Source organism: Xenopus laevis, chromosome 2L (genome assembly GCF_017654675.1).
Source record: "Xenopus laevis strain J_2021 chromosome 2L, Xenopus_laevis_v10.1, whole genome shotgun sequence".
Lineage (NCBI taxonomy): Eukaryota > Metazoa > Chordata > Amphibia > Anura > Pipidae > Xenopus > Xenopus laevis.
This window is the reverse complement of record NC_054373.1, coordinates 42741934-42808274: the sequence shown is the minus strand read 5'-3', so window position 1 is coordinate 42808274 and position 66341 is coordinate 42741934. Positions and strand designations below refer to the sequence as shown.

At 40.1% G+C, this 66341-nt stretch overlaps 1 protein-coding gene across 1 annotated transcript; it reads right to left on the bottom strand.

Moving 5' to 3' along the window:
* Positions 1 to 13780: 13780 nt before the first annotated feature.
* On the bottom strand, positions 13781 to 16673 carry cldn3.L (claudin 3 L homeolog). The gene is given in 1 exon segment (NM_001093931.1): positions 13781 to 16673. A coding segment is annotated over 1 exon segment (642 nt). The 5' UTR covers positions 16299 to 16673; the 3' UTR covers positions 13781 to 15656.
* Between the last annotated feature and the right edge of the window lie 49668 nt (positions 16674 to 66341).

Below are 66341 nucleotides of genomic sequence, written 5' to 3'. Positions count from 1 at the left end.
TGGACTTTGCCCTTAGCCCTTCTTTTTTAACAGGCCAAGTATTTTTCACCATTTTTCTTTACTTAACCCCGCATATTTTATGAGTAAAAATATAGCTGCTATATTAATAGACCACCACAAGAAGGTGCTCTTATGTCACCTACGTGTTTGAATTCAAGCCTTTGGCAGCTAGAGTGCTTTTCATTACCCTTTAATTTCAGTGTTGTAGCCCAGACAATTCCTACCTGTTTTCCAGAAAGCTCTGAATTATAGGAAGGCCATCTCACACAGAGCCCATTTTTTTTTTTTAAACTCTTTATTTAAGCATTTGTAAAAAAAGGGGGGGAGTAAGGATACAGAAAGAAAGAAATGGGGGGGGGAGGGTGCAAATACGAGTTAGTACAATAAATGGTCTTCATTTTGAAATTACAAAGTCACATTAGTATTAGATTAAGTTCAGATGTGAGAGAGCATATATTGAAATAGAGCATACATTATGAAAGGAGAGATTCAATGGTTTCTTTTCCCTAGATAAGGACAGGCTGATCTATCTGTACACTTCCAACTCTTAAGTATGAGTGACTATAAAGCAATTAAATTAAATTACTTGATGGGTCTTTCCTAAAGTTTAACCAACTTCAGATAGCTGATCACACAGAGCCCATTTTAATAAAATAATTCACATTTTTAAAACTGATTTAATTTTCCTCTGTCTTAATTAAACAGTATCTAGTACTTGATCCCACAATATATTTTTAATCCTTATTCGAGACAGAACAAGCCTATTGGGTTTATTTATTTATTTTTTAAACATACAGAAAAAAGAAGACAAAATTAAAATAATGACATATTTCAGTATGGAAGCATTTGACATTGTACAGTATTGTATTAAACATTGATCGCTTTCTAACCCCACATTACATTTTCATTTGCAATCTGCAGTTGTGGAGAATTTATTATATCATTGAGAAGAAGAAAAAAAATGTAACAAGACAGAACAAATAAAGTAACTTAACAATCATAACTGATAGCATTGTGAAGTTTGTATCCGTTGGGGGTAACGTCCATACAAATAAAGGTACATACATAGTTATACCAATAAATTGGGTGTTCAAGGATTATACTTCTGCTATTAGTGAGACTTAAATGTCAGACTGTTACGCCTCTATAATGAATCCATAGATCCCAAATCTTATGAAAATTGTCTAATTCACCACTAGATACCATAGTAAGTTTCTCCATTACCATGTAATTATCCAGTCTAGTTTTAACTATTTGAAGGTCAAGAGAAGGTGTTTTCGAAGCCTTAGCAATGGTTTGTGTGGTAGCAGAGAAAATTCTGCTAAAAAGCTTTCTACCACATTTGTTATATCCTGCCACTCTTCCATGTAGTGCTTCTGCAGGAGTTTTACTTAAATGTAACTTTTGGGTTTATTTAATGTTGAAATTATTTTTTAGTAGAGTAAAGGTATGGAGATCCAAATTACAGAAAGAACCCTTATCCAGAAAATCCCAGATCCCAAGCATTCTGGATAACAGGTCTCATGCCTGTATAAGAAAGGAAACCTGATAGCATAAATTGGTGCCTTATAAAAATAATTTATATATGTATGATATTTCCCCTATTGTAAAATGGAAGGATATTAGAAGTTACTGAGGAGTTCCAGAGATGAGTTACATGACCATATAAAGGCAAGAGAGACTGAAGGCCAAGTGCTTTTATAGCGGAGAAGCATATTCATGGGAGTGTATTATAGTGAAATAATTTTGAATGCACATATTTACTTTTTATGTTCATTTACTACATATGATACTGACAAAAGGAGAATAATGGGCTTGTTCTCTTTCTTTCTTATTTATAGATTTTTTACACATTGCTTTGTGATTTAGAGAATTAAAGGGGAACTAAAGCCTTGTGCAATGAAAAGTGAATTCCTGTTACATAATAGTGTCAGAGACCTATGCCATATTAAAAGAAGTCACCCTGATGAGCCTCCAATTGCCATTTAGGATTTATCTGGCACAACCCTCCTCCAAGACTCTTTGTGGCATAGGATACTCAATTAAAAAGTCACTTTAGGTGGATTAAATAGGTGCTATTATAATATTGGGAATCTCTGGGCACACAGATGTGTTAATACTCCATAGTGATCATATAGTGTTATTATCCCCTTAAAAGAAGCTAGCAAGTGGTATGTTGTACTTGTAAATTATTTTGACTGATTGATTAATCTGATTATTAAATGGTGCAGTGGCATAACTAGCTGGGAGCAGACCCAACGGGTGATTGGTCATAAAGACCAACATGCTGACTTCTCAAAAAAAAATCACTTTCAACCCAGGGGCGTAACTACAGAGGAAGCAGACCCTGTTAGCCAGAGTCCATTATACATGGGACTATCTGTACACTGGTAATCTAATTATCTACCTAGCAAGAACTAAACATGGAGTAGCTTCAGGTTCCCCGTTTTCCCTGTTTAACTCAAGAGATAGCAAAAACTGATTTTTCATGATTAAAACAATAGGCAGAAAGTATGTTCATCGCAAGCCCTGTTCATTGCACTCATGTTGAACAAGGGGGGTATGGTTTAAAAGGAATGAGATTCTAGAACTCCATCCATCATCTGTGAAAAGCTCATTCAATGGAAATCTCCACTGTGGGGCACTGCAGAGCAGCAGCTGTGTACTGTGCTTGGAAAAGAAAATCCTGTGCCCTAAAGATTTATTTCTTTCCTCAGAAAGAATAACAGTTTTGGGATAATTGTTCTTTATAACACAAGATGGTGTCAGTAACCTTATATATGCATTTTTTACAATCTTCAGTTATTTGTAGCATGTGAAACCCATCTGTTTGGATGATCCATGTTCATTTATGAAAGGTGAATTAGGGAGAAGGATCAAGTCATTTTTAAAAAATGAAATGAATAAAACAACATGAGCATATTGCGTGTTATAGATTTACATGTCATTTTGTCCATGAAATTTACAAGTACAATAGGTGAAAATATGCAGAAACAAATAAATTATTTTAAATAATGTGCCTTTTCACTAGCATTGTAGGTTTAATATAATAACCAGAGTAAGCCAATGTTACTTCTGGCTATCATGAAAATCTTGGGCGGCGTGACAGTAACTCATTAAATGCCAAAAGGTCTCCTACACACACAAGCCTGGGGGCAGATTTATGTGCAGGAGATCCCATTAACAGCCATATGTTCTACAGGAAAATACACATAATGATTGGCCGCATGGAATGTAAATTGCTGCTTCCACTGAAAGTATACTCGTCAATATTGTGACTGTTCCTACAAATAGATGGCAGGGTAAAGGGTTGGGTAGAACAAGTAAACAGGGAATAATTATGAAATGCACCTTTCAGCCCTTATTCATCTAGTGAAAGCAGTGCAGATGACTGAAAGTAGGTGATGCGCTAATCAACATAGGGTGAGTCACATCCGAAACGCTCTGCTGCAAAGGATCAGTAGTTTCCCTGAAACAGAATGGTATCTGTGAAAGCAAAGTTGTTTAGGGCAGGCAGATAAAACGTTCTTATAGTAAACATAGTTCATGCTATTAAAATCATCTATATGCATTTTTCCTAAAAATAAACCAATTTTAAAATCCACAGAACTTTCATTATAAGTGTTGAATGGAAGTATGAGAAGGTAAACATACAGTTATTTTCTTCATTTCCCTCCCCTACATATTCTGAAAGTGTTGATTGCACTTGCATTAATGGCGAATGGACAAGTCAATAATCAGTTTCACTAAAATAGTAAGTGAATCGGCCTATAAATGACAAGGTATTCCTATCAGCAGTCACTCAGGGCCCATATATATACATTATATACGAGCCATGAATATTCTGTATATTATATAGTGAATAAAGTACCCCCCTTGTAAATTATAAGGATATCCTTATAATACACAAAAGCCATGAATATCTTGTAAATTATATCCTTACAAACTGTGAGTTCTGATGTCATCAGTTATAAACGGTGAGTTCTGATGTCATTTCTGTCCCATGACTCACTGAAATTTGTGTATTATAATAAATAAAGTACCCCTAGTTGTAAAATATGAGGATATTAGAAGTTACCTTGGAGTTTCATGACCTGTTTAAAAACATTCGGCCTTTGGCCTCTTGTTTTTATATTGTCATGAAACTCCTTTATATTGTCATGAAATACCTCAAATGAACTCAAATGAAATCACAACTCAGTGTAGTGGGGGTAAAAAACTAAAATATTCGAATTGATCAAGTTTTCGGCGGAAAAACTCGAAGCACACAAATTGATTGAGTTTCTGACTAAAACCCACTGAAAAGGCTACAAATATCTTCAAATAGTTCAAGGGATCTCTGCCATTGACTTCTACATGACCTCAATACGTTTTAGATGGTGTATTTTCGTATTCCAGCTATTTTGGAATATAAGAAAGAGGTTTTTTTTTTTAACCCAAAAATTAGATTTTCGACTGAAAAATTCCATTGAAAACTCAATTTTTTCCTGGAAAAAACAACTCAACCTTTGATAAATAACAGTCCTAACAGTCCCCTCGAAGTTTTATGAGCTGTATAAAACCACTCGCCCTTTGAATTTGTGCTTTTAAACAGTCATGGAATTTCTTAGTGACTTATAATATCCTTATATTTTACAATATGGGGGATTATCATTTACTATATATACACATACAGATGCCAATATCAACATTAATGTTTTTACATAATGCAGCTGACCTTTCATATAACAGGGAAATCAATGCAGACTCTTTAGGAGGCTAGTTGGTGGGGGTTAATTGGTTTGAGTGAACTGGTAACCCAGTCATAATAATTAGCCTAATCCCTTCCCATTGTCATGTTTCCATCCTGCATCCATTACACATTAGGCTGCTTTTATTCCTCAATATATAATACTTATAATGCTGAGCTCTAAAACAGATACTATCGGGAAGTTTATTTTAAGTGAAAATATAAATTTATGGCTAGCAATATAATTTATGTTTTGTTACTTAGAACATGTATGTATAGGAATATGGATTCTGCTTTAAAATGCTGTTGTATTTTGTTGAAATGAAGAATGTTTTTAAAAGAAACTGAGCAGAAGCTTCATGGTTAAAATATTGTGTATTTTAGCATTGTTTTGCTCAAAGGGCATTGTCTTGATGATCATTTGTTTGGTTGCCTCTGTGTTTGTTTAGAAGGTGCCAGTGCCTACCATGTTGGCTCGCCCTCCTTAGGAACATCTTGTGCCAGGAGCTGGAAGGAATTTGTCTTGGTAAGGACAGGCTGGCTGCATGCTGGACGGACGTCCTTATGTGTATGAGAACAACATGCTGATAACAGCAGCAATGTGTTATACATTCACTTGCAACTGATATTGTTTATCCTGGGGCCAAAATTCTGCATACGCACCCTTATTAAAATGTTGTAATCTAATTACAATGATCTAACATACAGCAATGGAGTGTTAAATGCCCCAGATATGAAACCTATTGTAACAATGACTAATTCCTTCTTTTTGGCACGTGAATGAGATGAATAAGGGAGTTCTCTCTGTTGATTGTAAGAAAAGGAAGAGGTTAATTCCGCAGTGTTTATTGCCCGCCCCTTCTGCACCTGTCACAGTATCGGTCATGTGACCTGATGGTTTCACCTGGCTACGGAGAACAGATATAATCCATGGGGAGGCTGTGCAGGAGTAAGGGGGGGGGGGGTAGATAAACATCAAAAGTACATTGCAATCATATGAGTTGGGAAAGAAACCAGTGTCTTGTTTATAACTAAATGCCTGGGGTTAGGATATGTACGCTTGTGTATTAGGGGCAAGAAACAAATGAATCAATTGCATATCTCGCTATTCGTGAGTCATTGTTTAATCATTTCCAAGTACTTTATCCTGCGGCAAAATGCAAAACCTAAAACAGAGAAATTAGTAGCTGTTTATAAATTAAAGAGCCAACAGGTAACAGCTCATAAAAAGGGAGAGCCTCAGGCATTTTAAAAAATAATTGCCAGGGTCAGCCAATAGATTAGCAGTAGGATGTGGATTTCTCAGTTTAACAGAAGAGTGTAGAAAGAATCACTGGCCTATGGGAGTGTAACATGCAACAAAAATACATTACATACGCTAAATTAGCCTGGCCTATGGGTATGAGTAGTACGACGATCACGATCTGCAGCTCTCTTTTAAAACACAAAGGGAGCCACGGATAGCCTGTACGGTTGGTAGGGCAGATTTATCAAAATGTGAGTTTAGAGGTTAATAAATAAAAACTCATTCTGTTCATTCCTATTAGATTTTTAGGATTGTGTTTATCAATGGGTGAAAGTTAGGACCCCAATTTTCCCTTTTCCAGGGGACCAGAAAAAAATGGTCTAAAATCTGGGAAAATGTAAGATCAGAGAAATGCATTATGTATTCTATATTGGTTGGACCACAAAAAACAGTATAAAATGATGGAAAACCTAAATTATGGGGATATAAAATTGAGGTTTCACTTTATATAAACAGTCAGGAAAAACACCCACGGGGCTGGAAACATGGAAGTTCCTGAAGCCACTTCTGTAATAGTATATGGGAATACCTTCGCACAGAGGAGCTGGTATCAATATTAAATGGCAACGTCTGTGTTCTCTCCCAGGGCTCAGTCTTTACATGTCTACTGGTGACCACAGTAATCATTAGATAAACAAGGCACTTGGCAGATAAACAAATGTAAGCCTTGTATGAATTTGGTCCATGTTGCCTTATTGTCACCTAAACTTATGAATTTCCCTAACCACCAACCACCTAACAAGGAGACCTTCAGGTTCTCGGTCCTGAGTGTAATTTCCAGTTGGAGGATATGGTAGCATTGTGACAAGCACCATGGCAGATTCCACACTTTTGTATATATTCAAATATTCAAACTTTAAATCCTGCTGGCAATAAATACAGCTCATTTTGCCCTTTGTTAATATATAACATTTAAAACTGTGAATTTTATAATTATTAGTATTATTATTATTATTATTTTTTTTTTACAAATGCAGACATAGAATAGAACAGGATTCTTTTATTTCTGAAGCAGTTACTTTTAAGCAAACACTAGGTTTACCGCCCTGAAGTCATTTAAGGATAAAGGGAAAGTTTTTTTTTAATATGTTAAACGTCACAACTGCGTGCATCATAGACAGGCACTGGCTCTCCCGGAATTGCTATCTCATTTCATGAAACTCTCCCTACACATTGTGCTGGAGATATTCTGACCTTTAAATGATTTTAAAAAACAGCTTCCTTAAGTGGCCACCCTCCCCCATCCACAGTTATAGCCCAAGCAAGCGCTACAGCTTTCTGTTTCACACTCTAACACCTGAGTTTTATTTCATATATGGGAGCATTTAAAATCACACGCAAATGTGTTCAATTATTGTGAAGGGGGCTGTACGCACACAGACGCATGTAAGCGACAAACGCAGGTGGATCGCTGCAGGTTGCATTTCACCTGCATTCGGCACATACATGCATCTCTGTGAGTACAGCCCCCTTCACAATAATTGAGTATCTCCTGCGCTCTTCTGCGGCTGATCAGAAGAAATCGAAACGCAGGGGAGCGCAGGAAAAACTGCCCGGGTGTAAGAGCCCTTAGAGCACTGGCACTCACAATGTTATGACAACCACTACTTATAGCAGTGATTACAAGGGGCGCCTACCTGCAGAAATCCTACTTTAAAGGAAAGCAGCATGCCAAGGGTTCATTGTTCCTGTTTACTGCACTTTGAACCATGCATTTCTTATAATAAATGACCCCTATAGTCAGCAGAATAAGAACAGGACCATCTTAAATGATGGAGGCCCCAGGGGCTACATTTTGTGTTATCAAAATAATGCAGCATAAAGCACATATCGGAAAAATCAAACTGTGCCCATAGTGCTTTTTTAGTATATTCAGTATAATGGGAATTACAATGTATTAATAATGTGTTTAAAAAGGCATCTCAGGCAACACAGTACATTTATAGGATTATAGAGTTATCTTTTAATACTGAAGGGCATCAATAACTATTGAGTGTGATTTAGCCATAGAGCAAAACCAGATAGGTTTCATATGTCATTTATGCCCTTATAGGGCTTCTTACTCTGGCCTATATACACTTTGGTATAGTAATATGGCTCTTTTCACTAAAATAGCCGGTTGGACAGTAATTGCTCATTCTGGAGCACTAAGGGACAGATTTTTTCCTTTTCCAGAATTGTACTTTTTAGCACTAAAATTGTGTTTTTAACTAATTACTCTAAACCACAAAAATTTCAGTATTTATTAAAGGGGTGGTACACTTTTAGTATGCTATAGAATGGCTAATTCTAAGCAACTTTTTTTTAATGGTAAACGTTTATTGAGTTTAACAGCAACACAAAACAGAGAAAACATAATCTGCTGTCTAATAAAGAGTAAATTGCTTGATGCTGGGTCAGATACAGATATGTACAGGTAGGAGGGTTCCATGGATGGGTACAAGTGATAGCATACATACAACTGAGATCAATGGTATGGAACAAATTACACCAGATTTAAGGGATAGGTTACAAGTCTAGCAGGTATTGGCCCCACCCGTCCCCCCAAATCTTGTTTAATTTATGAGGTGAAGGGCTCCATCCACCAGTTGTCTCCGAAAGGACAGGGATGGGGGGTACCCTCTATTCAGTGCATTATTACTGATTTTTTGGCATAAGAGTGAGAATACATAATCACATTCTAGCTGTGTTGCTGGGTAGTACCTCATCTATTACCCCAAGCAAACAGATTGTTGGGTTTGCTACCCGTGGTGTGCCCAGTTCATTTGCTAGGGTCTCCATTATTTTTTACCAGAATTCTTGTATGGGAGGACAGGACCAGGCCATGTGAATTAAGTTGGCTCCAAGAGCTTTACCTCGTGGGCAGAGGTCATCTTGTCTCCTACCGAATTTCTTCATCTTGAGAGGGGTTATTTAGGTTTGGTAGAGGAATTTGTACTGTATCTTTGATTTAGATTAGGAAATTATAGGCATTGTCTGTGGCATCCTCCCATTGATCATGGTCGAGCCCCGGAATGGTCTTCACCCACATGTGATAGACTCAATCAAAGGGTGGCTTAACTGATATCATAATCTCCCTGTTCAGTCTAGATAGAAGTTTGGTTTCGACTGGGAAGTAAAGGATTTCCTCTAGGGCCACTTCAGTGCAGGGGAGAGGTTGTGGAATTGCGATTGGAAAGTATGCCTTAACTGGAAGTATCTATAGACTTGTCTTTAATACAGGGGCTTGGTGTTCTATTTTACATTTATTTGTATCATTAAATTCTGAAAATGCCTACGCTGTGGCCATACTACCTGAATAATTAATTTGCTCTACATTCTTAGTTCTTGTGAGAAGATCCTTCTAATATTCTGATTAAACATTTATACTTTGTATTTGTTAATTAACATCCACCCTGTTGAATTGCTAGAATTTCTCTGCCTCAAACCAGAGACAGCAGGCAGTGCATAGCCAAGATCCTTAAGTGGAAACAGTAATCAAAAAAATTAATGCAAATAAATGTAAATATAAGTCATGGAACTTTTTTTTTTTAATACCCTTCTTGTTTAAAACACCGGGTACATGGGTACAAGTAACACTACTAAGCATTGATATCACTAAACAACATTTATAGAGTATATGTTTGTGATATTCATGGCTCTTGTGTATATATTATTAGAAAGTGTGCCTTTATAAGGCTATTACTGAATTCTAATAGCCTTATATCTGGTGATATAAGGGTGAGGGAGGGTTTCTGTGTGTACATCATTTACCATATACATACAGACAACTTTTATTACATGTCCCTTTTGAATGACACTTACTCCATAACACCCCCCCACAAAAGGGAATATGTTATAATAATGATGAAATATATTTCATTTTAAAGCATCAATTCTAAACAAAAAACACAAATCTACTCTGACAATATAATTTACAATAATACAATACACAATCATTATTTATAGCGAGGGAAAGCTTTCCTTATTTATTACAGTGTTTATCACTTACATGGCTCCTCACTGTCTTGTTTCTAACTCAACTACTGAGATAGAGCTATTTAAACTGTGTAGGAGCAGGGCTAATGCAAATACTGTGTGTAAATTTGCACAGGTATTGCCAAACAGCACACCTGAGCATGAATAAAGTAGCCATTTAATTGCTGTTATAGCACTTTGCTTAGAAGTGAAACAAGTAAAAAGATGTGAAAAATGTGTGATGAATCAAGAGTTGAGTCTTTTTTTGAGCCAAAACGGAAACAATGTGTATATTTCGGGAAGCACATTAAATTTGCTGAGTTGTTCCAATTACATCGGCTGTGGAAATCAAAGTGGCAGGTTTCAGCTAGGTAGGTGATGGATGGGAGACTTTTTTAATACCCACCTGATGCTAATGTTATCTTAGATACATACTAGTGAATTCAACACTAGGGGGCACATTTATCCAGGGTCGAATTTCGAGGATTAATAAACCTTCGAATTCGACCCTCGAATTTAAATCCTTCGAATTCGAATATCGAATTCAAAGGATTTAACGCAAATGCTTCGATTGAAAGTAAAAATCGAACGATTTTAAGGGGCTGATTCACTATGGGTCGAATATCGAGGGTTAATTAACCCTCGATATTCGACTAGGAATTGAAATCCTTCGACTTAGAATATCGAAGTCGAAGGATTTAGCGCAAATTCTGCGATCGTACGATCGAAGGATAATTCCTTCGATCGAACTGTTAAATCCTTCGAATCGAACGATTCGAAGGATTTTAATCCAACGATCGAAGGAATATCCTTCGATCAAAAAAAGTTAGGCTAGCCTATGGGGACCTTCCCCATAGGCTAACATTGACTTCGGTAGCTTTTATCTGGCGAACTAGGGGGTCGAAGTTTTTTTTAAAGAGACAGTACTTCGACTATCGAATGGTCGAATAGTCGAACGATTTTTAAGTCGTAGTCGAAGGTCAAAGTAGCCCATTCGATGGTCGAAGTAGCCCAAAAAAACCTTTGAAATTCGAAGTTTTTTTACTTCGAATCCTTCACTCGAATTTAGTGAATCGGCCCCTAAGTGATCGATCAAAGGATTTTTCTTCGATCAAAAAAATGTTAGAAAAGTGCTGGGGAAGATCCCCATAGGCTAACATTGAACCTCAGTAGATTTAAAGTAGCAAAGTATGAAGTGGAAGTATTTTTTAAAGAGACAGTACTTTGACTAGCGAATGGTCGAATAGTCTAGCGATTTTTACTTCGAAACGTTCGAATCATTCGATTCGATCGAATTTGATCCATTCGATGGTCAAAGTACCCAAAAAAATACTTAGAAATTTGAATTTTTTATCATTCGAATTCTTCACTCGAGCTTAGTAAATGTGCCCCTAGCTATTTGCTAGGAAAATTCTGACCTGACCATTTACATTGCTGGTTATAATGATAAGGTAGAACGAAGACATATTGACTAAAAGGAAATAAGTTAGTTAAAGCACAAAGTTAGTTAATGCATACAAATGCTAAAGTCATCTGTAAAATGTTTCTGAGATACTGGGGGATTTTTAAATCTGACCCTAAATATGGTAAAGTCTTTAGCCAATCCCAACTGATTTCAAACAAGAGAGGAAGGTGCATTAAGGATTATATAAAATCTAACACGAAAATGCATAGAAATAAATTGGCTGCAAAGGTAAACTCTAATGGTACTTTTCCGTGCAGAAACTGTGGCCACTGCAATGGAATTATAAAGGGAGACTATGTGCAGCATCCCTTAAAAGGAACAAAGCATGCTATAAAAGGGTTTTTTACATGCAACAGCAATAATGTTGTGTACTGCAATAAATGTCCCTGTGGGCTTGCTTATATTGGAGCAGAATTATGAAAGTATGCCTTAAAGAACATAAATCAGTAATCCATAATTATAAACCTCAAACAATTGAGGGGGGTCTGGAAGGCTCTAAATTCTGGAGAAGGTTCAGGTGGAAAACAGTAATGAGTTAAAAAGAAAATTGCTACTAAGAGAATTTTTTGGATATGGTTGTTACAAACTAAAAAACCGAGAGGACAATATGAAAAATTCAACATGACTTGTATAATATAATATCTCTTTTGATATCCCATTGTTGCAACATGTTCTCCAACTAATTTACTGTTCCATGTCTCATAGATTGTTTTAATGAACAGAACTCTTTCCAGGATCAGTTCAATGATAGGGTAAGTTACATATTTTTTGTTTGTATATTATGTTGTGTTCCTTTTAGGTTTCTAACCTTAATTTACATAGAAACGGGAAAACCTCACAATTGGCATTATTTTGTGTGCTACTATTAATGGACTTCTAATACGGGCTGGTGTAGCACTTCACAATTCTTGGAAACAATTGTGTGATCCTATGCACTTAGCAAATTACAGCACACTCTAACCTTGGAAACGGATGTTGGTACTATGGGTTTATTAATCCAGATTGAATTGAAAATTGTTTTTTTTATCAATGGACTATATTGTTATTTTGCCTTCTGAACATTATTTGCTTAATTGATTGGTGGGTGGAGTTTCACAATTTGTTGAATTGTCTGGGGTAAATATCCCTTATCTAAATTTACTTCTGCATGTCTGATGAAGGGGCCTGCCCCCGAAAACGTACATTTAACGTAATATATGTGATGGGGTATCACCCCATTTCAATTTGCCTTGTGTGTGCTTAGTACAATTTGTCTCGCAATACAGTGGGAGAGGTGCCAACCTCTCTAACCAGCACCAGGCATTCGTTAATGAGAGGATGGGAGAAAAAGGATAATTTGTGTTTCAACTCAGAAAATAACCAAACACATCACAGTGACACCCTTCTAGATAGAGTCAGATTGGAGCTTGTGCTTAGACCGTGAGATAAGACAGACACAGATATCTTGAAACGGGATTGGTGATTGAATGGGGTGAATCTGCCTGATATGAAAATGGTTAGGAAAAGGGTTCTTGGATATTTCTCCTCTTGTTTTATAAGGAGCAATTATTTTGTACTCAGTATTAATACTCTGCATTGGTGATTACCTCTAATAAATCTGTCCTGATAAATACAGGTATGGGACCTGTTATCTGGAAATCAATTATTCAGAAAGCTCCAAATTACAGGAAGGCCGTCTCCCAAAGTCTCTATTTTGTTGAAATAATTCAGATTTTTAAAAATGATTTCCTTTTCCTCTCTAATAATAAAACAGTACCTTGTGATCCAAACTGAGATATAATTAATCCTTATTGAAGCCAAAACCTTGGGTTTATTTAATGTTTAATTTTATTGTTTTTATTTAATGATTTTTTAGTAGACTTAAGATATGAAGATTCAAATTCAAATTACGGAAGAATTATATAAACTATTTCTGAAGCAAACACACAGCTTTTACCAGTGCAGGGCAACACTATATTATATTGCCATTCCTATAAAACACTTACATTTTTTTGTGTTATTTTTCCTTTAAGCCCCTTAATCTGGACCAATATATCCAAAAGTTTTTTTTGTAATTCTGTGCAGTAAGTGTCCACCTTTAAAGGAATAAAATGTGCAGCCATTTATAATAATCCTGAATAATCTTAGGCTCCATAAAAAATAGCAGAAAGTATTGACTTTCACCATTGTTTCAAACTATTTTCTGAGTGCCAGTGACAAGTGGCAAAAATCAGAATGTCCTTCTACTTATACTTACGTCTCACTTCTCTTGTTTTTAGGCCCAGGGATGGTCTAAACTCTAGAACACTATAACTAGTACAGTAAGGCACAGTAAACATGCAACTGATTTATAGGAAGTGTTTAATATAGTTTCAGTCAAAAGGTATTTTAATATATACAGTTGACAATAATGATATGTGTCTACATTACTTAGTGTACAAACCCAAGTATAATTCTTTATTAACACAATACATTTCTTCATACACCATCACTAGCATGAATACGATGAACTCCTAGATACTGGGTCATACAACTAGAACATTTAATATTTACCTGTTCACTAACTGATAAAAAAATGGTTCATATATAACAGTGGTATTAATAAAAGGAATACAAATCGTACAAATTATTGTTTAGCGTTAGAAATGCTGTTCAGCGTCTCATCCAAACTGTAAAATGTTTCTGTGATTGTTGATTAGTTGATGAAAATATAAACAGAAAATAAAAACAGAGCTACTAAAAATTGTGGACCTATACATTTATACATGTGTGTGTATAGTATATATAAACATATATCCATCTATATATATATTTATATGCATATTTCTGTACAGTTAATGTGCCTCCACTGTTAAAATACAAAAAAATTGTATCTCTGGGGTAGGGAGCCTACAACATTCCATCTGTTCCATGTTCCATAGCCAGTTAACGGCCATGGGACTCATAGTTCTTGGCAAATACTAGATTAGAATGGCCTCCTGACCTTCCCACTCAAATAATAATGTTGCTGTGACTGTTAACTTAATTAGAGCATTGATTACTTGATCCTCATTAGAAATACATAATTGACTGAGTTACTGAAATTATATCAAAGAACATGGTAATTAAAAATGGACATTAAAAATCAGGGTAGTTAGGGAAGAGCTAAAATTCCAGTGCCATATCTAACATGGAAAGTACTGTGAGAGAGAAGTGATATATCTGGGCTGTTATACATTAACAAGAACACTGTTAATATGCCACTCTCAAGCTCAAAGTAACTCCTAAAAAAACAGGTAGTTTGACCCTACTCTGCAGGATTATGTACATAAAGCTTAACAAGGGATGGGTTGTGTTTCAAATCCAAGATAATGAGAAGGTAACATTGCCTCACCATACAATCAGCAGCTAAAATAGAGAGGAAATGGGTCAAATTCCAGCCTGACATGTAACCTACAGTGAGAAAGGGAATAGGAGGAGGAGGAGTAAGAGCAGAGTACAAAGAAAGAACAAACAGACAAGAAACAGAAGGCACACTGTTATTTTAGGATACATTATCTCTATTGTGGAAAAAGAGAATAAAATATAGACCATCAAACACTCCTAGAAACAAAATTGATTCAAATGGGAAATTAAGTATGAATTCAGTAGAGTATGAGGTATACCAAATATATAACATTGCATTCATCAATAGGGTTGCCACCTGGCCGGTATTTTACGGGTCTGGCCGGTAAAAATGATGCTTGATGCCAATGTTATAAAAAACGTCGAGAATATAGGAAGACCGGTATTTTTTTCCAGAAAGGGTGACAACCCTATTAATCAACAATATTGTGTGGTTAGGGAAGTGTCCAGTATCCATTGGGACAGAGCAGTTTAGCATATTTGCTTTGTATTTAGACAGAAGAGTTAGTTGCTTTTATGGAAATGGTTAATGAAGTACAGCCACCTCATCTCTGCCACCAAATGCCCCTCCCTGTTCAGGAATATTCTACAAATGCCACGGCAATGGAAAACATCAATATATCTGTGCACATTCAGACACTTAACACAACAAATGCAAACTGTGCAGTCAAAAGGGGCAATAAATCTAAATATAATATATAGCACATATATAACAAATATCGACAAATGCCGTTCCTAGATGAATAATTGTAAATGTCTATAGAGGGGGTAACGTCTTCCTTTTGCTCCCTTTTGGTTGTCACAAGGCAGTCCTGCAGTCCTTCATAATCTCCATTTCAGACGTAGTCTTTTTTGTCATAACCAGGATTTGTTGACCTGGCAGCTGTATAAGCCACTCTTGAAGGAGGGTACTTGTCTTTTGGGGGGCAAGAACAGCAGAGCATTGCTCCTCCAAGCATAAGAAGAGCAGAGGCTGCCCATCCAAGGTACATTGAGGAGCCAAGCTCTCTCTTTTGTGCATCCACTACCAAAGGATTGTAGAAATCACGGATTATAGTGTTTGCAGACCAGGACACAGGGATAAGTGTCATCAGTCCAGCAAGGATAAAAATAACTCCAGACACAATCATAATTTTGGCTTTAGCTGACTCATCCTGAACACAATTTGTGCACTTAGCACCAATGATTGAAATGAGAACTCCCAGCACAGCAATTACAATTGAGATCACAATCAGGGCGCGAGCTGCCTGAAGATCTTGAGGAAGAGCTAATAGCGAGTCATACACTTTGCATTGCATTTGCCCCGTGCTCTGCACCACACAGTTCATCCACAGTCCTTCCCAAATAGTTTGGGCAACGACAATGTTGTTTCCAATGAAGGCAGTTACTCTCCACATAGGTAAAGCGCAGCATACCACACTTCCTATCCATCCGACGATAGATAGCGCCACACCTAGAATCTCTAGTCCCATAGACATGTTGACAAGTAAGAGATGTCAAGACGATGGGGAGGTTGACCAGGATATAATCCTCAGAGAAACAGCTGCTTTCCTTTAGAAACGCCTGTCTTTAGTTGGTCTTTAGCAATCTGTTGAGCCTGTCTGGAAGGTACCCTTTGTAGCGAAGTCTCTGCTGAAATATATTGATTTGACCCTTGTCTCCAGCTGCAGAGTTGCTGGTGGTTCTATTTCCTTTGTATGTTTGAGACTTTTTCTCCTTGCTTGTTTCTTCTGTACTAGTGCAATGACTTGTTCAGCCCTGTATCTGGCTGACTGCTCTGCTTGGATGAGAGCCCAGGCTGCCCAGTAGAGAGTGTCTTTCAGGTAAATAGACGGGCGGGTTCCTCTTGTCTGATGAAAGACTGTGCGAGGGCTGGCAGGTGTGTAACGGATCCTGATACCTGTGCTTTATATCTGCATCATGTGCAGCCTATGTCGACGTATTAGTGGGGAGGAGGAAATCCTTAAAGGAACACTCCCGTGTTTTTCTCACATCAAACAAAGGTAGAAAAAATATGTGGGATTGAACAGAGAATTTCTTTGGTAATCCCCACAATTAAAAAAAAAAGAACACAAAAATAAATACAAAATCAATTAAAAAAAAATGTTTTGCAGACATTTGCATCTAACACAAATGCCGGCTATATAACTTCACATTTAGATGTATTTTAAAATCAATGAATAATTATATTTCTAGAATTCTTTTTTTTTTTCTGTTGGAGCTTAGGACTTTGTACAGGCATGGGACCAATTATTCAGGATGCTTGGGACCTGAGGCTTTCCAGATAAGGGATTTTTCCATAATTTGGATCTCCATGCATTGTCTTCTTAATATGAATTTAAACATTAAATAAACCCAAAATTATTGTTGTGCCTCTAATAAGGATTCATTATATCTAAGTTTCAAAAAGCTTCAATGTACTGTTTCTTTATTATAGAGAAACAATCATATTAAAAAATCTGAATGATTTAATTAAAATGAAGTCTATGGGAGATGGTCTTCCCATTATCTGGAGCTTTCTGGGAAACAGGTTTTTGGATAACGGATCCCATATGTGTATTTACAGGTGTGACATCTGCTTCAGAATGGCTCATGTATTCCCAGAGATTATCAGTGGATGGTTTTTAAAGGATTAACGATCCCAGTGTAGTTTAAGCCCTTAAAACATGCCTTATCTGCAAAGAGGATTCTGGGACTTGTAGTTCTGCTACAGTGGTCCCTTTTATACACATTCTCAGTGTCACTATTTATTTTATATTCAATTTATAAAGTCACTCACTTGGTTTCTTTCTATCCAGCATAAAGCCTTAAGCCGTGTATCATCTGTGTGTATTTTTGAATCCCATGAGAGTTTAATGTATATGAAACTACCAGTCTCATCCAGTATTTCCTCTAATGGGAGGCTATTCCTTGCACAATGAACACAAAAGAAATCTCTCTGGTTACCTTTAGAGTATAAGAGACTGCTGAAAGGGCCCTGGTGAGCTCCTGTTACAGACTCAGCTCCGGTAACATCACACCACTGCACACTGACATTTGTTGCTCAAGCACTGTTTGCATGAGGAGGGACTACAGGAATAAAACATTAACTATTGAAAAAGAAAGGAGAGAATCAATTCACCTGTTAGTAACACTTGGGGTTAGGTAGTAACATGGGCAGAGTTTTCCCCAATGCAGTTACTTATGGCAACCAAGCAGCAGCCGTGAGTCATATTTGTAAACATGCAAATTAAATTTTACATCACAGAAATGTACTGAAATTTGGCTTAAAATGAATAGCATGTATTCAGAACAAAGTCTGTTGAAAAAAAAAAGAAGAAAAAAAAAAGCAGTGCGTAAAGTCACTTGCATAAGAGCTGCACTAGTTGCATTTGCATAAGTTTATTTAAAACTTTTTCCATTTATTTATATGTATAGAAAAATTTACTATGATCAAGATTAATACAATAACAATCATGTTTGGATACAAAGGGGGTTATTTACTAAAATTCGAATTGATCTCGAATTTTCTCTAAAAGAATCAGAGCGAAAAAATGTTGCAACAATATGTAGCATCAATTCATCATACGACTGACGCTCTGAAAACTCGACTTTATCGAATTGTCGATGAGAAAACTCAACTTTTTCGGATTATCAGACAAAAACTCACAACTTTATCGGATGATCGAGAGCAGATCACAATGTCAAGAAACAACTTCAGGGCCATAGACTTCTACATAACGTCGACAGGTTTGAGATTGAGATCCTTGTGTTGAGATTTGAGATTTTTGGGTTTGGGTTTTTAGCAGCTTTAGGGTATGATAAATGTCTAAAAATCCACGAAAAGGAGAACTAATTTAGAACTAAAGCTTAACAAAAGAAGTAGGCTAGAAATGTTTTACACAATGTTTTGGGCTTCTGTACCAGCCCAAGGCAACCACAGCCCTTTAGCAGTAAAGATCGGTCTCCAAAGCTGCCCCAGTAGCTCCCCGTCTTCTTTTCTGCTGATTCACTGCACATGCTCTGTGCTGCTGTCACTTACTGAGCTCAGGGACCCACTCACAATATACAGTACATATAGAATAGAAATGTTACAATATAAGGCTGATTAGTCATTAATACAGATAATTACTACATGACCAGTGCAATTAGCATCATAATTTAATAATCAGCATTGTAGCATCAGCTTATATTACAGACAAACCTAATCTTCTGCTTGATAATTTGTGACGACCCCTAAGCTTAGCTTCTCAACAGCTGCTCAGAGCCCACTGAGCATGTGAGTGTCACAGACACTTTCTAAGATGGTGACCCCCTGTGACAAGTTTGAAGTTCTGGATCATTGCTGCTATTGACAAGCTGAAACTTGGTGCAATAAGTTCAGTATATAAAATATGGCATTTTAAGCCACATTCATTTGTAGGGTTTAGTTCTCCTTTAAAACCTTGACCAGATAAATTCAAAGTTTAATAAATGGGCCCCAAAGTGTTACAACACGTGCATACATTTCTTTATCAGATTTACCACCCTGCCAGTTTGAACCCCAGTTGGTTTTCTCCACACCATTGCTACAACTCTTTGGCTGTGCGTAATTGTTTTTTTATTTTCATTGTTTCTTATACCACTTTAATAAGGAGACATTTACTAGTATAATGCAATAACATCTGTACTGGGAGTCTGCTGCCATGTCAGTTGGATGTATTTTTAAATGCATTGAACAAGTTTAACTGACTTAATAATAATCATCATCATCATAATATTAGTGATGGGCGAATTTCGCAACTGGCGAAAAATTTGTGACGCTGACGCACATTAAAGTCAATGGGTGTCTGTTTATCATCACGGGCGTCTAAATTTCTAAATTTCGGCGGCGAAACGGGCAAATTCACCATGAATTCGCACCTGCCAAATAAATTCGCCCATCACTAATAATAATAAATACATCAAAATTAAAAGTTTTATAGAAACATAGAGCGCTGCCCCATTAACTACCCCTGGGAAAATGCTCCGAGAAAAGCTAATTATCCATCCGTGAGACAGTGAGCATCCACCCATATACTCCAGAGAAAAACTCATTAACTGCCATAGTGACAGCTAGCACTCAACCACCCTCTGTTGATATGAATACGTTTGAGAATGAATTCATCAGCCAGAGAAAGAGGACAAAGGGCTTACTTATTTAAACTACTACCGCCAAAGCTGCTTGCAGCAGTACATGCATGCCTATACTGTGTACATTGCATATGGTGCTTTGCTGAATAAGGGTCAGGCCACACTGGGCGTTATGGGGAGATTTGGTCGCCTGGCAACTAATCGCCTCGTTTTTGCAATTTGTTTTCGGAAGTCGCCCAAAGTTTCCTCGTGAGGCAACTTTGGGCGACTTCGGAAAACGAATCGCCGCGTGTGATTAGCGCCCGCGTTTTTTCATTTTAGCCAGCGCAGAGTGAGGGAAGGCATTTGGGGAGATTGGTTGCCGCAAAAACGAGGCGATTAGTCGCCAGGCAAATTTCCCCAAAACTCCCAGTGTGGACTGACCCTAAGTGCTGCCCTAGAATTATCACCTGCCCTAAGGAGGTGTTACAATCAAACCTTCCTTGTGTTGTGCCTACATAGAGAATCAAAGAAAGTTTGACTGTTTACCCTTCAATGCAGTTGCAGAAAAAATATTAGTTTGGCAGTATTCTTGTATGCACCTCCGCCGTGTATGCAAAAAATGTATCCGAAAAAATAACGTTAACAAGAAAAAGGCACTACAGCAGAATAATAATTTGTTTATTGCCACACAACATATTTCGAGCCTGTGAGGCTCTTGTCTTTTGCACAAAATTTTATAGACATTTTTTCTGAATTTGTCTTTATCCCTTACTACACCTGTCAGTCAGTCATCAAATTGGATTTTTTTGGGGAGGGGGTTTTATTTAACCTAGGAAAATTATACATCATTTTTTCAGGCTTTCTAAAACTGCCTACATGTTTGTGTAATTCCACTTCTGTAACAAGATCTAAATACAAGAAATGCTATTTGGAATAATATAGGGATTTGTATCAGAAATATGTTTCATTCTCTTAGGTCAAGTGTCTAATTGCTGCTAAAAAAATGGCTGGTAGGCTTTACTTTTCCTTTAGATAATATATTCACTCAAATTGCTGATATTGTCTCATTCATTAAGTTACTAGTAAAATAATGCAATTGTGTGTTAAAAACTTTTTACATATAAAATTGTATAAAACACACTTATTTTGTTTAATCATTGTTTTACTTATTTTGTTAATGAGGCTTTTACTCCTATAGGTTATTGAAATAAAAAAGCCAGCGCCAAAGGCACGGGAGACAGACAAACAGGCAAATAGGGTAATATAGTTTTGCGATGTTGCCACCTCTTGTGTAAGAAACAGACCACTTATTTCACCATATATGTGTTGCCCTCCTTTACTATCGACCTCCACCAAAGGGTTAAAAAACTTTCCTTAAAAACTTGTTTAGGTGGGTACTCACAAACAGGGAATATCAACTTGCACGTAAAATCATGAAGCGCTTCTCCTTGTATAAACTGTGAATCGACTTGCAGCAGCGAATAGTGTAAAAATACCTTTTTAATATTTTTTAAAACAAAGCTTAAAATGCACTCACATGGCAAAAGTTTAAAAAGAGCATATCTATGCACCGTCCACCTGGAGGCTCCCCCTATATGCACCAGTCCGCACGAAGAAAATCCCAAGATGATCAAGCTTGGGGAGATGAATAAGCGGTTGTTTGTGTTCGTTCCTCGTGTACGATGCTGGGCGCCTACCAGTGACGTCACCTGCCTTACGCGTTTCGTCTTGCGATCTTGCGTCTTGCGATGAAACGCGTAACTTGGTAACAGTAATTTGCGGACTTGGAGGGATACAAGTAGGAGCCGGCTGGGATTTGTGGACACAACCTTGGGCCTATTCTACTTTTAGGATACTTCCCTTTTACTCCTATAGGGTTAGACACAAACTTGTGCCCTGACTATAAAATGCTAATATCATAATAATTCCCCAATGGGGCACCTACAAAAGGTGTGAAATGAAGATTGGCTGAACCAAAGCAGAGCAGATTATATTACAGTTGATCTGACACATGGGGGCAGATTCATTAAGGGTCGAATTTCGAAGTTAAAAATACTTCGAAATTCGACCCTCGAATTGAAATCCTTCGACTTCGAATATCGAAGTCGAAGGATTTAGCGCTAAACGTTCGTTCGATCGATCGAAGGATTTTTCGTTCGATCGAACGATTAAATCCTTCGAATCGAACGATTCGAAGGATTTTAATCCAACGATCGAAGGAAAATCCTTCGATCAAAAAAAGGTTAGCAAACCTATGGGGACCTTCCCCATAGGCTAACATTGACTTCGGTAGGTTTTATCTGCCGAAGTAGGGGGTCGAAGTTTTTTTCAAAGGGAAAGTACTTCGACTATCGAATGGTCGAATAGTCGAACGATTTTTCGTTCGATTCGTTCGATTTCGTTCGTATTCGAACGAATTTAACCAATTCGATGGTCGAAGTACCAAAAAAATACTTCGAAATTCGAATTTTTTTCATTCGAATCCTTCACTTGAGCTTAGTGAATCGGCCCCATGGGGAAGAGTTATAATGATCTTTACTCCATTTTTAAAATGTTGGGAGGAAATGTTGTTTTTGTGCCATTTTTATGTCGTTTGAAAGACAAATTTATAAAAGTGTCTGTAAACCGTTTTTTTGTATTTTTGGCACTCACCCATAAACTGACAGAGAGGAGAAAGGGCACACAAATAAAAGTGGTCTTTTCCCCACAATTTTTATGATAATAAAGGCCAAAAATAGCCTCCCTCTCCATGCATGCATCCAAGTCAACCCTCTACCTGATACAAGACTGAACAGTGCATACTGAATGAGAAGAGATCACTCCTGGAAAGAACAACTACGGGGAACAATCTCTCAAGTGTTTTGAAAAGCCCCATAAGCAATTTTTAAAGTTTACCTATCCTTTAAGTAGAAGGTTGGCCTGACTGCAGGGGAAGGGGAGTACAGGCAGGTTATTATAGCAAAGCGGTACAGATATTTGATAAACTGTGCCCTGTATGATAATGCACCTCAGGCTCCGATATATTCTGCTTACCCATCATTCCAGCCTTGAGAACATTTGTTCCTCCCGTTATCTGTTCTAAATGGAACAATTTGCAACAAAAGTTCAAACTACCATGGGGTTAGACAACAAACATGTTATTACCTTTATCTTATCTTATTATCTTATAAGATACAGGAAACCAGTTAAATAAGGTGCCAGAATGGTAGAACATGACCTACTGTACCAGAAGATGTGCAGCTTGTGAGCAGTTGTACTCAGTAGCAGAATATTGTCCACAAACAGTTGCTTTTTAATATCCTCCTGATTGCTTTTTTATTTATATTTCTTTTAAATAAATTGTTAAGTAACATTTTCTCATGCAGAAATTAAGGACAATGAGGTATTGCTTCACCTGTAAGTTGTTTTTGAAACCTACACAAAGAATTTGGTCACAGTAGTACAGGTATGGAATCCATTATCCAGAAACCCATTATCCAGTAAGCTCTAAATTATGGAAAGGTTCTCCTTTACAGTTCATTTTAATCAAATAACCCCAAATTTTTAAAATTGATTTCCTTTTTCTTTGTAATAATAAAACAGTACCTTGTATTTGATCCCAACTATATAATGAATATAATGAATTACATGATTTTCTAGTAGACAACGTATGGAGATCATACAACAATTCCCATAGGGAGGAAGCACACCAAACATATGATTTTGCCTTTTAGGACATTTATTCAGCAGTGTTGGTTTGGTGTGCTTCCTCCCTATGGGAATTGTTGTATGAAAACCAGGCTTGGAAGTAGCTGGAGGAGTTGAATGCACCCTAAAGGAAAAAGGAAAAGTAAGTGGTGTGCCGAAGAATATGTATGAACGTATGGAGATCCACATTTTGGAAAGATCTGCTATCTGGAAAACCCCAGGTCCAGAACATTCTGGATAACAGACCCTATAGCTGTATCAGAATTATTTCTCAAGCCAAGAGTTTGTCATGACAATTCCGCATCACCAGGACTTTGTAAAATAAATCATGGGAGATATTATAGGGTATTGAAATGTGCAGTATTAACTTAACTTTTAATTCTATTAAAGAATTTTATACATTATATTATAATGTATTCAAAAGCCCAAATGCTGATGTTATCATGAAAAGTGTATTTGAAAAGCACCAACCTATAGCTCACCCTGCCCTAATTTGTTTCACCAGACTCTGGCTTCTTATATAAGAGGCCGATGGTGCAGTAAATTGCAGTCTAAGCTGGGCGTCTGTTTAGAGTAGTGGAAATCTTTCTATTGTTAAGCATATTTTCTAATAATTAAATGCTATTAGGCTACAGTATCCATGGAACTGTAACAGAGAGCTCCCCTATAAACACACCAAAAATCAGTTAGTTGACAAACCACTCCCCATTCTGAAGCCAGAAACACAGAAAGTGCTTACGCATCATTACATGCTTGAAAAATAAAGTGTGCACTGGCCCATCCATAGCAAGTGCAATCACCCATTACTGACTGCATGATGCAAAGTAGAACTAAAAATGTAATTTGATAAACTAACAAAAACCATGGAAAGCAGCATACCAGCTGAAGCTGTCAATGACATGATGGCAAGGAGAATACATTGATATTGATTGTACTGAAATCACTATGAAGACTATGCTTATAAAGACGTATGCAGGCAGGACTGGATAGGAAGCGGTTGTAGAAAAGTATGGCAGTATTAAAACCTAAGACCAATTATGCCTTTATGGGTAGCAAGTCAGAACCTCTCATTCAAAATCTTCACCAAGTATTTCCTTATAATCATTTCTGATCGTTTCATTTTACATGACTGTCACTTGTATGTTAAAATGCAGAGATTTATCATGCTAGAAGATTTATAGGTATCTTTATCACATGATAGGTTCATCTAGGAATTCCAGTAGGTCACCAACAGACATGGACTTGTCCTAAGATGGTAGAAAGTTGGGCAGTATTAATATGCCGTGTAAAGTGTGGATTATATCATTGTGGTAGGCATTGAATCCCTACTATATTTTTGACTTCACATAACAAATTACTAGTCAAGGCAGAGCCTCATGCAGAATTGCTGCCAAATGGGTATACTGTATTTATTTATAGTTGTAGCTTCTGTGATTTGGCTATCTTATACCTATTCTTTTAGTAAAGGCACAAATTAAAGGAGACATATTGTGTAAAAAAACAAGAACGTGCTAGTGAATTATATGCTTTTAAATATAGAAGGAATGTGCTTAAAGAATATGGGGTAAATTTACTAAGCTTCAAAATAAATATGCACGCACTCCTGCGTCCATGGCAATAGAGGTTAAAAATTCGTAACTTTATTCCATTTTGTTAAAAGGTATGCGTCCTAACGCGTTTCGTATCACGAATACGAAATGCGTTAGGACGCATACCTTTTAACAAAATGGAATAAAGTTACGAATTTTTAACATCTATTGCCATGGTCCCAGGAGTGCGTGCATATTTATTTTGAAGATTTATATTGCCTATGCTACGGGTTCGGGGCACGGCACCCAGGCCACCCGGCAGATTTGGTGAGTGACAAGCTCTGCTGATTTCTACTTTATTGAAACAATATTCAAGTGACGGGCCTGGGGTTTGGACACCCAGGTCATTCCTTTCCACTCGTTGAGGATCACCTCGTGGCTTGCTTTAATTTATGAAGTGTTTAGGTGTTTTACCCTGCATAAGCAAGTTTAGATTTTGATGTTGTCCTATTAATATTTAAATAGTCCAAAAGAGATTGGAGCCAGCTGCCTTTCTTGTTTGTATAAATTTACTAAGCGGCAAAAATTCGCCATCGCCGGCTTCGCAGCCATTGCAACACTTGCCAGGTAAAAATTGTTTAGAAAAAGCGAATTTACTAAAATGCGAAGTTGCATCCAGGGCTCTGAAAGCTGGTGAATTTTATGCTAGCGTTACTTCCGCAATCAAAGCGAAGATGCGCTAGCATTCAATTATGCCTACTGCAACTTCGTTAGAGTAACGTCCATTCGACTGGCGATAGTGTGAATGAGTGCTAGCGTCTGTCTCTTTTGCTAGTGAAGTTACGCCTGCACCCGTTAGTAAATCGGCAAAGTGCTTGATATCGGCAACACCCTTTATTAAATCTGCCCCTATGTGTTTTGGGCAGATGTATTGAGCAATTCCCCCAAAATCCTACTAGTCCCACCCAACTGTTCCACTTCCTGCTGCTGAATTCTCTGGCTGTGCAGGGGAGCTGGGGGCACTGAAAAATAGGAACCAATCATCTTGTAGGTGTACCTGAGAGGGAACTAAAGGGAGCTCCAATAAAGGGGTAATTTTTAAAGATATTATTAACTTTTAACCCTAAGTAAAACCGACAACATATATTATTCATTATTGCCTTCAAGATCTGAGGGTTTTTTAGTTATGCTATATCATACCTCCCAACATTTTGGAAATAGAAAGAGGGACAAAAAGATTTGCCACACTGAGCACAGCGATTTGTTGACCACACCACCTAATTACCATGTCCATTTTACAAAATTTGGCAGGTTAGGAAAGTTCGAACACATTTCTGTGTTTTTTATGTGTTATTGCAGTTTTGCTAATGAAGGTGAATTGCCCTTTAAACTGTGAGTCTAAGTTCTCCCAAGAGACCTTCTTATCTTGTTACAAAAGTATCGAAGTATCTGGGCTCTCTGCCAAAAGCAAGTTAAGTTAGAAACTTTGTATCTTTTTCTGGATGTTCAGTTCAGGAGATCAAAGAGAAAGTCGGGACATTTCAGTAATAAGCCCAGGACTGCGGGTTGAGTTGTCAAAATCGGGACTGTCCCTGCGAAAAATGGGACAGTTGGGATGTATGCTATATGTCTCCTTTAAACTATGTGTGCGCTTTTCTTTTACCTCATTTATGCTTTTAATGGTTCCTGAAACAAGAAGCACCTGGATTAATTTCGGTCACTAAATTAAGTAAATTCAGTGTCACCGACAAACACCCTACTTTGTCCACATTAATATATGATTTTTGATTGTAAATTTATTTAAGCGGCAAGCCAGGGACAAGATGGAGAGAATTTTTTATTTAAATAAAGCTAACTTTTAGTTTGTTATAGAATTCAAAGCCACTTTTCAATAAATTTTTTTCTGTTTTTATAGTTTTTGAATTATTTATCTTCTTCTTCTGACTCTTTCCAGCTTTCAAATGGGGGTCCATCTAAAAACAAATGCTCCGTAAGGCTACAAATGTATTGTTATTGCTTCTTTTTATTACTTATTATTTCTATTCAGGTCCTCTCCTGATCATATATCAGTCTCTTATTCAAATCAATGCATGTTGCTAGGGTAATTTAGGCCCTAGCAACCAGATTGCTGAAATTGCAAACTGGAGAGCTGCTGAATTAAAACCCAGATAATTCAAGGTGAACAACCCCTTTAACAAAATAATATGGGGATTCTGGTAGCTGTATAGCTGGGATTTTCCCCTGGTCTTCTCAAAATTATGTAGAATATTATATCCCTCATATCCTGTTTATTGCATTGAAAATATCTCCTAATTAGCTAGAATTTATTTTATGGGCAGGAGGGCACCTAATTCAGATGTGCAAATTAGTGACTGATTTAACTGCAGAAATTAGAAACATACATTTTTGTGATATTGGTATGGCCCGTAAAAAAAACGAATCAGTCATCAGTGACATTGATAAGTTTTATGGACTAAGGATAGTGAAATCTCTAGAAGGTGTTGATGCAGGAATAACAGGCAGTCATTGATATACTGTACCTTAAAGAAAACCAAGATATCCATGGAAAAATATACCATGTGGCACTTGGAGTAAAACAGCACTTTGAACTGCACAGCAAATCCTTTAAACTGCTAATTGAACAGTAATTACTATTATCAAATAATAGCCAGAGATACAGAGTATGCTGTTTAGATTAGCAAAGAGCTTTCTGTACTATACCGGTTTGTGTAGATTCAGTATGTTTTGGTCTAGCAGAATGAAGTGCATGTTTTCTTATTCAACACTGACCTCTAATGAGTTCTTAGGCAATACATAAACAACCATCACCCCCTCGTCAGTAACGTAACTACTACTGGTGGGGCACGGGTGCAGGATATGCAGGCTGGCCCCCCCTGCTTGCCTCCAGACACGATCTTTGCTCCGGATTTGGTTAAGATCTGGGGCTCTGGCGGGCCCCAAGAGGGTGTGGGCCCAGGTGCAATCGCACCCCCCCACAGCCCCAGTAGTTCCACCACTGACTCTTATACCGTAGTCCTATAGCAAAAAAAAAAAAGACATCTCGGTTTAAATCAGTCCCTGCCCCAGTAGAGGATACAGTCTTACGTCCCTATCACATTCACACACAGTAGGGTCATTTTATCTGGAGCCAATAATCTGCCTGTGTGTTTGTGGAGAGTGCGAGGAAACATACACAGACACAGGGAGAACATACAGGCTTCTTGCAGATATAAAGTTATTTATTTATTGCAACTATAAAGTTAATTATTTTGTCAGTTGGAGAACTACTGATTTGCCATTTTAATAAAAAAATCAATATAAATATTTCCCACTCCCAAGCAGTTTATGGATCTCATTTTATGCTGAGGAACAAGTTACAATGCCTTACTGTCTTTAGGCATAACAACAGGTGATATAATAGCTCTCACTAGTACTTATAAAGTGTGCATACCAACATTTCAGCCCCCCTGGGAAGATTGTGGCTTAATTCTTCTTCAATTTTTAGGGGCAATGGGAAAACAGCAAGATCATTCTCCAGGTAGAAGAATAGTGGAGTTGTCCCATTTTATTTTGGTGTTGGCATTTTATTTTTAAGTTAAAAGAACAACATTTCATGTTTTGTGTACATGCTGCATAGCCTAATGAAGGTATATAATACCTTTTCAAATTAAACATGAAATCCAATTTCTATTTTTTATTAAAGTATTCATAGCTGTTGTAAGCTCATCAGCTGTCAATCAAATATTGTCTGCCCCTCCTCTATGCCTTAGCATAGAGGCGAGGCAGGCAATTACTTTCACTTTCCATTCAGCACTTCCTAGATGTCACTGCTCTCCCTACATTCCCTCGTTCTCTTCACTGTTTAATTGTGTAACATGAGCATCGGGATGGACATCAGGTCCCCCATTCTGGTGCACAAACAAGATTCTGAGATGATGGAAGGCTTGCCCTAATAACAGTGTCCACAAAATGGCTCCCGCCTGCTTGCTGTAATTATGAATTCCCAGACTAAAGGAAAAAAGATTCAAATTATTTATATAGTGTAATTAAAGTTAATTTTGCTTGACTAATGTGATAAAATAGGATTTTGAATAATTGTTTTGGGTGACAGGTGACGAGTCAGGGCAACATGCCTTTTCTCTTTCTCACATTTACAACATGATTTAGTAAGTAAGGGAAGTAGGAAAGGGGCACTTAGTGCTGCCCTAACTCAGTAGTGTAAGTAGCAGACAGGGGGGCCCAGGGGAGAGGGAGGCCTGGACTGTTAAAGGCTACCTGTGCAAAATTCAGGGCTGGACTGGGCTGGCACGACATTGGGAAAAAAACTGATGGACCCCGACAACCCAGACCTGCTCCCGCCAAATGCCTTGTGTGCCCTGACGCTGGGTGAGAGGTGAGCGGAGGTTGGGGGGGGGGGGTTGTGGTGCTTGGTGAATCTTTTGGGTCAGCTGTTGTGGGCCTGGACCCCCTGGTCCGATGCTAGCAAAATTGTTTTCCAATAGTGTGTGGTGATAGAACCAAATACAAAAGGGTCCAAAAAGGATCCTCTAGGGAATTCTTAACAAGGGGTTGATTCTCCTATAAGAGGCTTGATAAAGGGCCCAGTGGGGTCCAAAACATTGCCCTTACTTTGTATGTACATGGGCTCAAATAAACAACAATTCACTTATTTCACTACAATCAGTGTTATTTCCTATAATGCACAAAATGTTTCAATGTCTTAAATATATTGGGTTGAGTGCAGAGGACCTCTTGTATTTGTCTTTATGAATTTTGTGGTCACAGCCTCATTGCACCCCTGCTTAATTTTAAAAATTAGTGGTGAACCTTTTTTGTTATCATTGATGGAACCAGCAATCTGTCTGGAGGAACGGATACTATTTTTGGCATAAAATGCCCCCAGCATGCGCTATGCTACCTGCACCAGAACCTCACTTCATGTTGGGTCACATGCATAATGAGCCCCTCTCCTTTAGCAGGACAGTTCATAGAACTTAAAGCAAAAAAGACAAGTTTTTTTTTAAGCAAGTCCCTTTATACCTTCCTTCAGAAAAGAAGTTTGCCAAGGAAGTCTACCAAACATATTGAAATATGCTTTCATTGAGTTTTTTTTCACAAATTGTGCTTCGTGGAATAGATCATTCTGCCTGTGTATTTTTTATCTTCTGTACTTTGAGCTCTGCTTTCTCTGGTGGCTGAAATTTTGTGACTAAAAAGAAAATTTGCCTAGAAAAGCAATTGACACTTTGCCCTTTGATAAAAATGTCCGACATGGGTGATTCAGAATGTTCGCTGCTGCCATGCCATGACAGGCTGTGTACAAAGGTAATACTACTACTACTGATTGGGAAGTTTTATTTTTTTTTTAATTGCAGATTTCCAGTGTGATTTACTAATCATTAAAGCCTAATATCATGTGGATTCAGGGCCGGATTTATTTTAGTGGGTGCCCCTAGGCCTGCTGTCTTTTGTCACCCTCGTCCCGTCCCTTTTATTCACTCAAATTTTCATCTCTGGGACTAGAGATGTCGCGAACTGTTCGCCGGCGAACTTGTTCGCGTGAACATCGGGTGTTCGCGCTCGCCGGAAGTTCGCGAACGTCGCGCGACGTTCGCCATTTTGGGTTCGCCATTGTTGGCGCTTTTTTTTGCCCTCTCACCCCAGACCAGCAGGTACATGGCAGCCAATCAGGAAGCTCTCCCCTGGACCACTCCCCTTCCCTATAAAAACCGAAGCCCTGCAGCGTTTTTTCACTCTGCCTGTGTGTGCTGAAGAGATAGTGTAGGGAGAGAGCTGCTGCCTGTTAGTGATTTCAGGGACAGTTGAAAGTTTGCTGGCTAGTAATCGTTTTGATACTGCTCTGTTATTGGAGGGACAGAAGTCTGCAGGGGTTTGAGGGACATTTAAGCTTAGGTAGCTTTGCTGGCTAGTAATCTACCTTCTACTGCAGTGCTCTGTATGTAGCTGCAGTGGGCAGCTGTCCTGCTTCTGATCTCATCTGCTGACTGCTGCAATAACAGTAGTCCTTGTAAGGACTGCTTTTATTTATTTTTTTGTTGTTTTACTACTACTACTACTACTACTATAAGAGCCCAGTGCTATTAGTCTAGCAGTGTTGGGGAGTGGGACTGGTGTGCTAATCTGCTGCTCCTAGTAGTTCAGCAGCACCAACTTTAATTTTTTTTTTTTAATATTCATTTTTTTTTTATTTTACTTTTTTTTATTTTACTACCGCTGTAGTAGTGTATAAGTTGACCTTTTAGGCATTATTTGCCCTGTAGGCATTATTTGCACACTGTTTTCTTCAACCCGCCATCTAGCTGTGTGACCTTGTTCACATTCTGTCTAAATATCCATAATATTACCGTCTCCAGAAAAAACACCGGAGTGACTTTTTTCAAGCAGCCATAATATATTTTACGTAATCCGTATCCACCGCTGTAGTAGTGTATACGTTGACCTTGTAGGCATTATTTGCACACTGTTTTCTTCAACCCGCCATCTAGCTGTGTGACCTTGTTCACATTTTGTCTAAATATTGATAATATTATCGTCTCTAGAAAAACCACTTGAGTTACTTTTTTTCAAGCAGCATTCATATATTTTACGTAATCCGTATCCACCGCTGTAGTAGTGTATACGTTGACCTTGTAGGCATTATTTGCACACTGTTTTCTTCAACCCGCCATCTAGCTGTGTGACCTTGTTCACATTCTGTCTAAATATCCATAATATTACCGTCTCCAGAAAAAACACCGGAGTGACTTTTTTCAAGCAGCCATAATATATTTTACGTAATCCGTATCCACCGCTGTAGTAGTGTATACGTTGACCTTGTAGGCATTATTTGCACACTGTTTTCTTCAACCCGCCATCTAGCTGTGTGACCTTGTTCACATTCTGTCTAAATATCCATAATATTACCGTCTCCAGAAAAAACACCGGAGTGACTTTTTTCAAGCAGCCATAATATATTTTACGTAATCCGTATCCACCGCTGTAGTAGTGTATACGTTGACCTTGTAGGCATTATTTGCACACTGTTTTCTTCAACCCGCCATCTAGCTGTGTGACCTTGTTCACATTCTGTCTAAATATCCATAATATTACCGTCTCCAGAAAAAACACCGGAGTGACTTTTTTCAAGCAGCCATAATATATTTTACGTAATCCGTATCCACCGCTGTAGTAGTGTATACGTTGACCTTGTAGGCATTATTTGCACACTGTTTTCTTCAACCCGCCATCTAGCTGTGTGAGCTTGTTCACATTTTGTCTAAATATTGATAATATTATCGTCTCTAGAAAAACCACTTGAGTTACTTTTTTTCAAGCAGCATTCATATATTTTACGTAATCCGTATCCACCGCTGTAGTAGTGTATACGTTGACCTTGTAGGCATTATTTGCACAGTGTTTTCTTCAACCCGCCATCTAGCTGTGTGAGCTTGTTCACATTTTGTCTAAATATTGATAATATTATCGTCTCTAGAAAAACCACTTGAGTTACTTTTTTTCAAGCAGCATTCATATATTTTACGTAATCCGTATCCACCGCTGTAGTAGTGTATACGTTGACCTTGTAGGCATCATTTGCACACTGTTTTCTTCAACCCGCCATCTAGCTGTGTGTATTATCGTTTCCAGAAAAACCAACTGAGTTTTTGTTGTTGTTGTTGTTTTTTTAAAAATAATGCCAGGCAAAGGCAGGCCGCCACGCAGAGGCCGTGCTAGGGGCCGTGCTGCTATGCAATCCTGTGGCCCTAGCAAATTGCCCAGTTTTAAAAAGCCAATGACCCTGAACTCCCAAAATGCTGAAGAGGTAGTTGACTGGCTTACACAGCACACCCCATCCTCTACCGTTTCTAACTTTACCACAACATCCTCCTCATCCTCCACTGCTATGGCCACCCCACGTAACACTTCCTCCACCACCGGTGCCCCTTCTTCACTGGGGTCAGAGGAGTTATTTTCCCATGAGTTTCTTGAACTGAGTAATGCGCAACCATTATTGCCAGAAGAAGATGAAGGAGATGAGGACCTTACACCAGATTTAATTCTGGCAGAGAACACGATAGAGATGGACATAATGAGTGATGAGGAGGAGGTCCCCGCTGCTGCTTCCTTCTGTGATGTGTCAGAAGAAATTGATGCATCTGAGGAGAATGATGATGAGGAGATTGATGTTTTGTGGGTGCCTAGTAGAAAAGAGCAAGAGGAGGGTAGTTCAGATGGAGAGACGGAGAGTCAGAGAGGCAGTAGGAGAATAAGACTTAGAAGAAGCAGGGAGGACAGCCCGCAGGGATCAGTAGGGCAACAACATGTATCGGCACCTGTGTTCAGCCGGCCAACGCACCCGCCATTGCCGCCAATGCCGCCAACTTCTACTGTTACCGCCAGATCGCACACTTCCAAAAAGTCAGCAGTGTGGGATTTTTTTAATGTGTGTGCCTCTGACAAAAGCATTGTAATTTGCAATGAGTGCAGTCAGAAACTGAGCCTTGGTAAGCCCAACAGCCACATAGGTACAACTTCTATGCGAAGGCACATGAGCGGCAAGCACAAAGCACTTTGGGAGCAACACCTCAAAGGCAACAGGCAAACTAAAAGCCACACTCCTTCTGGTCCAGCATCTTACTGCTCTACCTCTGCTCTCCTTGACCCGTCTGAACCACCCTCCACTCCGCCTTCCACCTTGACCACCTGTTCCCATTCCCAGTCATCTGCCACCAGCCAAGTTTCTGTGAAGGCCATGTTTGAGCGTAAGAAGCCAATGTCTGACTGTCACCCCCTTGCCCGGCGTCTGACAGCTGGCTTGTCTGCACTCTTAGCCCGCCAGCTTTTACCATACCAGCTGGTGGACTCTGAGGCCTTCCGCAAATTTGTAGCAATTGGGACACCGCAGTGGAAGGTACCCAGCCGCAATTTTTTTTCTAAAAAGGGAATACCACACCTGTACCAACATGTGCAGAGCCAAGTTACCGCATCTCTGTCACTTAGTGTTGGGCCAAAGGTCCATATGACTACTGACGCATGGTCCTCCAAGCATGGTCAGGGCAGGTATGTCACCTACACTGCCCACTGGGTGAACTTGGTAATGGCTGGGAAGCAGGGAATGGGTAGCTCAACAACAACAGTGGAGTTGGTGTCACCGCCACGGATTGCACGCGGTTCTGCCACCACCTCTACTCCTCCATCGCTCTCTACCTCGTCTTCTTCCTCTTCTTCTTCTTACTCTGCTGCTGGGTCCTCCTTCTCCTCCTCCACACCTGTGCACCCCCAGCTCCCCCTAGGCTATTCGACGTGCCAGGTACGCCGTTGTCACGCTGTCTTGGGGATGACGTGCCTGGAAAGCAAAAACCATACCGGATCTGTACTCCTGTCATCTCTGCAGTCACAGGCCGATCGGTGGCTGACCCCACACCAACTGCAGATCGGAAAAGTGGTGTGTGACAATGGAAGCAATCTGTTGGCAGCGTTGAGACTAGGCAATTTAACACATGTGCCCTGCATGGCACATGTGTTAAATTTAATAGTCCAACGTTTTGTCTCCAAGTACCCAGGATTCCAGGACGTTCTCACCCAGTCCAGAAAGGTGTCGGCCCATTTCAGACGTTCCTACACAGCCATGGCACGCCTTGCTGACATTCAGCAGCGCTACAACATGCCAGTCAGGCGTTTGATTTCTGACAGCCAGACTCGCTGGAATTCAACGCTCCTTATGTTGGAACGTCTGCTGCAACAACAAAGGGCCGTCAACGAGTACCTTTTTGAACTGGGTGGTAGGACTGGATCTGCACAGCTGGGGATTTTTTTCCCCCGTTACTGGGTGCTTATGCGCGATGCCTGCAGGCTCATGCGACCTTTTGAAGAGGTGACAAATATGGTCAGTCGCACCGAAGGCACCATCAGCGACCTAATACCCTTTGCTTTATTCCTGGAGCGTGCGACGAGTGACAGATGAGGCTGTAGACCAGCGTGACGAGGAGCTGGAAGCGCACGATTTCTGGTCGGAATCACCAGAACGAACCCAGGCACCTGCTGCAACGCAGGGAGAGGTGCCAGAAGTGGAGTCAGAGGAGGAAGGTGGCTTTGTGGAGGAGGAGGAGGAGGAGGACCAACAGGAGCAGGCTTCCCAGGGGGCTAGTGGTGACCTTTTGGGGACCCCTGGTCTTGTACGTGGCTGGGGGGAGGAGACCGTGGATGATGCAGTCCTTGATAATGAGGAAGCGGAGATGGATAGCTCTGCATCCAACCTTGTGAGAATGGGGTCTTTCATGCTGTCATGCCTGTTGAAGGACCCCCGTATCAAGAGGCTTAAGGAGAAGGACCTGTACTGGGTCGCAACGCTACTAGACCCTCGGTACAAGCATAAAGTGTCAGAAATGTTACCAACATACCACAAGTCCGAAAAGATGCGGCATTTACAAACCAGCCTGCAAAACATGTTGTACAATGCTTTTAAGGGTGATGTCACTTCAGGAACTCATCAACATTCCAGGGGCAGAGGTGCCAGTAATCCTGCCACGAGCACACCTGCAAGGACAAAGCCCTTTGGCCAGTCTGTAACGTCAGACATGCAAATGTTTTTCTGTCCAAGGCAGCGCCACAACCCTTCTGGATCCACCCTCAAAGAACGCCTCGACCGGCAGGTAGCGGACTACCTGGCATTAACTGCAGATATCGACACTCTGAGGAGCGATGAACCCCTGGACTACTGGGTGCGCAGGCTTGATCTGTGGCCAGAGCTGTCACAATTTGCCATGAACCTCTTGTCTTGCCCAGCCTCAAGTGTGCTCTCAGAAAGGACCTTCAGTGCAGCAGGAGGTATTGTAACTGAGAAGAGAACTCGCCTAGGTCACAAAAGTGTCGATTACCTGACCTTTATTAAAATGAATGAGGGGTGGATCTCGGAGGGTTACTGCACGCCGGAAGACTTGTTCTGACTTCTATGCAGCTGTCCTTCTCTTCAAGCCTCATGACTCCACACACAGCTGTCCTTTAGCGTCCTCCTCCTCCCTCCGCCACCGTTACAAACTAGGGTGCAAACCCTACTGGTTTAATTTTTCTGGCCTCTGTGCTTCAGTGGCTGCAACCAAAAAAACTGGGCAAACAATGTCTACAAGGTCAACGTATGGCAAAAAATGACTATTTTCAGCATTTATATGGCATATTTTTTCTGGCAACTGTGCTTCAGTGGCTGCGTCCAAAAAAATGCATATTTTCTGCATTTATATGGCATAATTTTTCTGGCCTCTGTGCTTCAGTGGCTGCAACCAAAAAAATGCATATTTTCAGCATTTATATGGCATAATTTTTCTGGCCTCTGTGCTTCAGTGGCTGCAACCAAAAAAATTTATATTTTCAGCATTTATATGGCATAATTTTTCTGGCAACTGTGCTTCAGTGGCTGCGACCAAAAAAATGCATATTTTCAGCATTTATATGGCATAATTTTTCTGGCCTCTGTGCTTCAGTGGCTGCAACCAAAAAAATTTATATTTTCAGCATTTATATGGCATAATTTTTCTGGCAACTGTGCTTCAGTGGCTGCGACCAAAAAAATGCATATTTTCTGCATTTATATGGCATAATTTTTCTGGCCTCTGTGCTTCAGTGGCTGCAACCAAAAAAATTTATATTTTCAGCATTTATATGGCATAATTTTTCTGGCCTCTGTGCTTCAGTGGCTGCAACCAAAAAAATGCATATTTTCAGCATTTATATGGCATAATTTTTCTGGCAACTGTGCTTCAGTGGCTGCGACCAAAAAAATGACTATTTTCAGCATTTATATGGCATATTTTTTCTGGCCTCTGTGCTTCAGTGGCTGCGGCCAAAAAAACTGGGCAAACAATGCCTACAAGGTCAACGACGTTGACCTTGTAGGCATTGTTTGCCCAGTTTTTTTGGCCGCAGCCACTGAAGCACAGAGGCCAGAAAAAATATGCCATATAAATGCTGAAAATAGTCATTTTTTGCCATACGTTGACTCAACGTATATGGCAAAAAATGACTATTTTCAGCATTTATATGGCATATTTTTTCTGGCAACTGTGCTTCAGTGGCTGCGACCAAAAAAACTGGGCAAACAATGCCTACAAGGTCAACGTATGGCAAAAAATGACTATTTTCAGCATTTATATGGCATATTTTTTCTGGCAACTGTGCTTCAGTGGCTGCAACCAAAAAAACTGGGCAAACAATGTCTACAAGGTCAACGTATGGCGAAAAATGACTATTTTCAGCATTTATATGGCATATTTTTTATGGCAACTGTGCTTCAGTGGCTGCGTCCAAAAAAACTGGGCAAACAATGCCTACAAGGTCAACGTATGGCAGTTGTTTAAAGAGAACAGTAGATTACTAGCCAGCAAAGCTACCTAAGCTAAAATGTCCCTCAAATCCCTGCAGACTTCTGTCCCTCCAATACAGAGCAGTATCAAGCAGATTACTAGCCAGCAAACTTACTATCATCTGTCCCTGAAATCACTAACAGCTCTCCCCCTACACTATCTCTTCCAAGCACACACAGGCAGATTTTTCAGATACATTTTTGCCCTTGATCCCCCTCTGGCATGCCACTGTCCAGGTCGTTGCACCCTTTAAACAACTTTAAAATCATTTTTCTGGCCAGAAATGTCTTTTCTAGATGTTAAAGTTCGCCTTCCCATTGAAGTCTATGGGGTTCGCGAACCGTTCGCGAACCGCTCGCGTTTTTGCGCAAGTTCGCGAATATGTTCGCGAACTTTTTTTCCGACGTTCGCTACATCCCTATCTGGGACCAGAGCAATGGGGATTTGTGCACAGGATCGTATCTTCTGTGCATCCCCAGTGTTTCTGAACCAATGCTTCTGAAGTTGGACCGCATGCTGCCCCTTACAATTCTGGGCTAGTGTGGGTTGTATTGGTAAAACCTAAACAGCTGCATTTGGAATTATAAAATTACTCCTATAGCTGTTTTGTACGTATGCTATATTTGAAGATAAGAAGCATAGTGTTGTATGAAAATTAGGGATGCACCGAATCCACTATTTGGGATTCGGCTGAATCCCCGAATCCTTCGTGAAAGATTTGGCCAAATACCGAACCAAATCCGAATTTGCATATGCAATTTAGACGCAGGAGAGAAAAAAGTTGAAAATATTATTCTTTTGTGACAAAAACACACGTGATTTGCCTACCTGTCCCTAATTTACATATGCAAATTAGGATTCGGGTTTGGTTTGGCCAGGCACAAGGATTCGGCCGAATCCTGGCCAAATCCCGAACCGAACATTACATTGAACTTGATCCCAACTAAGATAAAATGAATCCTTATTGGAAGCAAAACCATCCTCTTGGGTTTATTTTATGTTTGCATGATTTTCTAGTAGACTTAAGGTATGGGAAAACAAGTCCCATACCTGTACCTTGCTGCATGAATCCATTTTGGTGGCAAAATAATCCTACTGAGTTTATTTAATGTTTAAATTATTTTTAGCAAACTTGAGGTTTGGTGGTCATGGTCACATTACAGAAAGATCCACGTATCCAGAAAACCCCAGGTCCAAAGCATCCCGATAATAGATCCTTTACCTAAATTTTGGATTTTTGCGGAATGCCTCATTGTAGGGAATACAATCCCAGATTTAACCAAATCCATGTTTTTTTAATATAAAAAAAACAGCCAAATCTGTGCCTTCTCTGATTCAGCTAAATCTGAATATCTGAGTACTGAATCTTAACCCTAACTATTATGTTAAATTTAAGTGAGTTTAGACTTGATGTTTGTGATTTTTGTGTTATTTTTTTTCCCCATGCTTTGCTAATTTCCATATGCAAGTTAAGATGGCCATAGACACATAGATAAAGTCTAATGAAAGGAAGGGTCATAAAATTTTCGTACAATGGGCATTGGTTGTTTAGTCAATCGGACAGGTTAGATTTTCTGTCGGCTAACGATAATAGCTCTGACTATCCATCACTACTCTGTCAGACATAACTTTCGTACGATTACTGTCGGTCAATTCATGACATTATCTGATTTGTTCTTTTTCCTATTGTATTTAATCTGAATGGTTAGTTATAGGTTAGTACATGGAAATGAACGGTCGTGTGTCGTATATGGTAATAAAATCTGCACGTCTATGGCCAGCTTTAGGGTACAGATTCAGTTCAAGATTCAGTTAGTTGCAGGAGCAGATTTCTGATGAGGGTGCCCTCCCTCCTGCAAGATTGCGTAAGATTGCGCGCATGTGCATGTTTTCTTAGTCGAGCACTAAGGGGCAAATTTACTAAAGGGCAAAGTGGCTAATGCTAGCGAAAATTCGCCAGCGTGACGTAATTTTGCCACTTCGCCGATTTACTAACGGGTGCTGGCGTAGTGGACCTACTCTAGCGCTACTTCGCACCCTTACGCCAGACGAAGTTGCGCTATGGCGAAGGGACGTAACTATGCTAATTCACTAAGTTGCGGATTTTACTGAACGTTACCTCTTGCACCAGACTTGCCTTCACCACCTCAGACCAGGTGAAGTGCAATAGAGTAGATAGGGATTGCTTAAAAAAAAGTTGAAATTTTTTCTAAGTCCCAAAAAACCCTGGCGTCTTTTACTTTTTTAAGGGTGACAGGCTGAAAAAAATTGTAAATTTTTTTGTGGGTACCCACCTTCCCCCCTAACATATGGCCCCTAAACTATACAGTGGGCACATGTATAGGGCAATATAACAACTCTATTTTATTTTATGAAGCTTTTCCAGGCTTGTGTAGTGTAATGGATTTGCTGCTACATATACGACCATTGTACTTTAACTTGGCGCCATATGCAAATTAGGCATCGCTAGTGTAACTTCGCTTTGCTTGACGAATTACTGGTAGCACAACTTCGCTACCTTTCGCCTCCCTGGGCTCAACTTCAGATTTTATTGAATTTGAGCAGCCCTGGCGAAACTACGCCTAGCGAAGTGCGGCAAAGCCGTCTCTAGCCCATTTTCAGCGCTTAGTGAATTTGCCCTTAAGCGTCTATCGTGCTTAGTTCTCCGGGATCGCGACAAATACACCTGCGGCTGGGCAGCATGCTACCCCTTAATTTTTGCCGCCCTAGGCCCAGGCAAATCCAGGCCTGGTTAGTTGTGGATTCAGTATTTGACCAAATTCTTAAAATTGTGGATTTACTACAAACCTACATAAAAGATTCAACTGAGTAAACTGATTCAAATTTGAATGTTCAGATTCAGTTGCAATACCCCAAACTGCTTTGTGAATAAAAAATACACATTAGTTGTCGAATGGTTTAATCACAAGATTTGGATTTAGTTTGGCTAAATATTAAGGATTTTGCTGTTACATGATGCTCAAAGTAGTTGTCCAACAAAAGCTGGAGTGCCCAAGCTTAGGCACATTTAGTAAGTGTTATGCAAAGGACAACTGAAGAGCCTTTAAAATCTTTTAGTGTCGTTTTATTGAAGCACTACATGTTTCGGATCAGGCCCGGACTGGCAATCTGTGGGTTCTGGCAAATGCCAGAGGGGCTGCTATAAGGTCCCATAGAAAGTCAGTATTTAGTGGGCTGGTGGGGGCTCTTTGGGCCTCTATGTGGGCTGATTGGGCCTCTGTGTATCTGAAATGCCAGGGCTTATTTTAATTCTCAGTCCGGACCTGTTTCGGATCACACAGTTCCTTCCTCGGGTACAAGCATTGATTTGAATAAGAGACTGGAATATGAATAAGAGAGGACCCGAATATAAAGATGAGGAATAAAAAGTAGAAATAACAATACATTTGTAACCTTACAGAGCATTTGTTTTTAGATGGAGGCAATAACCCCCATTTGAAAGCTGGAAAGAGTCAGAAGAAAAAGGCAAATAATTAAAAAACTACAAAAAATAAATAATGAAGATCCATTGAAATGTTGCTTAGAATTGGCCATTCTATAACATACTAGAAGTTTAAAGAAAGGTGAACCATCCTTTTAAAAGGGTTCTTCACCTTTGCGTTAACTTCTAGGGGCCGATGCATCAAGGGTCGAATATTGAGGGTTAATTAATATGCTTGCCATATCTTCAAATAGTTCAAGGGACCTCTGCCATTGGCTTCTACATGAACTTGGCAGGTTTTAGGTGGAGTATAGTCGAATCAGGGCTGTTTCCATGGTCGACGTGTGATAAATCTCACATTCAAATTGAAATTCGAGTTGGTGGTTTTAAATTCGAATTTGTGATTTTTTTTTTTAATTTCAAATCCGAATTTACCATTTGAGTAAGTAAATCTACCCCTTAGTTTATGGTTTCAAACTTAACAGAGGTCTAAGAAGTGATGGGCGAATTTGCGCGTTTCGCCGCCAGCGAATAAATTCACGAAACGCCCGCGAAAATTCGCGTCAAAAACGGGCGCCGGCGTCGGAAAAACGGGCGCCGGCGTCAAAAACGAGATGCCGGCGCCGTTTCGCGAATATTTCGCCGTTTCGCGCAAATTCGACCATCACTAAGGTCTAGGAAAGAGGGTAAAGCACGTAAGGCCACATGTATAAAATGTAAAATCCGGCACTTACATGAAACAGAGAGAAGTGCACGTTGTGAGAAAATTCCATATGTCTTCACACTTTGACCAGTTTCGCAATGCTAAGCAACCAGATCAGTGATGTTAAATATAGATAAGGGTGTTACAACGTCCTCAGTCCAGGGAAATGTGAAAACTGATTAACAGGCTTTATCTGAGGCCCGCTTCTCATTTTCAGAAGTGGAAAGTATATACGGAAGCTATTTAAGGGCAGAGACACATGCTCCGATTCTGGGAGATTAATCTACGGGGCAACTAATCTTCCTGCGCTGCCTCCCACCGGCTAGAATGTAAATCGCAGACTGGATGGCAATCAGAGCGCTTCTTTTTATGAATTTGCCTCACGAGGAAACTTCGGACGACTTCGGAAAACGAAACGCTCCGGGTACCATCATGCCTGCGATCTATCCGGCGGAAGGCAGTTCAGGCAGATTAGTCTCCTTGAAGAAGAGGCAATTTATTGCTGGGCGACTAAATCTGCCCAAATCTGAGTGTGTGTCTCTGCCCTAAGGGTAATTGTCTCCAATGAGAATGAAATGACAAGCACTGGTGCCTCAACCCTCTGATAAGCGATTCTCATATGGAATAACTGAGGCTGATTATAATGATGTTTGTATGAGATTCATAGGGTGCAAGTCTGCTGCACCTTTAAATGCAGCCTGCAATAGGTATCCCAGTGACTGCTGGGAGTTGTAGTGCAAGAATGATGGAGAGCACTAAATCTGCAGTTTGCAGCAGCCATCTGTGGCTGCTTTTGTGCCTTCTTATAAGGATTGAATATCTTATCTGCTTTACTGCAAGGTGTGTAGGTGGGACAGAAAGCTTTTGAGAGAGAATGCAGCACAGCTCCCAGAATGCATTGTATCCACACATCCAGTCACTGTGGATAGGCTTCTTTACAGTTTAAAATGTTTTGTTATGTTACAGAATGTCAAATTCTTAGCAATTGTTCATTAGTCTTTATTGTTTTAAACAATAGTTTTTGAATAATTTGCCTTCTTTTACTAACTCTTTCCAGCATCCAAATCATTGATCAGCATCTAAACACTATTGCTCTGTGAGGCTACAGTTATTGTTACTTTTTAATACTTCTCTTTCTATTCAGTTTCCCTCCTGATCATCTTCTGGTCACTCACGGAAACCACAGCCCGGTTGCTAGGATGAACTGGACACTAGCAACTCGATAGTTGCTGAAATTCCACACTGGAGGGCTTCCTCAAGAAAACCAGCAAACAGTCTGAGAATATGAATGTCTTCATCCAACGAGAAGTTTATGTAAAGGTGACTCACCGCAACTGCTGGATGTTATTGCTTAAAGGGATACTGTCATGGGGAAAATGTTTTTTTTAAAATGAATCAGTTAATAGTGCTACTCCAGCAGAATTCTGCACTGAAATCCATTTCTCAAACAGATTTTTTTATATTCAATTTTGAAATCTGACATGGGGCTAGACATATTGTCAATTTCCCAGCTGCCCCAAGTCATGTGACTTGTGCTCTGATAAACTTCAATCACTCTTTACTGCTGTACTGCAAGTTGGAGTGATATCACCCCCCTCCCTTTTCCCCCCCAGCAGCCAAACAAAAGAACAATGGGAAGGTAACCAGATAGCAGCTCCCTAACACAAGATAACAGCTGCCTGGTAGATCTAAGAACAGCACTCAATAGTAAAAACCCATGTCCCACTGAGACACATTCAGTTACATTGAGAAGGAAAAACAGCAGCCTGCCAAAAAGCATTTCTCTTCTAAAGTGCAGGCACAAGTCACATGACCAGGGGCAGCTGGGAAATTGACAAAATGTCTAGCCCCATGTCAGATTTCAAAATTGAATATAAAAAAATCTGTTTGTTCTTTTGAGAAATGGATTTCAGTGCAGAATTCTGCTGGAGCAGCACTATTAACTGATTCATTTTGAAAAAATCTTTTTTTCCCATGACAGTATCCCTTTAATCACTGGATAGGGACATTATGTACAGACATGCTATTTCATTGGAAAAACCCTTTGCCAACAAGGTGGTCAGCTTAAAGCACATTGTATATCAATTTCATTTTACATCACAGGAAATCAGATAAAAGAGTGTAGCAGAAGGGGTTGTATAGTGATGTCGTTGGCAGGCCATTATGCTTCTACACAACAAATACTAATATCACACTGAGGGGGTTGTTTACTAAAATCCAAATTCATCTTATATTTTATCAAAACAACCAAACTCCCATACCCGATTTTAGGTTATTTATTAATAAAAAAAAACTTGATTTAATTGGATTGTGGAAAAACCTGATAAAATTGAGTGAAAACTCGAATCGCTTGAATTTTTTGGGCTTTTTTCCCGAATTACTAGATTTTTTTGGGGCTTTTGACCGAAAATCTCGAAAAAGTTGGATTTTCAGGCTAAACCCAGAGCAGACCTGAAAACTTCAAATTAAGATAGGTTCCTCTCCCATTGACTTATGCAGGACCTCAACAGGTCTGAGATGGAGGATTTTCAAATTCAGACTTTTAGCAGGATCGGGGTATAATAAATCTCAAAAAAATTTGAGTTTTTTTGAGTTTTTAGTACATATGACTATTTTATTATTACAGCGAAAAAGGAAATGGATTTTAAAAATCTGAATGATTTGAGTAAAACAGAGTCTATGGGAGATGGCCTTCTTGTAATTTGGAGCTTTCGGGATAACGGGTTTCCAGATAACAGATCTCATGCCTGTGTTAATTACTTTTGCAGTGGTCAGTAAAGAAATCAGTAGAAAACCAAGTGTTGCAAGCTTGTTCGAGTCACTGTATATGAAATAGATCAGCATCTGGTCACGGTGAAGGGGGGCCCACCGGGTTTTTTCCTGGTGTCCCACCGGCCCAGTCCCACACTAGACAATCCACTGAAGCTTTTGCCCTAAGTACGTGCCCTTGGGTGCAGAATTAGAAAATACTGTTCAGCTTCATATGTACTGCACGTGGATAGCTGAAGAGGTACAGACTGAGTCTTAAACCATTTTCTTATAAGAGTAAATTATAAGCATTTCAAAGCAATGAGTAATCACGTATGCTGCACTTTAGAGAAAGATTACAGGCAAATTTGATGACTAAAAGCTTAAAAAAGGATGAAGAAACACCCTGGTAATAAAATGTGATAGTGAATGGCCAGAAGGAAGTGGAGGGCAAAAATGGAATACAATTAAAGAAGTTATATATAGTAGCTAATAAAGTACTTGGGTATAAGAAAAAACAGGTAAAGGGTCAGGCCTGGGTGATGAAGAGTAGGTAAGGAGTGTAGAAGAAGTGTAGAAGTAAGAAAAACTAAGCATTACTGAATTTAAGGCGAGGAACAGCGGATAGGAAGTTACTAAGTTTTATATGAGAGGTTTCCGGCCAAGAGCTGCCTTTTATAAACATAGGGAGGGGAACCCTATAGATGGAAAATATCACATACTTAACAACATTGCTATGACTTTCATTAGCTGCTGACCGGGAATATGAAAAAAAGACCAGGGGCCAGGAGTAGTTTAAGTATGGGCATAGAAAGAGAAGCCGGCAATGTATAGTGAAGAGATAAATGATGAAACAGTTCCAAACTCTATACTAGTGGTAGTCCAGGGTTATATAGAAAAAAATAAAACAAAAAAAGCCCCAGAAGAAGACAGTATTTTAGCTGTAATGAAAGCATGGAGGAGATTGTACATTTATACATATACTTTTTGTAACTTCAAGCAGGTGTGTGCCTGAGTTTTATTCACAGCAACATTTTATTCAGGGCACTTTTCCAAGCAAATACATGAAAGTTTACTCTTAAAACCAGTAACAGCAAAGCTCATATAAGCATAACTATAGGACAAGGAGGGAAGCAGCTTGTGAAAATAACTATTTTATTGGATATGATGCTCCCAGAGAATTTACTAGTCACACACACACACAAATGTTCCTATCCACATGGGCTTGAATTGTGCTGATTTAGCTTCCATGGATTTCCATGTTGATGGATAAACCTGTACTGCATAAATGGGGCTTTCTCTATTGGTTTAGTTTCCCATGTGGCTGATAAACCCAGGTGCAGTCATATCAGAGTGTTATCTCCATGTGTTCCTGGTTGCCTTCTCCGTTCCGCTTACAGATAGTTCCACTGCATTATTATGCCATTCTATCTTACAGCCCCTTACCTTTGGAATGGCATACTTTAAAACCCAAACCCAGATCTTACCTCTAAGAGCACTAGCATTAGTGTATATATATATATATATATATATATATATATATATATATATATATATATATATATATATATATATATATATATACTGTATACATATATATATTATTTTTCCCTTTTGCTATATTTTGACAAGATCTATGAAAGTATGACTATATTGTATTATACAATATAATAATATATACTGTACATAAATAATAATCTCTCTAATGCTTTATTTACTAGTAGGTCCTTCCAGCTGACAAGAGGGCACCCAGAAGAAACGATATTCCAGCTAAATATTCGGAACAGTGAGAGCTGTGAAGATGTGGAATTCTCTCCCTGAATCAGTTGTACAGGCTGATACATTAGATAGCTTTAAGAAGGGGTTGGATGGCTTTTTAGCAAGGGAGGGAATACAGGTTTATGGAAGATAGCTGATACAAGTTGATCCAGGGACTGGTCCAATAATTGCTATTTTGGATTCAGGAAGGGATTTTTTGAGGCAAATTGGAGAGGCTTTAGAAGGTTTTGTTGCCTTGAAATTAGGCATTCCCCTGTATTAAAGTGGACCTGTCACCCAGATACAAAAAGCTGTATAATAAAAGTCCTTTTAAAATTAAACATGAAATCCAATTTCTATTTTTATTAAAGTATTCATAGCTGTTGTAAGCTTATGTAAAAATCTCATCTGTCAATCAAATATTGCCTGCCACTCCTCTATGTCTTAGGCATAGAGGCGGGGCAGGCAGTTACTTTCACTTTCCATTCAGCACTTACTAAATGTCACTGCTCTCCACACATTTCCCCCATTGTCTTCACTGTTTAATTGTGTAACCAGTGCATGGGAATGGACCAAGAGTCCCCCATTCTGGTGCACAAACAAGATTCTGAGATAAGGCTTGCCTTAATAACAGTGTCCACAAAATGGCCCCTGCCTGCTTGCTATAATTATGAATTCCCAGACTGAAGGAAACAACATTCAAATAATTTATAAAGTGTAATTAAAGTTCATTTTGCTTGACTAATGTGATAAAACAGAATTTTGAATATTTTCTTCTTGGGTGATGGGTCCACTTTAAGCACAATTCTAATGTAAATGTATAGTGGCCCTTTATTTTTACCCAATGTTTCTATGACTATAGGGTGATAAAACTAGATGTGCTGTAGTACCCTAGGTTAATAATTCCATTCCCAGAATCTTCTTTGCTTACTTATTCCTATTTAAGTTCCAACATATAATAATAATAGCTATCTGTGTCTTCTTTGATGTCCATTTCCTGAGCAATATTAAAATTTAACGTTATTACTTTCATATTGTAATGAATTGCTTAGTAACAGTAAAAACAATTGCAGACTATTTTCAAGCACACCCAACAAGACTGGTACATTCCATAATCATCGTAACAGGAGAAAAAATATACATAAATATTAAAATAATTTGTGTTTATCTCTGCGTTGGTACATTCTTTTCAGTTTTCCCACATTAACGCAGTTATTGGACGTGAAAGCTTATCTTGTCACCTTTCAGCAATTCTCCGTGATTATAAGCGAAAGGAATTTTGAAATGTTTTTGGACATAAAATTATAGATAGCTTTCAAGAATGTGGATAAATACAAACTTGTTTTTTATTACGGGATTGAGCAATCAAACTGGCACATGCACATTGTGGAAAAGTAGCCTGTGCAATTCATTTGACTTGCAAGCTCTGTCTATCTATCATCTCTCTCTCTCTCTCTCTCTCTCTCTCTCTCTCTCTCTCTCTCTCTCTCTCTCTCTCTCTCTCTCTCTCTCTCTCTCTATATATATATTTATCATCTATCTTATTATCTTTTTTATGTAGCAATCTATCTAGCTATCATCTGTGTATTGATTGGTCTATTATCTATCTATCTATCTATCTATCTATCTATCTATCTTTCATCTGTCTGTCTACCTACCTAGCTATCTATCTTGCCATTATCTGTCTATCTATCACCTATCTATCCACTAGATTTACACTAGTATTTAAGACATAATCATACACTTTAATGGACTTGGCAAAGTCCACTGAAGTATATGGGAAAATATCTCCACTTGCATAAATACTGGCATAGTTAAACAATTGTGCAAGAAATTACCTATCTTACGCAACTTTAGTTGGTGCAGCAGTTCTTATTCCTCTAAGCCAGGTTTTTATGTATGGCTCTGTGGGTGCCTTATAGCCTGTATATAAACTTACAGTATGGTTTTGTACATTTTGACAAGTATGTTTATTTAGCTATACATTTTGATGTGGTAAAAACTCAGAACAGGTTAAATGTACCATTATATATTATCTCACTGGCTATTGAACCATTGGCCATACATGTACGGGCGAATGAAGGTAGAATCAATATATTTAAAATGATCTTTCTCCCCACATTTTTGTATGCATTACACAACTCCCCCATCACTCCGAGGGCGTCTTGGTTTACAGGGGTGGATAAAGTAATTAGGGGCTTCTTATGGGCAGGAAGCCATCCACGCTTAAACATGAAAATATTACAAGCTTCTTTGTCTAATGGGGAACTAGCCTTACCTAACCTCAAAGCTCATTTTCTTGCAGCTCAACTAGACTATGCCCATTGGCGGGTGGTCCCTGATATGAATAATCCAGCCGTTATATTAGAAGCCGCCATAGTTGGCTCACTTGAGCTCCAGGCGGCGCGTCCTTCCCTGCCGGCGTCCTTCCAAAATGGCGGCGCCCATGGCCGCCACGTGGGTAGAGGCGCCGGCGCCGCTACCCACGTGGCGGCCATGGGCGCCGCCATTTTGGGAGCGACGCCGGCAGGGAAGGACGCGCCGCCCGGAGCTCCTGGACCTGCTCCGGGCGGCGATCGTGACAGTCAGTCACAGAGTCCTGATGCGCTATGGGAGAGGGAGGTGAGGGATCCGGTGAGGGATTGGCGTATATACGGAGTATATACGGTATTTGAAAGAAAATAACCCCTACTTTCAGCACCTGGGTGTGTCATTAGTAACTCCTCACTTCATTGATATTCATAGGCTCACAAAATGGGGTGTGGGGACCAGGGCCCTTTTGTATAAAGTGTTGTGTTATTTCCCAGCACCCACTGCTAGCCCTGTATTCTATATGGATTATCTTCTCCCTACAGGAACCAGCATGGCAGCACCAACTGCTAAACAGGGGCTTATTTATAATAATGGGATTATTGGACCCCCTTCCCCCATCCAGGCCATATTCTCCTAGAAGAGCTTGTGACCAAAATAAGCAGAGGAATTTCAAAGCTCTTGCTGCGGACTGTAAACATTTACATGTGTCCTGCACACTGTTGGGGCCGCAGAAGGAGCCTCGTATGTAGTTGCTGCATCTTTCCATCTCTCTGCCCCTGGTTGAGTTATAAGTTATTTTACTGTGACTGGTGTGCTTACAATTTTTTTTTTTTAAACTGTGGGCAGGCCTACCTTTCATTGTTATTCAGTGGGTGCAGGTACAGATTGATTTTCAATCAGCCCCTAGGCTTATACACGAGTCAATAAATTTTTCCAGTTTTCTTAGGTAAATTAGGTACCTCGGCTTATACACGGGTCGGCTTATACACGAGTATATACGGTACTCTGTTCCATGTATTTTGGTCATGCCCGGTGATACAGGGATTCTGGGGTAAGGTGCTCCAGTTCTTGGATGAAAAGCTAGCACTCCCAAATATTCGTTCCCCAGAACTCTGTTTACTAGGCCTGTCTGGTGATGTTCCACTTCGCTCCTACTCCAGACTCTGTTATCTACAACTTCTCTATTACGCCAAGAAAGCCATTCTTATGCACTGGAAGTCCTTGGACTCCCCCCCCCCTTGTTGCAATATTTGCAAAAGCTGGTAAATGACACTCTTCCAAGTCAGAAATTGACATACTTATTCAGAGGGTGCCCAGAGAAATTTGATGCCATATGGGGTACCTGGTTGAATCTAAAGTAGTCTGTGAAAATTATTGAAATCCTGTATAGCCGTAACGACTGCCTCATGTCTTTTCCTCTCTTTTCTATTTCCTTCTCTGCTTATTGTTGTTAAAACTGCAAAATAAAAACTTTACAAAATATATATTTATATATTATATCACATGAGCCAAAAATCATTTTGGAAATGGCGTGATAAAATGGTTGCAGTACTTGATTACTAGGCACCAAAGATGCCAATGGAAAATTCAGACAATTCATTATTGAATCTTTTGGCTTGTTGGCCATCAATAGTTATGGAAAATGAAAGTTACTTAAAGAACACTGAGATTGCTGGAATTTTTGTCCTTGACATAAACAATTGAAAGTTATCTTTTACCGATATATAAGAAATCTGCCCTTAGTCTCAGTTTTAAGAAACAATAGCACAAAATAGTTATTTACATACCAGAAGCAAAACATTAGGGAAAAAAAGCACAAGATAATACCACTACTTTTATTACATATTTGTGTTTATGATACAGAAGGCTATAATGTGCCATTTTATTGCACTTTGCAAACTGCCTTCTGCTCTTGCAGAATTGCCATAGGCTTCTGCACTCTGTTTCAGGACACAGACATTACCCTTGAATAGAGCACTGTCTGCATTAGGCAGCACTCTTTCCAAGAGTGGCAGGTGGGGGTGACAAGTAGGAATTCTTCTCTTGCCCCCTAACTTGTGCTTAATGCAGGAGTCACAGGCTGCAATGGGGCCCTGTCCTATGGCAGGTGGTAAGCACAAGGCTCCGGCACAAGAAGTGCTTCATAGATGAGCATGATGGGGAATGCTCTTGCGCCCCCTAGTGCTCTAGCAATTGCACCATGGGAGATGTAAATGAGCCCATACATATCACTGCCCCTTAGTTTTGTTTATGATTGCATTCTGTGTGCAGAGCTTGATTACACAGGAACAATAAATTCTCTGGGACTGTAAAAGTGGCCATACATGGGTTGAGAAAAGAACCTAACCTCTAGACTGTTGGCATGTGATTGACCCATGTATGGGGCCCTCGGAGGGAAAGTCTAAACGATATCTCTAGATCAGCTACAGCTATTGGGCAAGTTTTAAAGGACTGCATCAGCACATTGATAAGGTTCTTGTTCCCCGAGCAGGGCCAGAACTAGGGGCAGGCAGAAGAGGCAAATACCTAGAGTGCAAATATAATATTCAGAGCAAGCTCACCAAATTTCGTTGTTGGCTTCTTCCACAGGTATTCTGTGTATAATACCCAATAGTTCAATGCATTCAGTAGTTTGTGGAACAAATCCAGGGCAGCAACTTGTCTGCAAAGTTCTTTATTGGGAAGCTGAGTAACTCAGCTTCCCAATAAAGAACTTTGCAGACAAGTTGCTGCCCTGGATTTGTTCCACAAACTACTGAATGCATTGAAATACCTAGAGTGCAACAGTTGTGGGGTGCCAGGCACATAAATCTTGTGTCGCATATCCCTAGTCTGGGCACTTGTGTCCACCCCCCCACTGCTCTTTACTTGTGGGTCCACATACAGGCATGGATTTGGGGGAAGGCCACAAAGGCCTTTTTTCTGAAGCACTAGGGGGGAGGAAGGAGCACTCAGTTGGCCAAGGGGCATCCACATCATAAAAACCATTGCCTGTTTACATAACTGCATCTGTATGGTGATCAGAAAACCCTGTACTACACTGACAAAACCCTATATCCCAGTCTGTAGTGGGGATAGTCCATGGAAATGAAAGAATTAACAGCAATGCAAAGGGGACTATTTACTAGAACTCAAATTGATCTCATATTGTTATTAAACCAAACTCGACCAAACTCCCATCCAAGATTTTATGTTATTTACTCGAAAAAGTCAGGTTGGGAAAAAAGTGGATAAAATTGAGCGAAAACCCGAATTGTACAAATATTTCGGATTTGAAGCCTGAATCACCTGGTTTTTTTGGGGTTATTGCCTGAAAATCCCCCACTTTTGTTATGAGATAAAACCCAGCACAGGCCACGATATCTTCAAATTGTAAAAGGGACATCTCCAATTGACATATGCATGACCTCAACAGGTTTGAGATGGAGGATTTTCAAATATGGACATAAAAAAAAAAATGGTTTAGTAAATAACTGCCAAAGTTTCCTCTGTTTTGCATACAAATGAGGAAAGAATCTCCTCAATCTTAAAGGAAAAGGAAAGGCCTTCTATTGTATATACACGGACTTCTGTATCAGACTTCCTTTTTCAGCATTAACCTCTAGGGCTAGGGCTTGAGCATGCTCAGTTTTCTCTTCTCTCCCCCTCCCTCCCTGCTGTAATGAGCACAGAGCTATGAGTGACCAGTGAGTGACTCAGGAACGAAGTGATGTCACACCAAGTCACAGTGCCGGGCCTACTCGGTCGGGCGCCCTAGGCAACCCGGCCAAGTACTTCGCCCCCCCCTGCCGCTCGCGCATGCGCAGAAGTGTGCGCGCGGCAATGAAGTGCGAGTGCGCAGAAAATGCGAGCGTGCGCATGCGCAGAAGACCATATATTAAGCAGAACTTCAGCCACAGCTTCTGAACACAGCGGTCAGAGCTAGGGGAAGGCGTCAGAAGAGGTACGTGCCTGGCACCCCTGTGCCTTTGGGCCCTAGGCAAGTGCCTCTTCTGCCTACCCCTAGTTCCGGCCCTGCCAAGTCAATATGGCAGCCTTCTAGAGCTGTTTACTCTGGTATGGTAAAGCATTCTGCAGAATAAATATAATCTTATAGCTTGCACTATTGTGGCTAATATATTGGCAATAAACTGCTTCGGTAGCTTTCCGTCTCCTTTAATACTTTTCTTGTGCATCTAGATTAATGGGATACCAGTGACAATTTAACTCATGCCCTGTGCCCAATGCATTATGAAAAGGAGGCCAGGTGCACACTCAAAGTGCTATAGCCTTTGCTCTCTAACAGTTGGGCTGAAACATTGTTTTAATATTGTACTTATGCTTATGAAAGCAGACAAATGATGTGATAAATAACTATGTTTGAACTCCCCAAGGTTATGGAAGAATCATAAAACCAGAATGGTAGTATTGTGGGAATTTTTAAATTGTGCTTATTCTGTAAATTGCATATGTCAACTTTTCTTCTAATTAGCATTGTTAGAAGACAACTAACTAGTGGTTGTCATATACATCACAGGATCCCTCTGCTGGAGTAGTGTTTGGGCTCCCTACTCTTTATTTAAACTTGATAGCAGCTGCACATTTAATTTATCCAGCCTGCAAAGCAGCAGAACACCTGGGGTCAGTTTTTGATTCCAATATCTGCTTCTGGGGCTGTATTTGAGGCTTGTGCTAACTGCAAGGGTTGCTTTCAAATGCAGATTAGAGGTGGCTGTTGGCGGACTGATATCCACCTGTATTAAAAAGATAAGCCTGTTGGCCAAATAGATGGTGCTGTATGAATGACCATATATAAGTATGACCTTCCTTTTGTTCCTTTCATTCAAGTTGAATGCCTAAACAAGACTACAGGAAGTAAAGAGAAGCCGTAATATGGTCTAGCATGTATAGTATGTCACTGGTGACTGAAATACTACAGGTTTAGTATCACAATGAACACCCTTCTAGTTTGCATATAGTTACAGTGTCGGACTAGGATGCCAGGGGCCCACCAGAAAACTTTAGGCTGAGGGCCCACTTTTCAAACTACTATACCTCCTCTCCTCACTCAACCTCTTTATTCTCCTAGTCTCTTTTCTCTACACATGTTCTCATAAAGAAATAGGGAATGACCATGAAATAGGCCAAATAGTTAGAAGCAAGAGGCCCACTGACCCCACTCCGACACTGTATAGTCAGAATATGTTATCCCTTATTCTGAATGCAATTCTGCTGGTAATATTAGAAGTCTTTTACACAGTATGCAAAGTGCAGTTTTGGACACAATTTGTCATTTTTTTAATTCACAATTCAACCCCACCTTGTTAGGATCAGAAAAATAACAATAAGGCTCGAAGTCAGGTCAAGTTCTTCATACTGGCTGCTTAGAGGTTAGTGTCAAGCTTACCAGTATAATCCAGTCGTAGAAGGAGCTGGAGCCGTAGATAGTGAACCCACAAGCGCCTAACACAACCGCTACCCACCTGGAGTGGAACAGGGAGCAGGGTTGTGGAGAGTAGCCAATGAGACGATCAACGAAGTACAAAAGGATTAGGCAAAGTCGTGGTCAGGAGGTCCGAGGTCAGAAGGCAGGCAGCGAGATTCGTAAACGATGAGACAGGCCGAAGAGTCGAGACAGGCAGCAGGAATCGTAGTCCGGGTACAGGCAAGGGTCAATAACAAGAATTCGAAGAGTATAAGACGCTAGGGTTTCAGTTAAACAACCTAATAACCTGGCAATGCATCTCAGTCTGAATCAGGTTTAAATATTGTTACTTTGGCGCCAAACTGGCGTCTTTGCGCTGGCGTTGCGGAACTGACACCAGCACGTCCGTCTTAGGCGTTTTTGCCCGCGTCCTTGCGCCAGCGAACGCCGCCGGCGCCTCCGTGCCCGCGCCCGTCGCCGGCGTCCTGCGTCACGCGCCGGCGCGCCGGATGGGACGCAGGCATACTTCCTTACATTGCCCCCCATCAAGGAGCGGCCTCAGGACGCGACAACCAGAAGGCTTACCAGGGTAAGTTTCATTGAATTTTTCCAGCAACTCCGGAGCGTGGATGTTAGAAGCTGGTTCCCAAGAATTCTCTTCCGGACCATAACCTTTCCATCTTACCAGGTACTGGAGACGCTTGCCTCTTAACCTGGAATCCAAGATCTCCTCAACCTCAAATTCTTCTTGACCATCGACCACAACAGGAAGCGGAAGAGGAGCCGTACGCCCAGGAAATCGAAACGTTGAGGCCGGTTTCAGAAGTGCAGCATGAAACACTGGATGAATGTGCCAGGATGCTGGAAGTTTAAGATGAAAAGCCACAGGATTAATTTGACGAATAATAGGAAAGGGACCCAGGAAACGTTGACCCAACTTCCTACTGGGACAAGAAAGCTTAAGGTTAACAGTTGACAACCATACACAGTCACCCACCTTGAACTCTGGGTCACGTCTCCGATCAGCATAAGTTTTAAAGTTTTGTTGGGCCTTCTTCATGTTCTCTTGAAGTTTTTGAAAATTATTGGACAGAAAAGTTAATCGGTCCTTGACAGCAGGAACTAAAATGTCAGCAACAATGGCAGAGGGAAAAGTTACTGGATGAAGACCATAGTTTGAGAAGAAAGGAGACTGACAGATGGAGGAATGATGCGCATTATTATAAGCAAACTCTGCAAGAGGAAGAAGATTCACCCAATCGTCTTGGAGGTACGAAGAATAACATCTCAGATATTGCTCGAGAGTCTGGTTAGTTCGCTCGGTCTGGCCATTGGACTGAGGATGAAAAGCAGTGGAAAGGGACACCGAAATCTTAAGTGCTCCACACAAAGATTTCCAAAACTGTGATGTGAATTGCGGTCCCCGATCCGACACCACCTCATCTGGAAGACCATGAAGTCTTACTACTTCCTTAATGAAGGTATCGGCAGTCTCAGAGGCAGAAGGAAGTCTTGGTAACGACTTAAAATGAGCCATCTTGGTTAAACGGTCAACAAAAACAACAGTGGTGGAACAATCACAGGACAATGGTAAATCAGAAATAAAGTCCAAAGAAACTGATCCCCATGGACGAGAAGGCACTGGCAGTGGTTGAAGAAGACCAATAGGCCTAGAATGAGAGTCCTTGGATCTGGTGCAAACTTCACATGAAGAAACAAACTTAGACAGTCTTTAGCCATCCCGGGCCACCAAAATAATCTCTTAGCCGAGATAATGGTCTTCTTGATACCTGGATGACCCGCCAATTTGGAATCATGAATATTCTTAAGGACCTCTAAACGCATTTGTTCTGGAACAAAAATTTTGCCTTGATGAAGAAGAAAACCCTCCTTGGGAACTAATGATGGTTCAGAAATGTTTATGGATGCGTCTTTAATTCCATCTACAAGAGTAGACTGTAGCAAGAGGAAATTATTAGAGTTTAAAATCGTCTCAGGAGCCAGAGGAACCTCGTCTTCAGGAGAGAACATTCGTGATAAGGCATCCGCCTTAACATTCTTTGACCCAGGTCGGTATGTGAGATGAAAATTAAATCGCATGAAAAATAAAGCCCACCTTGCTTGTCTAGGTCTCAACCTCTTGGCCGAACGTAAATACTCCAAATTCCTATGATCCGTAAAGATGAGAATCGGATGTTTAGACCCTTCAAGGAGATACCTCCACTCTTCAAGTGCCAGCTTGATAGCAAGTAATTCACGGTCAGCTACATCATAATTACATTCGCTCTTGGCCAACTTACGAGAAAAAAAAGCAACAGGATGAAGATCCTCTTGAATCCCAGTTCTCTGCGACAACACAGCACCCACCGCAAGTTCTGAAGCGTCTACCTCCAAAATGAAAGGAAGGGAGACGTCTGGATGGTGAAGAATTGGGCCCGAAGTGAAGAGTGTCTTCAGTTTCTCAAAAGCCCCCTGAGCCTGTGTGGACCAACAAAACTTTTGATTATTGCGAGTCAACTCAGTAATTGGAAGGATGACTTGAGAAAAATTCTTTATAAATTTTCTGTAAAAATTTGCAAAACCAATAAAACGTTGAACAGCTTTTTTGGAAGACGGAATTGTCCAGTTAAGAATTGCAGAAATCTTCCTGGAGTCCATCTGGATACCCTGAGGAGAAATGAAGAAACCCAAAAAGTCCACAGATGATTGTTCAAACACACATTTCTCGATCTTAGCATACAGCTGATGAGTGCGCAGACGTGCCAGGACCCTCTTTAAATGTAATCTATGTTCTTCTAAAGAATTAGAAAAAACAAGAATATCATCCAAATATATGATGACGAATATATCAAGGAAGTCTCTGAATACATCATTAACAAAATGTTGAAACGTTGCAGGGGCGTTACAGAGACCAAAGGGCATGACCAGGTATTCAAAATGCCCATAACGAGTACGAAAGGCCGTCTTCCATTCATCGTCTTCTCTTATTCTGACCAGATTGTAAGCGCCCCGGAGATCCAGCTTAGAAAAAATCTTAGCCTCCTCCAAACGTTGAAATAGTTCAGGAATGAGAGGAAGTGGGTAACGATTTTTGACTGATTTTGTTCAAATCCCGGTAGTCGATGCACGGCCTTAACGAACGATCCTTTTTCTCAACAAAGAAAATCCCGGCTCCTGCTGGAGAAGAAGACTGTCTAATGAACCCTTTAGCCAGATTCTCATCTAAATAAGAACGAAGCTCCAAAAGTTCAGACTCGGATAAAGGATAAACTCGTCCAAAAGGAATCTGAACCCCAGGAAGAAGATTAATTGGGCAATCGTAAATACGATGAGGAGGTAACTTGTCAGCCCCTCTTTTATTGAAAACGTCCGAAAATTCCCAATAAACCTGAGGAAGAAGGTCATGGATTTCAGAGGCAGGGGATAAAGAACAGACTCTTTTTGAAGAGGAAATACATTGAGAAGAACAAAAATTCGAAAGAAAGTTTACTTCACCTGTAGCCCAGTTGATGGACGGGTTGTGTTTCTGCAACCAGGGTAATCCCAGGATGACGGGGAATAAAGGAGAAGAAACCACATCAAAGTTCACGACTTCAGCATGCCCTTTATTTAACAAAACAAAAAGTGAGACAGTCTCTTGCACCACAGGGCCTGAGGTAATCAGAGAACCATCTGCCACACGAAGAGCTATGGGATTCTTCTTGGTCTGGAGCGGTATCTGAAACTGTAGCGCTACTTTATTGTCCAGGAAACACCCGCTGGCCCCAGAGTCAAGAATTGCTTGGAGTTCTACCCGCTTGTCTCCCCACTGTAAGGATAAAGAGACTGTCAGGAGAGGCACAGGAACATGGCAAGCGGTAAAGTCTTTTTCAAGCAACCTCTTACCCGTTGGGCGGGTCGGACAACCCCGAAGCAAATGACCTGCTTGTCCACAATAGAGGCAGAGGTTAAGTCTGCGACGCCTGATACGCTCCTCTGGAGTTAATGCAGATCTAATGGCTCCAATCTGCATGGGCTCTGGAGCTGCACTGAAGACGGGTGGAGGAACAGCTGGAGGAAATGTAGAAGGCATTCGGACAGGAGGAGGAGCGGATGGTAGCATCCAAGTCTGAGGTGGAAGGCCCGCTTTCTCAGCCTTTTCTTCCTCTCTGCGTTCCCTGAGCCTCTGATCCAATTGGATAGAAAGGAGGATGAGGTCCTCCAAACTGTCAGGGATGCCAGTACGGGCTAACTCATTCTTCAGTTCGGATGAAAGTCCGAAACGATACTGATTCTTTAGTGCTGCCAGGTTCCATTCAGTATCATCCGCCCATTGCCGGAACTCCAGCGTGTAATCTTCCGCTGGACGGATCCCTTGCTTCAGGGCACACAGGGCGGCCTCGGCAGTAGTGGCTCTGTGTGGATCATCAAAAATAACCGCCATTGCGTCAAAGAAAGAAACCACTGTGGCCAATACGGGACTGTGACGATCCATGAGACGGAAGGCCCAAGTCTGTGGTTCTCCCGTGAGAAAGGAAATAATAATCCCAAACCGGGTTTGCTCAGTAGGGTATGTGTGGGGTTTGAGCGAGAACAGCAGCTTACAGTTGCTCCTGAAGTTCCGGAACACCTTTCGGTCACCAGCGAATTTCTCCGGAAAGGCCACTTTGGGTTCAGAGATTTCCGAGGTAATCACCTGGACTTCTGTTGGAGCAGGAGGAGTTGCAGCAGCCGTGGAAGGGAGTACAGCTGGCGGATGGGTTCTAATATGCTCCTGTAGCTGCGAATAGCCACTTTGCAGCTCCCGAACAGCTTGCGTGAGAGAAGACAGCTGTTGGCTTAGGACAGCAAACGGAGACGCCCCTTCAGCTGGATCCATCCTGGCCTGGTTATACTGTCAAGCTTACCAGTATAACCCAGTCGTAGAAGGAGCTGGAGCCGTAGATAGTGAACCCACAAGCGCCTCACACAACCGCTACCCACCTGGAGTGGAACAGGGAGCAGGGTTGTGGAGAGTAGCCAATGAGAAGATCAACGAAGTACAAAAGGATTAGGCAAAGTCATGGTCAGGAGGTCCGAGGTCAGAAGGCAGGCAGCGAGATTCGTAAACGATGAGACAGGCCGAAGAGTCGAGACAGGCAGCAGGAATCGTAGTCCGGGTACAGGCAAGGGTCAATAACAAGAATTCGAAGAGTATAAGACGCTAGGGTTTCAGTTAAACAACCTAATAACCAGGCAATGCATCTCAGTCTGAATCAGGTTTAAATATTGTTACTTTGGCGCCAAACTGGCGTCTTTGCGCTGGCGTTGCGGAACTGACACCAGCACGTCCGTCTTAGGCATTTTCGCCCGCGTCCTTGCGCCAGCGACCGCCGCCGGCGCCTTCGCGCCCGCGCCCGTCACCGGCGTCCTGCGTCACGCACCGGCGTGCATTAGCGCGCCCGCGCCTGCGCCGGACAGGACGCAGGCATACTTCCTTACAGTTTGGTTTAGAGCTTGGTGTTGCAAAAGTAGAATGAGTTGCTTGCAAGTTTATAAAATAATAGCAAATGAAACTGCTTGCAAAGATAGAAACTCTTTAATAAGCCAGACATGTAATCATTTATTAGAAAGGAGAAGTTGCTTAACTGGACAAGTGTCTGGACATCTGCTTTGGAACAAATGACGCGGTGTATTAAAACCATTAAAATGCATGTGATTAACTAACCTATGAAACTGATTTGTAGTATGGTACGTAATCAAAAATGTTAGAGCAGAGACTCTTCTCGTCTGTCTCTGCCCTTAGGGCAGTGGCACGCGGGCAGATTCGGGGAGCTTTAGTCGCCTGGCGACTAATCGCCTCTTCTTCGGGCAAAAATCTCCCCGAACTGCCTTCCCCCTGGTTTCCACCGGCTATAATGAGAAAACACCAGTGCAATGGCACTCACAGCGCTTCGATTTCCGAAGTCACCTGAAATTGCCTCACGAGGAGACTTTGGGCCGCTTCAGAAAGGGGGAAGGCAGTTCGGGGACATTGTCGTCCCGAAGAAGAGGTGATTAGTCGCCAGGCAACTAAATCTCCCCGAATCTGCCCGTGTGCCCCTGCCCTTAATGATGTTTTGATTAGGATATTAAAATATATGTCATAACGTGAAAGGGAGAACCTTTGTCAGTACCTGTTGATTACTGTATTGCTAATCTGCAGTGTGGTGTGATCTTCAGTAAACCTTATCTTCTGAGTTTGAGCATTACATGGTGGTCCAGATGGGGTGATTCCAGAGAAAATTACCTGAGACTCGTTACCACCCATAATCTAAACATGCTCAATTACATGCGCAATTCATGTAATTAATGAATGAAGCTCTTGTTTCTGGATTGCATCACTGTTGGAATTGCATGTTTAGGCACAACTACTGTGGGAATGCTATAGCTACCACAACTTTGTAAGGTGACTCAAAGGTTCAGTAGGCGCACTTGCAAGAGATGGAATGGGTACAGGGAAGCATTAATGAATAGTGTCTATACAACTGCACATTTTCCAACAGCCCTTAGGTATATACTGCCCCTTAAAATTCATGCAGATGATTGGTATTCCCTGGGTGATTTTAAAATAAAATGCACACTAATGGTCAGACTAGGCTGGCAGGACACCTGCAAAAAAACCCAATGGGCCCTGCCAACCCAGTCCTGTGAGATGAGACTTGCCTGCCCACTGAACTCCCAGGAGAAAAGGTGCAAAATGTGAGCACACAGGGGTGCTGTAGGGGGTTGCGGCTGGGGTGGGGGGTGGTTGGTGGGCCCTGGACTCCCCAGTCTGATGCTGTGCACACTACAGGGATCCATATGTGACTGGCTAAAATTAGTAGAAGCTCAGCAGGGCAGTGGAGGTGACTGGGTTTTGGATAGGAGACTGCTTTGATCTATATGATCTGTAAGGAAAACACTTTCTGTTATTGTTAATCTTAGTCAATAATTCTTTATAAATTTAAGATAAGCAAAGATATGGGGAAACCACAAGCCAAAATATTAAAAGAGCTAACAGATAACTTTTGAGTCACTACACAAAACCAGATTACACCACATTTCAGTTTTCAAATAACTTGTTTATTCAAGATAACCAAGGTTATAGGAAATGTGTGCCTCTCCCAAAAATGATAAAATAACATACATGATGTGTGTTTAGAATGCATTCTATAATCATAGTCTACTGTTGAAACGATTAAAGTTCATCTTGCGTTAAATAATACAATCGTTTATGCACACATTGTTATCTGCTAGCTGACCATCAGGCTGGGCTGCTCAGGCACAAAGGGTGTTTATTCTTAGTGTGTAACCATATCTCGTGCATTTGTGTACCCAGGAGTGTGCATTTCCCTATGAGATTAAGGGTCAGGACACATAGTGATTTAATTGCTGCACTTAGGCGAACTATGACAATCAAAATGCATTGTAAGGCTGTGATATGATGGACAAGCACCATTACTGGCAATTGCCACTGAATTTTGCCCATATGTATATAAGCAGGAAAAAGGCAACATCGACAATGTGTGCAATTGTGAGACTGCTGATTTCCATACTAAAGGTGGCCATACACTGTCGGATTTTTTACTTCCAAAAGACCGATTCCATAACGTTTCGATAACATTGATAACCTATCAGATGGTTGATGGTGTACAAACGATCGTCTCGACATTATCGATTGCAAAATTGATCGGAGGAGTTTAAAAATGTTAGTAGTTCAGGGATAAAATTCCTCTTTGCGCATGTCAGGATTGTAGCACAAGCCAACGAACATATACGGAACAACGAACATATATGGAACAACGAATATATACGGAACAATGAACATATACGGAACAACGAACATATATGGAACAACGAACATATACGGAACAACAAACATATACGGAACAACGAATATATACGGAAGGACCCTAACGTTCTTTGCTGAAAACTTCATTTGTAACCATATGAACTATGTAAAGAAATAAATTGGTACTGACTGCAGGAATATCGCCTCATATGTGAAAAAAGTTTATTATTCCGTAGCAAGACATAAATCCATATGTCTGCATGGAGCAGGGAAGGAAAAACTGACTATATACTACAGACAGTGACACAATGCTAGCACCACTCCTCGTTTGTTGAACAATGTTCGTCCGTATACGAAGCAAACAATACGGTTATATCTGTTCAAATAATCGTTCTCCGTGGATGGCATACCGTATGGTAAAATATTTGTCAAACGATCGAACAATGCTATCGTTCATGGCAGAACGATAAACGTATGCCCGTGTATGGCCACCTTTTCCAGTGTCTCAGGACAGATTGTTATGTGCAGAAGATTCTTTCTTCAGTAGAGCAGAGGGTTATCCTGTGATTGGCCCAGTTCTCCCATTGGAGGAATGCTGTGATAAAATTGTTTCCTATGCCATGTCCCAAAAGCCTGAGCTGGAAATATATCACTTATCACAGTGTCCCAGATATTAAAGGGGATCAGTGTTATGTTATTTTTTCGTATGTTACAGAATTTCATATTCTTAGCAACTTTTCGATTGGCCTTCATTATTTATTTATTTTTTATAGTTTTTTTTTTAAATGATTTAACTTCCTCTTCTGCATCTTTGTAGCTTTCAAATTAGGGTCCCAGCAGCCAAAAAAACTATTGCTCTGTCCATGGTCAAACTGATCTCCTGGGACACTGATAAAAAACCTGCTGGGCCCCAGTCTTGTTGGGTAATGATGGGCGAACTTATTTTGACAGGCGCAAATTCGCGGCGAATTCCCGTGAATAAATTCACGAAACTGCTGAGAAAATTCGCCGGTGTCAAAAAAACATTTACCGGCGTCAAAACGGACGCCGGTGTAAAAAATGAGATCCCGGCGACGTTTCATGAATTTTTCGCCCATCAGTATTGTTGGGCCCTGAGAGACAGGGAAAATGGGCAGGCAGTGTGCCTTAGTTCGGGTTTTCCTGTGGGTCCCGTCTCCCCCAGTCCGACACTGGTTCTCTCCGCTTACAGTTTGTATTAATATTGTTACTTTATATTCCTTATCTTTCTATTTAGTCCATCTCCTGTTAATAATCCAGTCTCTCATTCAAACCACTGTCTGGATGTTAAAGGGGTTTTTCACCTTTAAAGGGGTTGAACTTGATGGACTTTGTCTTTTTATTATTAACATACTGTATATTTATATAGCGCCAACATATTGCGTAGCACTTTTTTCAACCCAATTTAACTATGTAACCTTTGAGTTAACTTTTAGTATCATGTAAAGAGTGATATTCTGAGACAATTTGCAATTGGTTTTCAATTTTTATTATTTGTAGTTTTTGAGTTATTTAGCTTTTTATTTAGCAGCTCTCTAGTTTCCAATTTCAGCTATCTAATTGCTAGGGTCCAAATTACCCTGTCAACCATGCACTGATTTGAATAAGAGACTGGAATATCAATAGGAGAGGCCTAAATAGAAACATGAGTAATAAAAAGTAGCAATAACAATACATTTTTAAAAAACATTTGAACATAGATAGGGTCAGTGACCCCCCATTTGATAGCTGGAAAGAGTCAGAAGAAAAAGGCAAATAATTGAATAACTATAAAAAATAAATAATGAAGACCAATTGAAAAGTTGCTTAGAATTAGCCATTCTATAATATGCTAAACATTAACTGAAAGGTGAACCACACCTTTAAGGTAAACAAGACCCTAGCAACCAGGTAGCTGCTGTAATTCAAAACTAGAGAGTTGCTGAATTAAAAGCTAAATAACTGACCAATAGCAACTATATCAATGTCTATGTCACACTAAAAGTTAATTTAAAGGTAACCTTCCCCTTTCATAAAATATTCAAAATTTACTCTGGTTCTTGGACTAATGTCGTTGCTATTACCAATTACTAATTACTAATGTGTGACACGTGTTATTTTCTCTTCTACATAAAAACTAGACTGCCTAAGATGCATCTGTTGTGTCTGCTTTCAACCACATCTGCTATGTTACTGCTTTCATTTTAATGATTTTTGTATTACTGCTGTATTAACACTTTAATTCAAATGGATAGCATGCAAATACACCACCATCTGGTACTACAGGGAAATGCAGGTCGGGTTGGGCTGCTCCCATACTGATTATATACTGTACTTCAGGCTTTGAATGTTTATCTTGGGTGTCCTTCAAATTTGATAACCCTGCTTCCCCACCATTAAATGCCCACTTAAGGTGGCCATAGACCTGCAGATTTACCTTTATATCGGAATGATCGTTCTGTGCCATCTCTTGACCTGCCACTAACCATTCGGATCAAATAAAGTAGTAAAAGAACAGATCAAACGATGTTTTGCCCCTGACAGCAATCTTAAAGTTATGTCCGACAAAAACTGGTGACAGTCTCCCACTGATATCGGCAGATTGGCAATATATGCAGAGATATTATCGGTAGCCGATAACCTGTCTGATCGACTGAACAGCCAATCGCCATGCCACAAAAAATGTTGGGACTCTCCACACACGGCCCGAAAATCGCACGAGATTCGTACGATCGGATCTTTGCGTCTATGCCCAGCTTTAGCCTCTAAAAACCAGCTTAACCCTTCCAATGAACAGATGCTGGGAATAAAATACCTGCCTCAAGTGGAAAAGGGACATATCTGGTTTTATTTTCTGTGCAAACACACTCTGGCTGACACACCCAGTCATGGCAGTGCCCTTGCAGGCATTTTTGTTGGCAAGTTAAGGATCCATCTTTCTTCTAAGTCTACAGAGCTAGATGTGTGCTAAGGAAATATGTGATAACACTGATTATACCGTATGAAATTCCTATTTCTACTGACTGCTTCTTTACAAACGTACTCTCTCCCTCTCTACGTCCATACAAAGGATAGAAAAAATATGGGAAACGCCTAGCAATTAACCTTTTGAGGAGCAGGGCCACCCTTTTCCATTCCTTGGAATGCTGTCATGCAAATCCTTAACTGGGATACTGAACTATATCTGAAGAAGAAATTCCTTAATTTCTTTGATGCAAGTGTGTGTTTGTGTGTGTATGTATATATATATATATATATATATATATATATATATATATATATATATATACATATATATATATATATATATATATATACATATATATATATATATAGGTATGGTACAGGTATGGTATCTTTTATCCGGAAACCTGTTATCCTTAAAGCTCTGAATCACAGGAAGACTATCTCCCATAGACTCCATTTAATCACACAATTCTATTTTCTATTAATTATTTCCATTTTAAAACAGTACCTTGTTCTGAATACTTAATCAACTAAGATATAACTAAGATATAATTAATCCTTACTGGAGTTAAAACAATCCTATTGGGATTATTTAATGTTTAAATTATTTTTTAACGGACTTAAGGTATGGAGATCCAAATTACGGAAAGACCCCTTATACGGGGAAACCCCAGGTCCCGAGCATTCTGCATAACAGGTCCCATACCTGTACATTTTGAGTATTCACGCTGCTCTTTAGTTGTAGGAGGAAATGTAACTGGTTTAAAAAGAAAATAAAAATGAGCCTTTAGGTATAGTGTTATTCCAAACTAATTGTGAGATCTCTTTTTTATTGTCCTGAGTGGCACTGGACATTTAGTACACTGTTTTGTTATAGCAGGTATGGGATCCATTATCCAGAAACCCATTATCCAGTAAGCTCTAAATTATGGGAAGGCCATCTCCCATAGACTCCATTTTATCCAAATAATCAAAATTAAAAAAATATTTCCTTTTTCTCTGTAATAATAAAATAGTACCTTGTACCTGATATAATCAGCCCCTATTGGAAGCAAAACCAGTCTATTGGGTTTATGTTTAAATGATTTTCTAATAGACTAAAGGTATGAAGATTCAAATTACAAAAGGATCCTTTATCCGGAACACCCCAGATCCGGAGCATTCTGGTTAACAGGTCCCATACCTGTACAAAGCATTATAGAATATACCAACTGCATCAGATATCAATAAAAATGCAGTTTTAAATTAACTGTGCCATTAACCTTTTGACCCGATAAATTAAAAAATATTTTTAAATATGTTTATACAACTAGACACCTGATATAAGTGATGTTTAATTCGTCACACATCCGGTGAAAGGTCTAACGAATGGCCAAATATGGAGAGAGTGCTACAGTTACTAGCAGTTATATGAGTGAAACTGTTTAGGGCGGGGAGGAAGAGTGCAAACAATAATGCCACAATCATGGGACGTGTGACATATCCCAGGGGCAATGGAAGAAAGAAACAACACCTGGAAAGTGGGAGGAACTAGAGAACTAGGTGTGTCAGTCTCTCTGGTTGATTAGAGATGATCTGAAAAGGGAGAGACAAAGGAAGCAAACCCTGCAGGGGGGGCCCAAGAGTTGTAGGAGCTCAAAATGCCCTAATTTATATACAATTTCAATAACTATTAGAAAAATGGTACAACCTCTTGACATTTTGGAGGCCTGAAAAATAATTTGCTATGGGGCCTGGTTATACGTAGTTACACCACTTTGGAGAGATAAACTA